Here is a 72089-nt window from a genome sequence, read left to right as displayed (position 1 = left end):
TGCAAACCAGCTAATCTGTGGATCTGTTTGAATATATTCTGGATGCATTCTCCATTTCTTGAAATAATCATTGATCTAAATATAGTCCTATTAAATAAATGATGATAGGCTACATTTGAAGTCGGAAGTTTACATACACCTTAGCCAAATACATTTAAACTCACCTTTTCACAATTCCTGACATTTAATCCAAGTAAAAATTCCCTGTCTAAGGTCAGTTAGGATCACCACTTTACTTTAAGAATGTGAAATGTCAGAATAATAGTAGAGAGAATGATTTATTTCAGCTTTTATTTCTTTCATCACATTCCCAGTGGGTCAGAAGTTTACATACACTCAATTCGTATTTGGTAGCATTGCCTTTAAATTGTTTAACTTGGGTCAAACGTTTCGGGTAGCCTTCCACAAGCTTCCCACAATAAGTTGGGTGAATTTTGGCCCATCCCCCTGACAGAGCTGGTGTAACTGAGTCAGGTTTGTATGCCTCCTTGCTCGCACACGCCACTCCAATACTTTGACTTTGTTGTCCTTAAGCCATTTTGCCACAACTTTGGAAGTATGCTTGGGGTCATTGTCCATTTGGAAGACCCATTTGCGACCAAGCTTTAACTTCCTGACTGATGTCTTGAGATGTTGCTTCAATATATCCACATAATTTTCCTTCCTCATGATGCCATCTATTTTGTGAAGTGAACCAGTCCCTCCTGCAGCAAAGCACCCCAAAAGCATGATGCTGCCACCCACGTGCTTCACGGTTGGGATGGTGTTGTTCGGCTTGCAAGTACCCCCTTTTTCCTCCAAACATAGCGATGATCATTATGGCCAAACAGTTCTATTTTTTGTTTCATCAGACCAGAGGACAATTCTCCAAAAAGTATGATCATTGTCCCGATGTGCAGTTGCAAACCGTAGTCTGGCTTTTTTATGGCGGTTTTGGAGCAGTGGCTTCTTCCTTGCTGAGCGGCCTTTCAGGTTATGTCGATATAGGACTCGTTTTACTGTGGATATAGATACTTTTGTACCTGTTTCCTCCAGCATCTTCACAAGGTACTTTGCTATGGTTCTAGGATTGATTTGCACTTTTCGCACCAAAGTACATTCATCTCTAGGAGACAGAATGTGTCTCCTTCCTGAGCGGTATGATGGCTGCGTGGTCCCATGGTGTTTATACTTGCGTATTATTGTTTGTACAGATGAACGTGGTACCTTCAGGCGTTTGGAAATTGCTCCCAAGGATGGACCAGACTTGTGGAGGTCTACCATTTTTTTCTGAGGTCTTGGCTGATTTCTTTTGATTTTCCCATGAAGCAAAGAGGCACTGAGTTTGAAGGTAGGCCTTGAAATACATCCACAGGTACACCTCCAATTGACTCAAATTATGTCAATTAGCCTATCAGAAGCTTCTAAAACCATCATTTTTTGGAATTTTCCAAGCTGTTTAAAGGCAAGACCCACTGGAATTGTGATACAGTGAATTATAAGTGAAATAATCTGTCTGTAAACAATTGTTGAAAAACAATTTGTGGAGTGGTTGAAAAACACGTTTTAATGACTCCAACCTAAGTGTAAGTAAACTTCTGACTTCAACTGTACAGTGAGGGAAAAAAGTATTTGATCCCCTGCTGATTTTGTACGTTTGCCCACTGACAAAGAAATTATCAGTCTATAATGTTAATGGTAGGTTTATTTGAACAGTGAGAGACAGAATAACAACAAAAACTCCAGAAAATTGCATGTCAAAAATGTTATAAATTGATTTGCATTTTAATGACGGAAATAAGTATTTGACCCCTCTGCAAAACATGACTTAGTACTTGGTGGCAAAACCCTTGTTGGCAATCACAGAGGTCAGATGTTTCTTGTAGTTGGCAACCAGGTTTGCACACATCTCAGGAGGGATTTTGTCTCACTTCTCTTTGCAGATCTTCTCCAAGTCATTAAGGTTTCGAGCCTGACGTTTGGCAACTCGAACCTTCAGCTCCCTCCACAGATTTTCTATGGGATTAAGGTCTGGAGACTGGCTAGGCCACTCCAGGACCTTAATGTGCTTCTTCTTGAGCCACTCCTTTGTTGCCTTGACATGTGTTTTGGGTCATTGTCATGCTGGAATTCCCAACCACGACCCATTTTCAATGCCCTGGCTGAGGGAAGGATGTTCTCACTCAAAATTTGATGGTACGTGGCCCCGTCCATCGTCCCTTTGATGCGGTGAAGTTGTCCTGTCCCCTTAGCAGAAAAACACCCTCAAAGCATAATGTTTCCACCTCCATGTTTGACAGTGGGGATGGTGTTCTTGGGGTCATAGGCAGCATTCCTCCTCCTCCAAACACGGCGAGTTGAGTTGATGCCAAAGAGCTCAATTTTGGTCTCATCTGACCACAACACTTTCACCCAGTTCTCCTCTGAATCATTCAGATATTCATTGGCAAACTTCAGACGGCCCTGTATACAGTGGGGAGAACAAGTATTTGATACATTGCCGATTTTGCAGGTTTTCCTACTTACAAAGCATGTAGAGGTCTGTAATTTTTAATTAATTCTAAAACAAAAATCCAGAAAATCACATTGTATGATTTTTAAGTAATTAATTTGCATTTAAGTATTTGATCACCTACCAACCAGTAAGAATTCCGGCTCCCACAGACCTGTTAGTTTTTCTTTAAGAAGCCCTCCTGTTCTCCACTCATTACCTGTATTAACTGCACCTGTTTGAACTGTTACCTGTATAAAAGACACCTGTCCACACACTCAATCAAACTCCAACCTCTCCACAATGGCCAAGACCAGAGAGCTCGGTCTGGGGCTCCATGCAAGATCTCACCTCGTGGTGCATCAATGATCATGAGGAAGGTGAGGGATCAGCCCAGAACTACATGGCAGGACCTGGTCAATGACCTGAAGAGAGCTGGGACCACAGTCTCAAAGAAAACCATTAGTAACACACTACGCCGTCATGGATTCAAATCCTGCAGCGCACGCAATGTCCCCCTGCTCAAGCCAGCGCATGTCCAGGCCCATCTGAAGTTTGCCAATGACCATCTGGATGATCCAGAGGAGGAATGGTAGAAGGTCAAGTGGTCTGATGAGACAAAAATAGAGCTTTTTGGTCTAAACTCCACTCTCCGTGTTTGGAGGAAGAAGAAGGATGAGTACAACCCCAAGAACACCATCCCAACCGTGAAGCATGGAGGTGGAAACATCATTCTTTGGGGATGCTTTTCTGCAAAGGGGACAGGACGACTGCACCGTATTGAGGGGAGGATGGATGGGGCCATGTATCCCAAGATCTTGGCCAACAACCTCCTTCCCTCAGTAAGAGCATTGAAGATGGGTCGTGGCTGGGTCTTCCAGCATGACAACGACCCGAAACACACAGCCAGGGCAACTGAGGAGTGGCTCCGTAAGAAGCATCTCAAGGTCTTGGAGTGGCCTAGCCAGTCTCCAGACCTGAACCCAATAGAAAATCTTTGGAGGGAGCTGAAGGTCCGTATTGCCCAGCGACAGCCCCGAAACCTGAAGGATCTGGAGAAGGTCTGTATGGAGGAGTGGGCCAAAATCCCTGCTGCAGTGTGTGCAAACCTGGTCAAGACCTACAGGAAATGTATGATCTCTGTAATTACAAACAAAGGTTTCTGTACCAAATATTAAGTTCTGCTTTTCTGATGTATCAAATACTTATGTCATGCAATAAAATGCAAATTAATTACTTTAAAATCATACAATGTGATTTAGATTCCGTCTCTCACAGTTGTAGTGTACCTATTATAAAAATTACAGACCTCTACATGCTTTGTAAGTAGGAAAACCTGTAAAATCGGCAGTGTATCAAATACTTGTTCTCCCCACTGTATGTGCTTTCTTGAGCAGGGGGACCTTGCGGGCACTGCAGGATTTCAGTCCTTCACGGCGTAGTGTGTTACCAATTGTTTTGTTGGTGACTAGGGTCCCAGCTGCCTTGAGATCATTGACAAGATCCTCCCGTGTAGTTCTGGGCTGATTCCTCACCGTTTTCATGATCATTGCAACTCCACGAGGTGAGATCTTGCATGGAGCCCCAGGCCGAGGGAGATTGACAGTTATTTTGTGTTTCTTCCATTTGCGAATAATCGCACCGACTGTTGTCACCTTCTCACCAAGCTGCTTGGCGATGGTCTTGTAGCCCATTCCAGCCTTGTGTAGGTCTACAATCTTGTCCCTGACATCCTTGTAGAGCTCTTTGGTCTTGGCCATGGTGGAGAGTTTGGAATCTGATTGATTGATTGCTTCTGTGGACAGGTGTCTTTTATACAGGTAACAAGCTGAGATTAGGAGCACTCCCTTTAACGTACATAATCAGCAGGGGATCAAATACTTTTTTCCCTCACTGTATATGAATTGTAATACCGACAATATGGTCATGTGATTAGAGAAAAAAGCGAATAGACACAATGAGCAGAGGAGAAAACCAAGTCACCTGTCAGAAGGACGATCTGAATCAGTGTTCTATCATGGCAGTAAAGCCATAGTAGTTGAGGCAGAATTGTCCAGTGCAGGTCCATGGACAACGCTGCTGGCATGATAGAACACTGATTCAGATCATCCTTTTGACAGGTGACTTAGTTTTCTCCTCTGCTCATTGTGTCTATTAGTTTTTTTTCTCTCTTATCACATGACCTTATTGTCAGTAGTACTATCCATATACATGTTTTTATTTATTTCCTTTAATTTCTGCATGATGTGCCTAGGAAGTCTGTTTGGGTAAATATGATGAATATGAGGAACCTCAGTACATAACACACTGGCATTTCTTAACTAATATCATTAGATCCAGGCTCTTCGAGATTGCGCAGATTGAAAATGTGCCAGCCTGAATGGTATGATGCGCTGTACCAAGTTGTCAAATGAGGGTTTCTTAGGTCATGACAAGTCATTGGAATTGTTGTTAATGTAATTCATGAAAGCACACTTTTAAATATGAACAATCAGTTAAAAAACGACATATCAGCCATTATCGGAATGACCCATCAGTGCATTTTTGTGGTGCTGCAAAAAATTTTTTTGCCTTTCCACCGGCACTGTGGAGCATAAATAAATCTGCAACATTGGAAAGCTGGGATTCCCCTCTATTAAACAGTAGACGTAATTGTGACAATGTTAAACATATTCTAAGAATAGCCTAATTGATAAATAACTTGCTCTGCATAGATCTCCCCCAAAACATGAATATTTGAACCTTTTATAAAAACATGTCTAGTTAGATACCTTTTTTATTTAACCTTTATTTAACTAGGCAAGTCAGTTAAGAAAAAATTCTTATTTACAATGACAGCCTACCAAAAGGATGACGGCCTACCACCTTGCTTTGAAGTATTCTACCTTATCCATGTGATCCCTGATTTATTGAATGAGGGAATCATTTTATAAAGACAAAAGTATTTGGTTGTAATGTTGAAAAAGCCAAGCCTGCACACCCAGGAGCTCTCCAGATGGAGGGTTGACCACATGTTGACAACATGTGACTAACACTGTAGTTCTATTTGGGGGGCTCCTCCTTTCAAAGAAGCAGAAGCTAAACATGATTGGCTTATGAAACATGGACAACTGGATGGTTATTGGACATGTTTGACAGCCTTACTTGAGTTAACTGGCGTCAAACTCTATTACCAACTGAGCAATACAGGCAGTAGGCAGTACATTACATGCTTACATTGTTATTTGTAAGTATAAGTACATACAAGATGCAAGGGGTGCATTGTGTCAACTTTTTGGGGACTCTTTATGAACTGTACACTCTTAGAAAAAAAGGTGCTATCTAGAACCTAAAAGGGTTCTTCAGCTGTCCCCATAGGAGAACCCTTTGAAAAACCCTTTTTAGTTCCAGGTAGAACCTTATTGGGTTCCTTGTAAAATCCTTTCCCCAGAGGGTTCTAACTGGAACCCAAAATAGTTATACATGGAACCAAAAAGGGTTCTACCTGGAACCAAAAATTGTTATCCTATGGGGACAGCCAAAGAACCCTTTGGGAACCCTGTTTTCTAAGAGTATACCTTAGCCAATGCCCCCACACACACACACACACACTATTCCATCTATCCCAGTGTTAGAGGAATTTATTAGGCCTAGCCAACGCTCCACTCTTTCATCCTGTCCTCGACTTTAAAGTCATTTCCCTCCACTCAGAGGGAGCCAAATGGAGAGAAGATATAGATCCTCTTCTCTTTTCATCTGCCTCTTTGATCCTTCTTTCAACATGGATTCTAATGGGAGAGTAAGCGTGGATACAAATGGGTCTTTCTTTCCTTTCTGAGCCTGGGTTTTCATATCGAAATAGTCCAGAAATGACTCCTTAATAACCTTTCTGTTCGGATAAAAAATAAGACATGGACATGGATTACTACAATTATTCAAAGTGGAGACTAATGACGAATATATTATTCAAGGTGGACTTCTAAAAATAATAGCCCAGCATGCTGTCGTGGCTGCAAGTATGAGGTGAGGTCGCTGATACATAGCTGTGTGTGTGAATGTGTGCTTGTGTGCTGCTTTTAGCCCGTCTTGGAACAGTCAGTGCTTGCGATTTATCTTGTATTCCCTGTGTGCGGGCTCCGGGTACCTCACTGCAAAGGTTAAAACATGCAGTCTGCAGGCGTGACTACAAAGGTCAACATGCTGCTTAGGAATGAGGGATAGCGCTATGAGAGAGAGAGAATGAAGTAATCTGCTCCTCTCATCTCCTCATCCCTCCTCTAGTCTCCCCCCTCAGACCAAGTGGCCCACGTATTGCCTCTGACACTGATAACGCACTGTATGAGCACAACATGGGCCCAGAGACATGTATCTACTCCTGTGTCCTGCCTCTCCCTCTCTTTCCCTCTTTCTCTCTTTCTCCTCTCCCCTCCTGTCTCTTTCACTGTCACCATCTACCTCTAATTCTCCACAGTAAAATGTCTAACCTTGGTTAGACGTGTATAGGCAAGGAAACAGTTAACAACAATGCTGCTTTGCTTTTATATAGGCTATCCTTACAGTACCCAGAATGTTTCATCCCAAATGGCCCCCTTATTCCCCCATTAGGGCTCTGGTCAAAAGTAGTGCACTATATAGGGAATAGGGTGCCATTTGGGACACAGCTGAGGACAAGAGGAAAAAAGCAACTATTAAATAAAAGCAGACCATAGACCATAGGCTGGGGAATAGAAACGACTCTATAAAGAAACAATAGCATCTAGTGAGTCACAGATGTGTTTGGGTGATTCATTTGTCTTGGCTGCTGTGTCCTTCAGAGTGAGGAAGAGAATGTCACAACGGCACTCTCTTACCCTCTAGTGCAGGAACAGCAGAATGACAGAATGGGCGTTGTGTGTGTGTGATAAGAACAAATCATGTATAGACATATTTTTGAAAAGAAAACATATATGCAATATATTTAAAAACCTCAAAGAAATGTATTCATAACCTGAAAAAGCAAAGAATTACAGAGTTATGTGGGAGTCTCTTGCGCGTTTACTTCATTATGCATAGATAGATATTGTTTGTATTCTTTTTATATCTTCACCTGCCATTTGATATGAAAGGAGACAAGCGTAGAACCCTTTATAACAGGTTTTAACATATTCATACTTGTGCTGTCCCTGAAAGCCAAAACATGGCAAGCTGATCGAACCAGCTGAGCTGAATTACTTTTTCGGCACACGCTGAGCTACCAATCACAATTTGAAATGTTCCCTTAAGCCCAACCTCCAACTGGCTGACCAGACAGCCGACCTTTGCAAGAGATAAAGGAGAAGGTGTCTCACGATCAATGAAGCTTTCACATGGACAATGGCATTTTATTTGATTAAATATTAATACAATGAACTTTAAATATGTTTTCCACCTGGCAGCTGACAGAGGTCAGAACTGCCAGCAAGAGTTTTCTTACAGCTAGCACCAAAATGTTAATTGAAGCTAGCTTTTTCTTTAGTTCTTTCTACATGCTATCTTGCCACCAACGTGCAGTGTGACTGAACGAGGTAAGATATTGTTTTGGAAATTATAGTTTTGAGTTTATAAATCACGTTTTTTATATTTTGCACCTTCCCACCTTTGGTGGAAAAAATGCAATGAAAGTATAGGGTGCGTTACTTTACTCACCGTGAACGGCTATCAGTGTTTATCCACATATGTTTTCACCACTACATCACTGTAGCTACGCTAACGTCAGCTAACACTGTACAGGTAGTTCTTATAGGTCAGTTTGGGATTCAGCATTCACCTGACAAGATATGAACACAGGTTTGTTACAGACATGTAACAAGCCTGTGTTTCATTGTCAAAACACACCCACAACTGAGTTTAATGCCAATATAATAGGTTTATTTCCAGTCAAGTAAAACAATTAAGACATAAACAAATTCAAGATTCACATTTTTTAAAAATAAAGGCAGTATGCTTATATTGAGGCTATAATAATGAGTGATATGTACATCAAATAATGGTTTTGTATCGATTAAAGCAATCATTGCTTGGGTTCTCAACTTACACAAGCGAGGGGACAGGGGTGAGAATACACACCCCTTTAACCACTAAGGGTGAAGAAAAAACGTGAAAAAATGAATCATTCCAACATGAGAAACGTGAGGTTAATAAAAGGATGAGTAAAAACACAATTTTAATATGATTAATGTTCCCAGAAAATACATTGTCTCCATAAAAGGCAAAGAATAGAGCAGCCACCGTGGCATTTGAGGTATGTGAACGTCAATCATATTTGGTAATTTCCTAATTCACCCACTAGAGGGCACTGTATGCTTAACTTTAGTTCCCACCTCTTTAGCATCACTTTAGGGTTCAGTCTTGTTCCGGAAGGGTTTATAGATCTCTAGAACTGACTCCCAATACTGGATGTCAACCAGTCTAATGCTGAATTACAAATCGACCCTAGCCCCTACACCCTATGTACTCCTGTAGATTTGAGAGAATTGGATAGACAATTGGAATAGGTGGAAGCACTATGGTAATCTTTTTCATTTTACCTTTAGATTAGCTAGGTGGAAATGTTTCCAAATATCAATCTATAAAATTATACTAGAAGTGCCTAAGGATTAGGGGCAAGGAGTAGATTTGGAATGAATCTTCCTCTCCTAGGCTATCTTAAAGGAAAGGGGAAAGGGGATACCTAGTCAGTTGCACAACTGAATGCATTCAGCCAAAATGTGTCTCCGCATTTAACCCAACCCCTCAGAGGGTAAAAGTAAAAGTCTTAAACCTTTGACGAAATCAAAAAGGAAAAGGGGGACATCACCAGTAAAATAATCATTTGAGATAAACACCTTGAGGGACTGAGGCCTGAAACTCAGATTTGAAAGCAGTGGTTTTGGTTCAGATAAGGCTGTTAAAACAACACAAAACAGAACTGGTACATTCAGTATACATTGTTCAAACTGGTTTGGTCTTGAATGGGATCATAGGACCCTATGAACCTGCAATAACGTGTCGATGTTGACTTAAGTCTCTACTCACTAGTGCAGGGGTCAGCAACAGGCAGTCCGCAGGCTAAAACTGGCCCGCGAGTGATTTATTTGGGCCCCCTAAAGTATTTATAAAAAATAAATATTAAGGTTTTGGTAAAAAGAAAATCATGAATTCAGATCAAATAAGTTTAGTTGATGAATTCTCTTCGCAAGTATTCCCATGAATAAAAAAAGATGTGATTGTGTCTCAACGTAATCAAGGTATGAAATTATTGTTATTTTCAAATACAATCACTTACTGGATTTAGTTGGGGTCAATTTGCAGTGTACACATTATTATAATGATGTTCCGGCCCCCAGACCATTCACTCCGACAAAAATCGGCCCGCGGCTGAATCTAGTTGTCTACCCCTGCTCTAGTGCGTGTCAGTCAAGTGTCAACCTGGTTTGGCAGCTGCCAGTAATGTTGGGAATCACCTATGCCATACATGAGAGTGTGAAACATTCTCACAGATTCAATGCAGCCTATTAAACAAGTACATAATCAGATGGTGGCTCAGCCACCAACATAAACTTCATCTGAACACAACCAATTTAGAGAGACCATATTATTTTACATTCACTGAGACTGAGGCTCTGTTCGAATGTCCACACCAGCATACCACTTAGTATGAAGCAATTTATTGGCCATGTATACATTTGGAAAGTGGAGACATCACAAACATCAAAAGTAAAACATTAGCGGTGACACCTCATCAGTTCTGGAGGCAGCATTACGTTTGTTCACAAAAAGCAGTGCGGTAGCTAACGAACTTTAAATAAATGAATTGTTTCGCCTTACAATTAGCCAAGTTGGCAAGCTAGCTAAAGTTATTTATAGTTAGTTAGCAACCGCTCCTATACTCTTTTACTAGCTACCGTAACGCTTTTGTGTCACAAATATCCCTCCAAAAATGACACAGTGTCTCCATTTGTGTTTACATTTGACTATTGTGATGCGCATCCACTTTCTATGCATATTCAGCATGTATTCAAAGTAGTGTGCTAGTAATGTGTATTGGAACAGAGCCAATGAGAGGTGTTCTCAGTTGAGTCTTCACATAATTCCCTATCTGACAGTTAAATACTGACCAGGATAGAAAGATAAGAAAATAAGTACTTACAATGAATCGAATGAACATATAAAGCTAAATTAAAATTTAAAAGCTAATCATTAATAATAATAATAATTATTCTTATATTATCTGTAATGGTGGTACTTTTTGTTCATATTCCAGTGTAAACTAGTCGCTCATGTACTGCAAACTGCAAAGAATACTATGAGGTGAGCTTGTACTGGAATACTGCAGCCTTCTCCCCCCCAAAAAAAAATCAGTAGAGCTTTTCAGTCAAAAAAGAATAACAATATTCATATAGCATTTTTGAAGGATCTCAACATATGCAAGGTCACTATTAGTACTCAAATCTACTAATGTCTTGTTAAGTATTATTAATGCCACTCATTACTACTTAGTGTAGTTCACAAAAACAAGAACCAATCGTCTCGAGACAACACAACTTGTCATTTTCGGAAGTTGTCAAAATGCTTGATATTTAGGTCACTTACTGAGGAGCCCAAAGAGAGAAAAAGAGTTATTTGGTAATACTGTGGGACTACACAGACAAAACATAGATAGGCACTATCTTCTTGTGCATATACACAGTACAATCCAATTTGTGTCCACCTCATGGCTGTCATTATCAAGTGGTTACAATGAGATTTTTTTGTTGTTGTAAGTATTATGAAATACAACAAAGTCAATTCCTTTTCAAATGAGGTTAGGAGAAAACATATGTACAAACACATGACCAACGACATGCCTATATACAGTACTGTAGCTAGCCCAAAACGGAGGCCTACATATGCTGGAAAAGCACACAAACACACACACACACACACACACACACACACTTAGCTGGCAGACAAACAAAGTTCACCCTTGTGGAGATTAACACTCCCATTTCAAAACCGAAGTAAAACCTTAAACAGGCTTTGATTGGAAAAGAGGCGTTGCGGTCACAACTGATCTGCCATTTCAGCGATGTGATTGATTGAAACTGCATTGCGACTACTGTGCCAACAGCGGAGGCTTGTAACAAACAACTGCACAGAGGGGGTAGGAGGGGCCGGGGCTGGGGGCGGGAAGAAACAGAGGAAATGAGGTAGGCTTTTGCTGGAAGAAAAAAAAGGGGGGAAAAGAGTATTGTAGTAAGAAAATAAACAAAAACAAAAAATAAACTTATCAAAATCTGGGAAGTAAGACCAGGGAAACTGTGGCAACAAAAAGGGCCCTTCAAAAACACACAAAGCCTCAGCACAACACAGTCCTACAGTTTTTCATACAAGATCAATCAAAACAAAACATAAGAAGAAGAAAATGCACAACTATGTATAACTCAAGAGGTAGTTAGTTACTAATATCAGTACATGAAGAGGTACAGAACCTTTAAACATTGCTGTTCAGAGTTCATCAAGCAGTCGGTGGATGATTCCCAAAATAATAAAATATAATTTTTTTGGTTAATTCCCTGAGAACAGTTTATCATCCTGAGAGGAATTGTGGGTAAAACAAAATCAAATACATAGTACAAAAATGTCATATGATCCAGCTCGCTTGGGCTTGGGCTGTGCTCGTTGTGTGGTTTGGCCATTCTCTTTTTTTCCCTCTCTGTCGTTGTCCACTTATTGGATTCAATTCGATGCACATCACACATTCAAAAAGCTGTGCATAAACAACCTCAGTGTTGAACATTCAGCAATAGTCCCTTGAAATTCCAAAGGAGCAGGAACAGTAAAGCAACAAGTCCTACTATTAAAATGCCTTCAAATAAAGCCAAACTCTTTTATAGAAATGTATACCAAAAACTGTTGGTTGTCTACGTAATTTGTTTTAGAGCTTTAGAAAACACAAGCTAGTTTGACATCGTCATACAAAGTCATTTGATTTGTCAGCACATTAAGAAGATACGATTCCAAAGTAACCCACATTAACTTTTGTGAGGAGAGCCACTTCAGATAAGTTATTTTCACATTCAATATGGTCAGAGAAGTGTTGTCATGTTTCATTAGTATAAGCGCTACTGGAAACTCGCAGAGGATTCAAGTCATACGAAAAGCAGCACTTTTTTTTCTCCCTACCTTTTTTTTCCCGCTCTTAATAAATCTCTGGACTATTTGAAACACGAGCAGCAGTGTTTTGGGATCCCGTTTTGAGGGGTAACAGGTGGTATCACAGGCATAGATGGGAGAGGGACAGGGGTGAGTATATGGGGTTAGAAAGGTATGACATCAGACAGGTGTAGAGGGTATGTGATTTGACTAATACTAGGCCTATGACTAGGGGTCAGAGTGTTACCTATATAAGTCAGGCAGACTCCAGGCCCTAGGCATTTGATCGGAAAGGAGAAGAGGGACATATAGAAAGATAGAGAGAGGTAGAGTGATAAGAGAGTGATCAGATATATTTGATAATGCAGACAGAGGGATGATGAAAGTGTGATGGACTGATAGAAATAAAGAGTGACATGAATGTAGAAAATTACTTTATATTTTAAAGGGGGAGGGGCATTGATTGAACAGGTAAAATGTGTGATGTCACACAGGTCAAAGGGAGAGAGGTGTGATGGTGCTTGACAATAAAGAATCCTACGCACAATAATTTCTTATATACTTAAAGTTAATAATTGTTTTATAATATGCTATTCTTTCATACATATATTAATTACTTATATCGTGACTTCATAAACTGTGACACTATCTTCAACTAATTAGTCAACAACCCAAATCTAGATAGTAGAAGTCCAATTAAATAATGGCATTTTTTCAATGTTTTGGAACTTAAAATAATATGGTTTCTTATCTAAGCAGTGTTGTGAGACCGAGTCAAAACCAAGACCGGGAGGGGGGCGAGTCCGAGTCAAGACCGAGACCAGAACAATGAGAGTCCAATTAAAGACCATGATTGAAATTGTGTAAGATAGCCCCCATAAAAAAGAGCTCACAACACTCATTTTCTAAAATTTCTAAAAACCTATTTTCACTTTGTCATTATGGGGTATTATGTGTAGATTGATGAGGGAAAAAAATTATTTGATTGATTTTAGAATAAGGCTGTAACATAACAAAATGTGGAAAAAATCAAGGGGTCTGAATACTTTCCGAATGCACTGTAGTAAAGGACAGTATTGTTATGAGTAAGTATGAAATGTGTCATAAAAGGAGTGTGGATATTTGGCCTGGTGAAGCGGTTTTATGCGTTGACTGAAAGGGGGCTGATAATGATTATTTGTTTTTACTCCGCTGGTCTCGGCAAGAAATTACGAGTCCTCATTGTGCGAGACTGAGTCGAGACAGTCAAGACAGAGTAAAAATGTATCCGAGACCGAGACAAGACCGAGACACTCAATATATGGTCTTGAGAACGGACTAAAGTAGCCTAACAACTCACACTAAATTATTCTGCTACTCTCTCGTTCACTACATACTTTAGTCTGCCATCATTTAAGTCGTTTGTGGTAACGAGGGACACGAGGGGCATTGTACAAAACAAAGTCAACAGTGATTGGATCGTCTCTAACCAATCAGAGTATCAAAGCCAATGACACATTTTCTAACCGCCGCTTTACCCACGTTTGTTCTGGCTCTGGCCCAACCCATCGGTTTCTGGACCAATCAGACGGCCTCAAATGTGTTCGCATTCGGTGAAGGGTCGGGGAGGTACTCAGATCCAGACTCATTGCGGAGAAGAAACTAACGTCTGTAAGCGTGGCTTAGCGTTTGGCCGGAGCAAGGAGTCTGGGTAGCCAGGCAATGTCTCGAGTGCTACAACACCTTATCTAAGGCATATCTATCTAGGATTACATGAAACAGAATTGTTAATATCAAGTCGACTAGAGGTTGGCCCCAATCTCAAAGCCTGGATCAAACTTCTCGTCTGCCATTGTTATGTTTTAGGAAAGGAACAACGTCTCTCACAGACAAGCAAGAATGCACACATGCCTGGATTCGATACCATTCCCCCACTAGCACTCTGCAGTCAATTGTTAGTACCACTGAACTAGAAAAGCTCATCTTCTGTGGTTCAGGAGTGACAGTTAGGCTACTTTTCCCAGCAGAAACCTGGTTGCAATGATGTCTTTAGTTTTTGCCTTATCACTAACACACCTGATTGTAAATAATCAAAGACTTGGCGATGAGTTTAATTTAAGTGTGTTAGTGCTAGGGGAAAAACAAAAATATGCAGGATTAGTAAACACTGGCCTACATCAAGGCCTTTTTTTAAAGTCTTAATGCCAAAAAAGAGGCATCATGACGTTTAGAATAATGATATAATATGAATATGAAACAGGTGGACCAAAATCTAAAAGGAAACCGAGTCCTATTCAGAAACTACCACTCAAAGTGTTACGGATGACACCAGTCATCCAACCCAGATTCACAGTCAACCTTGTTTCTCTTTTAGACCATTTCGTCTCTTGAGCTGCACTGATTGAGAAGTCACACACAGACACACAGTCATTCACGAGTCCGTATGCCCAGCAATGTTTGCCATAGCTGCCACTGGACGACAGCCAGTCAATCAGTCACACACATTCACACACAACCGTACCCTGGCAATTGTTGCCATAGCTTCGCTGGTCCCCCAAAAAATAGACCTCCCATTTTTTTCACGAGTGTGAGGTAGATTAGGGGTGGGATTTAGGGGGTTCCTTAGGTGAGGGGAGTCAGGGGTCAGGGTACACCTCTCCCTGCCTATTTCCTCCACCTCTGGGGGCCGCCGCGGTGCGACTGGGGTGGCTCTTCCGGGGAGGACGAGGGGCCCTCGAGGGGGGATGAGCCCGAGCGCGCCTCCTCGTCGGGGGGGTACAGGTGGGCCGAGTGAGAGGGGTACAGGTGGTCCTGAGAGCCAGTGGGGGGTGCCAGCGCCTTTTGGGGACATTGGGCCACCATGTGCATGATGCTCTGGCAGTAGTGGCATTTCTTTGGCTGGGGGGGCAGGCCACACTCCTTGGCGTGGTGGTCCAGACCTCCACAGTTATAACAGCTGGAGAGAGGACAGTAGGAGTGGAATGGAGAGAAAGAAGGATGGAGAGGAGGGAGAGAAGAAGGAACAGGTAAAGGACAGAAAACGGCACCCATTTGCTACTTGTATCGAAACAATATTCAATGACTCAAATAAGGATGAATCAACAATTGGATAATACTTTAATAAAGTCAACAGGTATAAAGCATTACAATGGCGTTATAATGCATTGTAATTATTGTCATCAGCATTTATCCTCACATAGAAATCTGGTCCAAACATCATCCACTTTGAGTCAGTTGAAAATGTGTCATAGAAAGACGACATATTAAAAGCCTAATTAGACATTATAAAGGCTCATACAAGCTTATATCATTTATTAATGCATTATACCAGTCAGTTTTATGTAAACTCTTATTCAAAAGAATAAAAGCAATGTACTGATATCAACCAAGCCTATCCGCTGACGTGAAGATTATTGGGGACTTGTCCGGGATTCCCTTTTTCTGTAGAAATGCACCTTCCTCCACTAGATGGGAGTATAACAAAGGCCATAAGTCCTTTTGAAATGTGAGCAACGATTCCATCACTACCCAGTAGAGTTTTATCTATACAGGATTTAAACAAATCATTGGAGAAACCAATACATGCCAGAAATAAAAAAAAATGTTTTACATTTGAGTCATTTCGCAGACGCTCTTATCCAGAGCGACTTACAGTTTTAGTGAGTGCCTACATTTTTTTTACTGGTCCCCCGTGGGAATCGAACCAAATGAACGAAAAAGTGTTTTGTTCATTTGTCCACTGTTCATACAATCCCATGAAATGTTACATGTTAGCAGTCAAGTTTTCAAGATATAGAGCGCTTTTAGTACATCAAAAATCATCAACAAATGATGCAAAACGCTTAAAAGTTATGTTTAATTTAAAGTACAACCAAACCACACCACCCTCAATACATTCCTCATATAGAGAGCTTTCTCAATCTTGTATGGAACACAGTGCATTGTATTGAAAGATGTAATGGCTTGGAAAGCTTGAAAAAACAATGGCTTGCATTCTATTGCATTGATTCTCAGACAGACACAATCGATGGTGAGCACTATAAGCTAGGCTTGGTGCATCTCTAAGATCACTGCTATAAGACAAACCTCGCTCAATAACAAATAAAGAGCACAGGAGCAGAATTGTTTTGAAGAAAGCTGCACTTAATGAGGATGTTGAGATGAACCGCACATCCTCGTTGAAAACATACTCTATCTCTCTCTCGCTCACACTCACTCATATTCACACACACACTCGTTGTCACGTAACCACAATAAAAACATCGTGCCGAGCAACGGTCAAGTATATTTCAATTCCAATCGAACTGCTGGAGAAAAAATGAATTGAAAATGGAAATGCTATAACTAAAAACGCCATTGCGTAATTCAAACTCCACATCCAATTCAATTACCAAACAGACTTAAACAGGAGTTGGCCTCGGTTCAGACATTTTGTTAACTTGAGCAAGAAGATTCCGTCCCCTCGATATTTTGATGAACTTCATGTGCTCTTACCGAGCTAAGAAATGGCGCAAACACACTTCACTGGGACGTTGTGGGTCACTAAGGAGCTTGTGGTGGTTACCACGGTAATACTTGGTCATAGGGGAGGCTGGTTGTAGAATTCCGTTAGCATAGTAGACTGCCTCATTTGTCCTTGCGTCCTCAGAAAAGCGCATACACATCATCCGCAATATTCCAATATTCCTCCCAGGGATTGCTGCTACGATAAAACATTTGTTGGGTGTCATATTCTCCTTTTATTCTGTTATAAATTCCTGGTTACACAACAAATGTGCCAGTGTAAATTTTGCTCTGAAAGATAACACTGATGAATACTTTAAATTAACACGTATACGTGTTGAGAATAGACTCAGTTTATATTTCAATGAATATGCTTCAGTTGTAGTACTCGAGTCCAGGACTGGGACTTGACTTGGACTCGAGTCAAGATTTCCATGACTCGTGACTCAACCTCGACCCGTGGGGACTTTGACTCGACTGGTAGCGACTTTTTGTCCAGAAATCTCTCTTTGTTTCATAATTTAACATACTAGCTACAACAGCAAATGTTAGAGAGCTGTATTATCTAGTTATCCTTACAATGTGCAACAATGTAACAGAATTTAGATTAAAAAATTGTTGGACCGCAGCTTTTAGCACTACCAAGGGACTCGTGACTCGACTCACTAATATGCTTTATGTCATAGTCCATTTTAAATTTTCTTCAAATTTACAAGGGAAAATGGTACTGCTAAAATTATTATTTTACCATTAATCATTGAAATGAAGCAATAGAAATGCATTTATTAATGTCTACATTAATTTTTGTCACGTGTATTCTATTACAAACACCTTAAAGCAGGAATCTGCTACCCACTGCCATCCCACTGCTTGTGTTGTGTGCTCTGTCATTAGTATTACTGTCGGCCCCAGCACCTTAGTTATTGTTTTGGTTTCACCATGGTCCTGGGGCAGACAGTAATAAAACAATACATAAAAACAGTATTATTTATTTTGCTGTCCCCACTACAACAACAAAATAAAAAATAATTACATGGAATTTTGTCCTTGAAACATTGAATTTAAATACTGTAGAATTCCATTAATTTCTATGGAGGGCTACTTATTCTGCGGTGGCTTCAAAGTATCTCATTGGCCAATACATAGCATCAGCAATCTAGTGTTTATATACTCTCATTGGCTGAAACAGGACCATTAAATCCTATGTGACTAACTCAATTGCTGAGAGGTAATTTAGACCTACTCTTAACTCTGGTTTACTGTCTTGATTAAGATGGATTGAGAGGTAAAATATTCCTTTAGTTTGAGTCAATATTAATTTGGTTAAGGAAAAACAGCAAAAAGTACTTCTCAGCATTTCCCAAACCCCTAATATTATACTTTTTAGCTCTCTTGCCCCAGAATATACACTATATATACAAAAGTATGTGTACACGCCTTCAAATTAGTAGATTTGGCTATATCAGCCACATCCGTTGCTGATAGCTGTATAAAATCGAGCACACAGCCATGCAATCTCCATAGCCAAACGTTGGCAGTAAAATGGCCTTACTGAAGAGCTCAGTGACTTTCAACGTGGCACCGTCATAGGATGCCACCTTTCCAACAAGTCAGTTCGTCAACTTTCTGCCCTGCTAGAGCTGCCCCGGTCAACCGTAAGTGCTGTTATTGTGAAGTGGAAACGTCTAGGCGCAACAACGGCTCAGCCACAAAGTAGTAGGCCATACAAGCTCACAGAACGGGACCACCGAGTGCTGAAGCGTGTAGCGTGTAAAAATCATCTATCCTCTGTTGCAACACTCACTACCGAGTTCCAAACTGCCTCTGGAAGGAAAGTCAGCACAAGAACAGCACAAGCTCGTCAAGAGCTTCATAAAATGGGTTTTCATGCCCGAGCAGCCGCACACAAGCCTAAGATCACCATGCGCAATGCCAAGCGTCGGCTGGAGTGGTGTAAAGCTTGCCGCCATTGTACTCTGGAGCAGTAGAAATGCATTCGCTGGAGTGATGAATCATGCTTCCCCATTTCTGGGTTTGGCGGATGTCAGGAGAATGCTACCTGCCCCAATGCATAGTGCGAACTGTTAAATTTGGTGGAGGAGGAATAATGGTCTGGGGCTATTTTTCATGGTTCGGGCTAGGCCCATTAGTTCCAGTGAAGGGAAATCTTAACGTTACAGCATACAATGACATTCTAGACGATTTTGTGCTTCCAACTTTGTGGCAACAGTTTGGGGAAGAACCTTTCCTGTTTCAGCATGACAATGCCCCCATGCACAAAGTGAGGTCCATACAGAAATGGTTTGTCGAGATCGGTGTGGAAGAACTTAACTGATCTGCACAGAGCCCTGACCTCAACCCCATCGAACACCTTTGGGATGAATTGGAACGCAGACTGCGAGCCAGGCCGAATCGCCCAACATCTGTGCCCGACAACACTAATGCTCTTGTGGCTGAAAGGAAGCAAGTCCCTGCACCAATGTTCCAACATCTAGTGGAAAGCCTTCCCAGGAGATGGAGGCTGTCATAGCAGCAAAGGGGGAACCAACTCCATATTAATGCCCATGATTTTGGAATGAGATGTTCGACGAGCAGGTGTCCACATACTTTTGGTCATGTAGTGTATATAATATATAGAATATTGGAACGCAGCACTTCTACACTGTGTTCAAGTATGGTAGTAGTTATAGCTCTGGCCAGCAGGGGGAAGAGTAGCGTAAAGCCTGTCGCATGCTTCCCAGTCTAAACAGTTTGCGCATATATTATGACAACATTTTGTGATGTTTTTGTTTGTTTTGGTGTTTGGCAGGGTTTTTTTTGGGCTGTTGTGCACACACACAAAAATATTGAGGAAAGTCGAAGTTCAGTAGCTGAAGTCTACGCCCCTTCGTCGGTGATTGGTCAACAGTACTACTCCTAGTGGAAGTGGGAACTATGGACAGCATTCTTCAATGAAGTGTTTGTTGTCATTCAATGAGAGATGACTAATTTTCATGCAATTTATTTCACTTGAGAAATACTGCCCCAAACATCTTAGTTAGTTGTAAAATTGCACAACTAAGATCTCCTAAGCAAAAATGTAAAAATGTAATACAGATTTCTTGATTTATCTTATCTTGGACTATTTTAAGGAAGTGTTTCTGGCTATGTTGTTGCTATGGTGGCTCAAGAGGGCCAAACAACAGTAATATTGTCACTTTATTCTAATTTTTCAAGCGAAGGTCTTTAGGGCTGGGGTTTTCAAACTATTTGGGGCCAGGGATCCCTTTTGTGATAGCAAATTCATCAGGGACCCCCTCATAATCACAACACAACTTGAGTGAGATATAAAATAATAGCATACAAGGAGTTTACCATGACTTCGGCAGTGCATGGCCGAACCAAGTCTCGGGCATTGGGAAGGAACAATTTAAAGGCCCACCTCTTGGCATTGGAGATAATTTTGCCGTTTTCAAGCTAATTTCCTGTAATTATACACATTTTGCCATGAGGCAGAGAGAAAACCTTGCCTTTTTAAAGCTTAAGGTAACTGTCCAGTGTTTCCAGATTTCTATGAAATATGACCAATAATGAATTACAATATGAGTTAAATAGTTTTCCTTCCAAAACATTTATATTAAGCATGTTACAAAGCAGCTTTTCTGTGTTGGAGTGGTATGGGCGTACCCCAACAACAGAATGGTGTGGGCAAATACCGGTCACAAAAAATATTAATGCAAGTAGACCGCTGATTGGCCAATGAAGAAATAGCAAGCATTTTTGAAAACGGTCATCTGATAAGCTGTTTGAGGTGATTTTTTTAATGTGTTTTTTTTCCCCCCAATTTATGCTTTGGCCACAAATACAAGTATAGGATGAGTCAACATTATTATTTGGGTATGAGCTAACGGAATGTGAACTTTTAAAAGTGAGATTTCTACTGGACAGTTACTTTAAATTACAGTGCATTTTGGGGGAATACAATAAGTATCGAGTTGAAAAATGTATAATTGGTGGAGTACTGTGGATACCAATATCCCTGTGAGCTTCCAAGGCCCATGTTGCCCAGGGTTAAGAACATAAATTGTAAATGAATAATATTACATTGTATTGTTTTGTATTACACCGTCTAAACTTATTCCACGGATCCCTTGGCCAGATTAAACTTTTTTATATTTTTTTATCTGGCCCCCTGCAGGACCTCTACCAAACTAGAACCCACTTTGATAACCCCTGCTTCAGGGAGTATGCGAGCACAGACGTTTGCTTCGCCTAGCCGAGTTCTGCTAGGAGCAAACCGAACAATTATATGTGGACGCCTTAACGGCTTCAGCAGCGCAGCACTGTGGCCCCTTATATGGAACGGGAACACAGAACCAAGAGGTTTAATCAGGCTCAAGTACCTGCCACCTCCCTACCAACACAGCTTCCTATCCGAAGCACAATCCGAATGCCATGGAGCTAACCAACCACAAAGTAGTCCAATTATCCCAACTACACTGAATTATTCACTTGTGTAAAACAACCAGGGAACCCTTTTGGCAGATAAGGGGGAGTAAGAGGGGGATTGGATAGCCAGATGACATTGCAATGACACAGTGATTTGGTCTATGCAGGTATAGCTCTCACATCTACTGTAGTGTTGCACGGTATACCAAAACCTCTGTCCTTTTTTGATACTAGAACATGAAAAACGGTTTGGTACTAGTACTTTCGGTACTTTTGTCAAATGTGTCTCACGTCATATACGGACTGAGATGATCGAGTCTGTCTAGTAATTGGTCTGAATCTTCTCAAGGTGGCAGTAGTTAGCTAGCCAGGCTACTTGCGCTTGCACATGCAGCTGACACAGTGCCAGACACTTTTGAGAAGCAAGAGAGGAGAGAGAAAATGCCGTCAGCATGGCTTCTTCTAACGAAAACATCATACCTCCACTCCAGCAGCTTGTTGACAAAACTGGCTCCAGAAGCGAACTATAAGAATACTTTGCTTATAGAGCAGATGATGAGGACCAGCCCACTGAAACAACTATGCAAAAGGTGTTACAAAGCAGTGCAGTGCAAGGGAGGTTTACTTCCGAAACAACATAAAAAACGATTTTACACATTACATTTGCTTTGTAGCGTTATTCTATTAGCAACTAAATTCGAATTATTTTTGAGTGACAATGACATGAACGTATATTTCAGCATTATAATTTTATTAGTAGCCAGCCAGCAGCCCTGGGCGGAGCATTGCACCCTGGGAGTTGAAATGTACTCTGGGAATCATAGTATGCTGTGTAAAATCCATTGTATTTCTATGGTGTGTAGACAACACTGAGTGCATAAAACATTAAGAGCACCTGCTCTTTCCATGACATAGACTGATCAGGTGAATGCTATGATCCCCTATTAATGTAATTTGTTAAATCCACTTCAAATCAGTGTAGATGAATGGGAGGAGACAGGTTAAAGAAGGATATTTTTAAGCCTGAGACAATTGAGACATGGATTGTGTATGTGTGCCATTCAGAGGGTGAATGGGCAAGACAAAATATTTATGTGTCTTTGAACGGGGTATGGTAGTAGGTGCCAGTCGCACCGGTTTGTGTCAAAAACTGCAATGCTGCTGGGTTTTTCACGCTCAACAGTTTCCTGTGTGTATCAAGAATGGTCCACCACCCAAAGGACATCCAGCCAGGGGGGGAGACCATTCTCAATATTAGGAAGGTGTTCTTATTGTCTATTACACTCAGTGTATATTGCAGTATAGAAGCTTCAGAAATTAGCTTCAAAGTGTTTTTTATGTCGTTTTGGAACTAAACTATTCATTTAATACATTAAATTATGTAGCTGTAATGAATAATGAATCATAGGTCTAATGAATGTAATTTCACCCAATATTATGGCCATAGATGAGCAAATTAACCCTGATATGTATCGAATTACATTTGAAAACAGTTTAATTGTAAAATTATTTTGTATGCTCTGAGTCTCAGATATGGTTTTGCATAAGGAACATTTTAGATATTCTTCTGTTATTTAATATGGTGTTTTATTTTTTGAAAGAAATTAAATCTAGAACAGAAGATATTCTATTTGTTATTATAGTTGTTCTACCAGTTATAAGATGGAAGACGAGTTTTTAAAAGGCATAATCTGCAAGATTTCCTGCTGTTCAATGGTCATTCCATGATAGACTGCCCTATACCCATTGATTGTTGAAGAATAACTTAGAAATGCCTTACATTTCTCCAGCCCTGCAAGTGGTGTCGGGGCTGCCGTTGGGGATGAATACACAAACTCCAGATTGCAGCTTTAATGTACAGTTGAAGTCGGAAGTTTACTTCCACCTTAGCCAAATACATTTAAACTCAGTTTTACAAAATTCCCCGTCTTAGGTCAGTTAGGATCACCACTTTATTTTTTATTTTGAGAATGTGAAATGTCAGAATAATAGTAGAGAGAATGATTTATTTCCGCTTTTATTTCTTTCATCACATTCCCAGTGGGTCAGAAGTTTACATACGTTCAATTGGTATTTGGTAGCATTGCCTTTAAATTGTTTAACTTGGGTCAAACGTTTCGGGTAGCCTTCCACAAGCTTCCCACAATAAGTTGGGTGAATGTTGGCCCATTCCTCCTGACAGAGCTGGTGTAACTGAGTCAGGTTTGTAGGCCTCCTGGCTCCACACGCTTTTTCAGTTCTGCCCACAAATGTTCTATAGGATTGAGGTCAGGGCTTTGTGATGGCCACTCCAATACCTTGACTTTGTTGTCCTTAAGCCATTTTGCCACAACTTTGCAAGTATGCTTGGGGTCATTGTCCATTTGGAAGACCCATTTGCGACCAAGCTTTAACTTCCTGATTTTCCTTCCTCATAATGCCATCTATTTTGTGAAGTGCACCAGTCCCTCCTGCAGCAAAGCACCCCCACAGCATGATGCTGCCACCCCGTGCTTCACGGTTGGGATGGTGTTGTTCGGCTTGCAAGCAACCCCCTTTTTTCCTCCAAACATAACGATTGTCATTATGGCCAAACAGTTCTATTTTTGTTTCATCAGACCAGAGGACATTTCTCCAAAAAGTACGATCTTTGTCCCCATGTGCAGTTGCGAACCGTAGTCTGGCTTTTCTATGGCGGTTTTGGAGCACTGGCTTTGTCCTTGCTGAGCGGCCTTTCAGGTTATGTCGATATAGGACTCGTTTTACTGTGGATATAGATACTTTTGTACCTGTTTCCAAGGTCCTTTTCTGTTGTTCTGGGATTGATTCGCACTTTTCGCACCAAAGTACGTTCATCTCTAGGAGACAGAACGTGTCTCCTTCCTGAGCGGTATGCATGGTGTTTATACTTGCGTACTATTGTTTGTACAGATGAACGAGGTAACTTCAGGCATTTGGAAATTGCTCCCAAGGATGAACCAGACTTGTGGAGGTCTACAATTTTTTTTCTGAGGTCTTGGCTGATTTCTTTTGATTTTTCCATGATGTCAAGCAAAGAAGCACTGAGTTTGAAGGTAGGCCTTGAAATACATCCACAGGTACACCTCCAATTGACTCAAATTATGTCAATTAGCCTATCAGAACCTTCTAAAGCCATGACATCATTTTCTGGAATTTTCCAAACTGTTTAAAGGCACAGTCAACTTAGTGTATGTAAACTTCTGACCCACTGGAATTGTGATACAGTAAATTATAAGTGAAATAATCTGTCTGTAAACAATTGTTGGAAAAATTACTTGTGTCATACAGTGAGGGAAAAAAAGTATTTGATCGCCTGCTGATTTTGTATGTTTGCCCACTGACAAAGAAATGATCAGTCTATAATTTTAATGGTAGGTTTATTTGAACAGTGAGAGACAGAATAACAACAACAAAAATCAAGAAAAACGCATGTCAAAATGTTATCAATTGATTTGCATTTTAATGAGGGAAATAAGTATTTGACCCCTCTGCATAACATGACTTAGTACTTGGTGGCAAAACCCTTGTTGGCAATCACAGAGGTCAGACGTTTCTTGTAGTTGGCCACCAGGTTTGCAAACATCTCAGGAGGGATTTTGTTCCACTCCTCTTTGCAGATATTCTCTTCTCCAAGTCATTAAGGTTTCGAGGCTGACGTTTTGGCAACTCGAACCTTCAGCTCCCTCCACAGATTTTCTATGGGATTAAGGTCTGGAGACTGGCTAGGCCACTCCAGGACCTTAATGTGCTTCTTCTTGAGCCACTCCTTTGTTGCCTTGGCCGTGTGTTTTGGGTCATTGTCATGCTGGAATACCCATCCACGACCCATTTTCAATGCCCTGGCTGAGGGAAGGAGGTTCTCACCCAAGAATTGACGGTACATGGCCCCGTCCATCGTCCCTTTGATGCGGTGAAGTTGTCCTGTCCCCTTAGCAGAAAAACACCCCCAAAGCATAATGTTTACACCTCCATGTTTGACGGTGGGGATGGTGTTCTTGGGGTCATAGGCAGCATTCCTCCTCCACCAAACACGGCGAGTTGAGTTGATGCCAAAGAGCTCGATTTTGGTCTCATCTGACCACAACACTTTCACCCAGTTCTCCTCTGAATCATTCAGATGTTCATTGGCAAACTTCAAACAGCCCTGTATATGTGCTTTCTTGAGGAGAGGACCTTGCGGGCGCTGCAGGATTTCAGTCCTTCACGGCGTAGTGTGTTACCAATTGTTTTCTTGGTGACTATGGTCCCAGCTGCCTTGAGATCATTGACAAGATCCTCCCTTGTAATTCTGGGCTGATTCCTCACCGTTCTCATGATCATTGCAACTCCACAAGGTGAGATCTTGCATGGAGCCCCAGGCCGAGGGAGATTGACAGTTATTTTGTGTTTCTTCCATTTGCGAATAATCGCACCAACTGTTGTCACCTTCTCACCAAGCTGCTTGGCGATGGTCTTGTAGCCCATTCCAGCCTTGTGTAGGTCTACAATCTTGTCCCTGACATCCATGGAGAGCTCTTTGGTCTTGGCCATGGTGGAGAGTTTGGAATCTGATTGATTGATTGCTTCTGTGGACAGGTGTATTTTATACAGGTAACAAACTGAGATTAGGAGCACTCCCTTTAAGAGTGTGCTCCTAATCTCAGCTCGTTAACTGTATAAAATACACCTGGGAGCCAGAAATCTTTCTGATTGAGAGGGGGTCAAATACTTATTTCCCTCATTAAAATGCAAATCAATTTATAACATTTTTGACATGCGTTTTTCTGGATGTTTTTGTTGTTATTCTGTCTCTCACTGTTCAAATAAACCTACCATTAAAATTATAGACTGATCATTTCTTTGTCAGTGGGCAAACGTACAAAATCAGCAGGGGATCAAATACTTTTTTCCCTCACTGTACACAAAGTAGATGTCCTAACTGACTTGCCAAAACTATAGTTTGTTAACAAGAAATGTGTGGAGTGGTTGAAAAACAAGTTTTAATGACTCCAACCTAAGTGTATGTAAACCTCCGACTTCAACTGTAGCTATGTGAAGTCGCCTCCTACGATGGAGCCAGATATAGCTCTATATGGCTCTCTGTGTTCACTGCAGCACCAGGTGTACAGACACATGGAGAGGAGGAACTGCATGTTCTCTCAGTAGAAGAGGAGGGAGGGAGGGAGGACACAGATACAGCAACCATCAAGCTATTTCAGGGAGTTCCATAGAAGTATGAAAAAATAAAATAATAATAATAATAATAATAATAATATGTATGCACTCACTAACTGTAAGTCGCTCTGGATAAGAGCGTCTGCTAAATGACTAAAATGTAAAATGTAAATAAGCCTTGGGGACTATACAAATGCTAACGTCGGGAAAGAGCTCACATTTAACGATCACTACTGTGTCACGATCGTCTTGGAAAGGAGTAGACCAAAGCGCAGCGTGTTGCACGAACATGATGCTTTATTTAATTAAAGCGAAACACGAAACAACAAAACAACTAACGATTCGTGAAGTCCACAGTGACAATGACTGACTAGGAACAAAAACCCACAAACACAAGGTGAAAACAGACAGTTTAAATATGGCTCCCAATCAGAGACAACGAGCCAACAGCTGACACTCGTTACCTCTGATTGGGAGTCACTCAAACAAAGAAACACAACAACCTAGAACAACCCAACCAAGAAACAGAACACAAAGAAACGAACACACCCTGGCTCAACATACAGAGTCCCGGAGCCAGAGCGTGACAGTACCCCCCCCTAAAGGCGTGGACTGCGACCGCGCCTCAATAAGGGCTAAACAAGGGAGGGCTGGGCGGGCATACCTCCTCGGCGGCGGTTCTGGCCCCGGCCTTGCCCACCACCCTCCAAACAATCCCCCATAGCGCCCCTGGTCCGGTCTGACCCCGCTGGCTGGATCTGGACTGGACAATGACGGAGCGGATTGCTTACGCTCCGTTGTGGAGCAGCTGACCGGTCTTACCAGGCTGACGACTCGCACCCCGGGCTTGGTGCGAGTAGCAGGAACGGGCTGAACCAGGCTGACGACTCGCACCCCTGGCTTGGTGCGAGTGGCAGGAACGGGCTGGACCAGGCTGACGACTCGCACCCCTGGCTTGGTGCGAGTGGCAGGGACGGGCTGGACCAGGCTGACGACGCACCCCGTAGGCTTGGTGCGTGGAGCAGGGACAGGCCGGGCTGGGCTGACGACGCACACCGTAGACCTGGTGCGTGGAGCAGGGACAGGCCGGACAGGGCTGGCGACGCACCCCGTAGGCTTGGTGCGTGGAGCAGGGACAGGCCGGGCTGGGCTGACGACGCATACCGTAGGCTTGGTGCGTGGAGCAGGAACAGGCCGGGCAGGGCTGGCGACGCACACCGTAGGCTTGGTGCGTGGAGCAGGAACAGGCCGGGCAGGGCTGGCGACGCACACCGTAGACTTGGTGCGTGGAGCAGGAACAGGCCGGGCAGGGCTGGCGACGCACACCGTAGACTTGGTACGTGGAGCAGGAACAGGCCGGGCTGGGCTGGCGACGCACACCGTAGGTTTGGCGCGTGGAGCAGGAACAGGCCGGGCAGGGCTGGCGACGCACACCGTAGACTTGGTGCGTGGAGCAGGAACAGGCCGGGCAGGGCTGTCGACGCACACCGTAGGTTTGGTGCGTGGAGCAGGAACAGGCCGGGCAGGACTGGCGACGCACACCGTAGGCTTGGTGCGAGAGGCAGGAACAGGCCGGACCGGGCTGGAGACGCGCACCGTCCATTTGGTGCGAGGGGCCGTAACAGGCCGGACCATACTGGGGACACACACCACTGGCTCTACTCCGGGAACTGGAACGGGCCGGACCGGACTGGTAACACACCCCAGTACCTCTCGCCGTGCCTCTAAACCTCCTTTCCCTACTTTGACCAGTGGCCCCCGTAACCTGGTGGCCTTTTGAATACGCCCCTTCTCTGCCTCCGTCAGCCCCGTCGTCCATGCCCTGTGCCCCCCTCTAAAAAATTCTTGGGGGTGCCTCTCGTCCGTCCGACAATGGCACTGCTGACGCCGCTGCTCCTCTCTCGCCAGGGCCTTGATCCTACCCCAAGGTCCCTTGCCCCCGAGCATGTCCTCCCAGGACCACACTTTGCCCACCTGGGCCATCGCCAGCCTCTCCATCTCCTTTCCCGGCGCTTCCTCCCATGTCCAGTCTGCCTCCGTCTGGACACGCTGCTTGGTCGTTGTATGGTGGGTTTTTCTGTCACGATCGTCTTGGAAAGGAGTAGACCAAAGCGCAGCGTGTTGCACGAACATGATGCTTTATTTAATTAAAGCGAAACACGAAACAACAAAACAACTAACGATTCGTGAAGTCCACAGTGACAATGACTGACTAGGAACAAAAACCCACAAACACAAGGTGAAAACAGACAGTTTAAATATGGCTCCCAATCAGAGACAACGAGCCAACAGCTGACACTCGTTACCTCTGATTGGGAGTCACTCAAACAAAGAAACACAACAACCTAGAACAACCCAACCAAGAAACAGAACACAAAGAAACGAACACACCCTGGCTCAACATACAGAGTCCCGGAGCCAGAGCGTGACATACTGCTTCTTGTGTGTCATGCGCTCGTAATAGGGCATTCCAACACTACATACTGTATTTAGTCTTCAGATATAGTCAAAACAAATCAAATTGTATTTGTCACATGCTTCGTAAACAACAGGCGTAGACTAACAGTGAAAATGCTTACTTCTGGGTCATTTTCCAACAATGCAGAGTTAAAGATAAACAATTTAAATAATAATAGAAATAGTGACATGAGGTCAGGCCCTCCAGATAGCATATGAAGACTAAATCTTTAGATTTACAGGAAATTAGCTTTATAACTGCAACATTTTCTCTCAGCCTCATGGCAAAATGTGTAGAATAGCAGGAAATTAGCTCAGGGATTCTTGAAATTCGTGACAATCCTTGTCCAGCAGGGAAACTTATTCTTTTACAGTTGAAAAAAATGAATTTTGTTGCATTATTTGAGCATAAAAGTTACATTTCGGGGAATTTTATAAGGAAAAAGATTTGTTTTGGGAATTTTCTAAATACTTTCAATATTAATGTCCATGTCAGCTCTATGCCTGGAATAATGGATATTAACTAAAACACTTTACGTATGTAGTTTCTTGCAATAGCCCTCTATTACTTTAAATAATATTTATTTCAAAACTTTGATTCCTAAAAGATGTGTCTGGAGATTTGGTAAACTCCGTCAGATTTGTCTAAAATCCTAAATGAATCAGGAATTAGCAGGGTCAGCTATACCATAAGGACCTTATACATGTCATGCTGTGTAAAGTTGTCTACTTTTGATAGATTTAAACAAACAATATTGCAATCACCATGGTCACAACTATAAACTGTCAACTCCATCTGCCTGACAGATTAAAATAGAATTTAATTAGGTTTTAGAGTCAGGAAAAACGAAATTGCTACAGTGTATACCATTTCTCTCAACTCCGTAAAACATAAACTCCACCAGATTTTTGTCTAACGTCAACTCCGCCAGAGTGCTGAAAGATTTGATAGAATGGTTATGTTTTAATTGGGGATTTTCAAATGAATCATTTTCCATATTTTACAAATAAACTTATTTTTAGAGGCAGAGAGTATGTCAGTTTTGAATATCTGTTGTCAACTCCATCAGTGGCTTGTCAACTCTGTCACTGATGGCTAACCCCCTTAATCACTGTTCTTCAAAATATGCTTAAACAATTGACGTACTTGCTGTGCTAGACCTAAGGGATAATATTTGCTTTAAAAATGTTGATCTATGTTCTAAATCTAGAAAAGCATGCCAAAATGCTAACGAAATTAGCCATGGAGCATGTAATAGTGCTATTAAAAAAAGCAAATTACATTTGGAGATCTGAATAATCTAATGTTACAATTAAACAACCAAGGCTTTTAAACACTTGTTGGATAATAATGCTTCGCGGAGTTGAAAAAAATCCAGTAAGTTGCATTTTATGAAAAATAAATACAAATAGGAGGTGATTGGTCTATCAAAATATACACTACTGTTCAACAAGGGTATTCTTGTTCTGTGAAATGAAGGCTATTCCATGCGAGAAATTGCCAAGAAACTGAAGATCTCGTACAACGCTGTGTACTACTCCCTTCACAGAACAGCGCAAACTGGCTCTAACCAGAATAGAAAGAGGAGTGGGAGGCCCCTGTGCACAACTGAGCAAGAGGACAAATACATTAGTGTCTAGTTTGAGAAACAGACCTGGGCATCCCACTCCTCTTTCTATTCTGGCCTTTTAAAATGATAAACTTGGATTAGCAAACACAATGTGCCATTGGAACACAGGACTGATGGTTGCTGATAATGGGCCTCCGTACGCTTATGTAGATATTCCATTACAAATCAGCCGTTTACCGCTACAATAGCCATTTACAACATTAACAATGTCTACACTGTATTTCTGATCAATTTGATGTTATTTTAATGGACAAAAAAAATGATTTTCTTTCGAAAACAAGGACATTTCTAAGTGACTCCAAACTTTTGAACGGTAGTGTATATTTAAAATGTTGTTAATATTAAGACAAATATTTGTGGGAAAAAAGTTGATTGTCTTTCAAGAATCCCTGAGCTCTAAAACAGCAGTATTTTATGTCAGCCACATGGCAAAATGTGCAAAATAGCATGAGATTAGCTATAAAACTTTTTGGGGTTCGGGAGGGGCCTTTGCTTGGACCTCGCGGCAGGGCCCCCCAAAACTGCGCTACCCCACTGATAGAGGGAGTACCAGTACTGAGTCGATATGCAGGGGTACGAAGTAATTGAGGTAGGGGTAAAGTGAGTAGGCAACAGGATAGATAAGACAGTAGCAGCAGATAATGTGGTGATTGTGAAAGTATGAAAGTGTGTGTGTGTGTGTGTGTGTGTGTGTGTGTGTGTGTGTGTGTGTGTGTGTGTGTGTGTGTGTGTGTGTGGTGTCAGTATGTGTGAGTATGTGTGTAAAGTCTAGTGTGTGTGCATAGTCAGTGCAAGACAGTTAGGGTCATTGCAGGTGGTCCGGCTAGCCATTTGATTAGCTATTTAGCAGTCTTGTTTAGCAGTCTTATGGCTTGGGGGTAGAAGCTGTTCAGGGTCCTGTTGGTTCCAGACTTGGTGCACTGGTACCGCTTGCCATGCGGTAGCAGAGAGAACAGTGTATGGATTGGGTGGCTGGAGTCTTTGACAATTTTATGGGCCTTCCTCTGACAAAACACCCCCTATCAAAATGGTTGCAGTAAAATTCATTGAGATTCACACAAACTTACCCAGGCACACGTTTAAGATGGTCTATAATGTGGAAGCTGACAAATTGACTTTAAATAGCTGTGAAATAGCGGGCAAAGTGCCCTATTCAATGCATGATCGTCGAGCAGAATAACCATAGCAACCGTCGTACTTAGATCTAGGTTTGAATACACAATATAGGCCCCCTGAGAAATATCCAACTGATGATGAAGACAGAAACATTGCCTTCAGAAAGTAGTCTTACCACTTGACTTATTTTGTTGTGTTACAGCCTGAATTCAAAATTGATTCAATCATTTTTTTTCTCACCCATCTATACACAAGAATCCATAATGACAAAGTGAAAACATGTTTTTAGAAATGTTTGTTAATTGAAATATCTCACTTACATTAGTATTCACACCCCTGAGTCAATCCATCTTAGAATCACCTTTGGCAGCGATTACAGCAGTGAGTCTTTCTCGGTAAGTCTCTAAGTGCTTTGCAGACATGGATTGTACAATATTTGCACATTATTCTTTAAAATATTGTTCAAACTCTGATATATTGGCTGTTGATCATTGCTAGACAGCCATAGATTTTCAAGCCGATTGAAGTCAAAACTCTAACTAGGCCATTCAGGAACATTCAATGTCATCTTGGTAAGCAAATCCAGTGTACACAGTGTACAAACATTAAGAACACCTGCTCTTTCCATGACATAGACTGACCAGGTGAAAGCTATGATCCCTTATTGAGGTCACTTGTGCAACTGAATATTAGGAAGGGGTTCTTAATGTTTTGTACACATTTGGCCTTGTGTTTTAGGTTTATTGTCCTGCTGAAAGGTGAATTTGTCTCCCAGTGTCTGTTGGAAAGCAGACTGAACCAGTTTTTCCTCTTGGATTTTGCCTGTGCTTAGCACCATTCCGTTTATTTTTATTATAAAAAACTCCCTAGTTCTTGCCGATGGCAAGCATACCCATAATATGATGCCGCCACCACCATGCTTGAAAATATGAAGAGTGGTACTCAGTGATTTGTTGTGTTGGATTTGCCCCAAACATAACACTTTGTACTCAGGACATAAAGTTAATTTATTTGCCAATTCTTTGGCAGTTTTACTTTAGTGCCTTGTTGCAAACAGGATGCATGTTTTGGAATATTTTTTTTCTGTACAGGCTTCCTTCTTTTCACTCTGTTGATTAGGTTAGTACAGCCATTAAACTCTGTAACTGTTTTAAAGTCACCATGGGCCTCACGGTGAAATCCTTGAGCGGTTTCCTTCCTCTCCGACAACTATGGGAGGTTGTAAGCTGACCTATGGAATTGTTTTAAGATGGTCATACTATGGATCATTTAGCTATTTGATTAAACATTTTAGGACCCCTTTAGGTACAGTGGGGGGAAAAAGTATTTAGTCAGCCACCAATTGTGCAAGTTCTCCCACTTAAAAAGATGAGAGAGGCCTGTAATTTTCATCATAGGTACACGTCAACTATGACAGACAAAATCAGGAAAAAAATTCCAGAAAATCACATTGTAGGATTTTTTAATGAATTTATTTGCAAATTATGGTGGAAAATAAGTATTTGGTCAATAACAAAAGTTTCTCAATACTTTGTTATATACCCTTTGTTGGCAATGACAAAGGTCAAACGTTTTCTGTAAGTCTTCACAAGGTTTTCACACACTGTTGCTGGTATTTTGGCCCATTCCTCCATGCAGATCTCCTCTAGAGCAGTGATGTTTTGGGGCTGTCGCTGGGCAACACAGACTTTCAACTCCCTCCAAAGATTTTCTATGGGGTTGAGATCTGGAGACTGGCTAGGCCACTCCAGGACCATGAAATGCTTCTTACGAAGCCACTCCTTCGTTGCCCGGGCGGTGTGTTTGGGATCATTGTCATGCTGAAAGACCCAGCCACGTTTCATCTTCAATGCCCTTGCTAATGGAAGGAGGTTTTCACTCAAAATCTCACGATACATGGCCCCATTCATTCTTTCCTTTACACGGATCAGTCGTCCTGGTCCCTTTGCAGAAAAATAGCCCCAAAGCATGATGTTTCCACCCCCATGCTTCACAGTAGGTATGGTGTTCTTTGGATGCAACTCAGCATTCTTTGTCCTCCAAACACGACGAGTTGAGTTTTTACCAAAAAGTTATATTTTGGTTTCATCGGACCATATGACATTCTCCCAATCCTCTTCTGGATCATCCAAATGCACTCTAGCAAACTTCAGACGGGCCTGGACATGTACTGGCTTAAGCAGGGGGACACGTCTTGCACTGCAGGATTTGAGTCCCTGGCGGCGTAGTGTGTTACTGATGGTAGGCTTTGTTACTTTGGTCCCAGCTCTCTGCAGGTCATTCATTAGGTCCCCCCGTGTGGTTCTGGGATTTTTGCTCACCGTTCTTGTGATCATTTTGACCCCACGGGGTGAGATCTTGCGTGGAGCCCCAGATCGAGGGAGATTATCAGTGGTCTTGTATGTCTTCCATTTCCTAATAATTGCTCCCACAGTTGATTTCTTCAAACCAAGCTGCTTACCTATTGCAGATTCAGTCTTCCCAGCCTGGTGCAGGTCTACAATTTTGTTTCTGGTGTCCTTTGACAGCTCTTTGGTCTTGGCCATAGTGGAGTTTGGAGTGTGACTGTTTGAGGTTGTGGACAGGTGTCTTTTATACTGATAACAAGTTCAAACAGGTGCCATTAATACAGGTAACGAGTGGAGGACAGAGGAGCCTCTTAAAGAAGAAGTTACAGGTCTGTGAGAGCCAGAAATCTTGCTTGTTTGTAGGTGACCAAATACTTATTTTCCACCATAATTTGCAAATAAATTCATTAAAAATCCTACAATGTGATTTTCTGGATTTTCTTTCTTCTCAATTTGTCTGTCATAGTTGACGTGTACCTATGATGAAAATTACAGGCCTCTCTCATCTTTTTAAGTGGGAGAACTTGCACAATTGGTGGCTGACTAAATACTTTTTTTCCCCACTGTATATATATATTTTTACATAAAACAACTTACTTTACTACTATAGCCAATAGAAACATATTGAATAACACATTCATAAATGGCAAAAGGACAGTCAAAAAATAAAGTGTAAGAAACAAGGTGTTGAAGTGTCTGTCCTATATCTAGGAAATATAAGAAAGCTCAGGAAATATATATATATTTATTTTTTTTACACATATTTACCCCTTTTTTTTGGGTACACACAAAACTGGCATCATATTTCCTTTAGTTTTTTTTAACCGGTACCGGTTACCTTCAGACGATTCCCGTGATATTTATGGAGGTCGTAGAGAGAAACGGAGAACACCTTCGTGTTCGTGAGAATCTCCCCTTTCCACCGTGGGGTCACATTAGTTTGTAGCCTACACGGTTCAGACGCTACAAACAGAAGTTGACACATCGACAGTACAAACTTCAGATGAGTCTCCTGACACTTGTGGGGGTCGTAGAGGAGACCACCATCGTGTTCTCCTCTACGAGTAAATCAACCAATTACGTTTTAAATTTTCACAAATGAAAATTGATCATATATCTCAAAGCATATTTAGAATCATCTTAGCCTTTTTAGTTCTTTATTTCGTCCAATGTTATTTTAACTTTAGTTTCCAGCAACAACCATTTTGTCCGTGTCATTTTAAACACCTGTGCCTACTACAGCAAAGCCCCATCCACATTTGACTTCCTGTCAATCAGATCCTTCCCAGCATGCTTTGCTCTTGTACTCACCGGTCACCCTTTAGTTTGCGGTTCTTCTGGGGCGTGGCCTTCCCTTTGGGTCTCCTCTCACTGCCCGCGCACGGTCCCCCGCCCGGCCCCGTCACCCGCAGGGACTCCAAGCCCTTGGAGGACTTCTTAAAGGTGAACTCCACCTTCTCACCCTCCTTCAGGCTGCGGAAGCCCTCCATCACCAGCTTACTCTGTGGAGGAAAATATAAACAGACCACCCCCTTTACGAAATGCTGCCCATTAACCATGTAATTTGAATTACAGAAGACCACCTTTTAAAAGACACTGAACTATTACCATGTAATTATAATTAGATCCAGACAACCCCTTTTAAAAATCGCTGCTCTGTTACAATGAATGCTTTTTGGACTGGCATATAGATATGCCTTACTCAGAGCAAACCTTTAGAATGTCAATTTACTATTTCATTCCTGTCATAGTCAATGTTCGTCAAATATTTTACGAAAAATTTTATTCAATCGGAAAATCGGAAGCTTGTATTTTTTAAGATTAGACAAATCGTAACCAAACTTAGCAGAGGGAAACAAACGCACACCCACACACCATGACATGCATAAATACAGTTGAAGGAGTGTGAGAGCAAGCCAACAGTATGCAGGCCTATAAAAAGCTATTCAAACAAGCTTGTTGCCAAACGAGATAGATGGAGGGAATGAAGAGCGAGAGACAGACACAGAGAGAGAGAGAGAGAGCACGGGAGAGGGAGAGAGAGCGAGAGAGAACAGAAGACACGAGGGAAGAGCAAGAATGGAGAGTCACACAATAGAGAGGATATCAAAATGGAGGAAGGAAAGTCAGCAGTACACAGAGAAAAGTGAAAACATGGAAGAGAGCAATGTGGACATTGAGTGACAGAAAGAAAGAGAGAAGAAAGAAGGCTGAATTATTGTATAAACAGAATACAGTCAGGTAGAAAGGATACTGTTTCGGTTAGATTTACTAAGTCATTTACAACAGTGCAAACATTGCATTTGTTTCTCTGTGGTGAAAAATTCTAAATAAATCACAGTCAGTGTCACCAGCAAAGCACCCCCACACCATCACACCTCCTCCTCCAAGCTTTACAGTGGGAACCACACATGCAGAGATCCTCCGTTCACCTACTCTGCGTCTCAAAAAGACACGGCGGTTGAAACCAAAAATCTCACATTTGGACTCATCAGACCAAAGGACAGATTTCCACTGGTCTAATGTCCAATGCTCATGTTTCTTGGCCCAAGCAAGTCTCTTCTTATTATTGGTGTCCTTTAGTAGTGGTTTCTTTGCAGCAATTCGACCATGAAGGCCTGATTCACGCAGTCTTCTCTGAACAGTTGATGTTGAGATGTGTCTGTTACTTGAACTCTGTGAAGTATTGACTTGGACTGCAATCTGAGAGGTAACTCTGGGTGTTCCTTTCCTGTGGCGTTCCTCATAAGAGCCAGTTTCATCATAGTGCTTGATGGTTTTTGCGACTGCACTTGAAGAAACTTTCAAAGTTCTTGAAATGTTCCGTATTGACTGACCTTCATGTCTTCAAGTAATGATGGACTGTCATTTCTCTTTGCTTATTTGAGCTGTTCTTGCCATAATATGGACTTTGTCTTTTCCCAAATAGGGCTATCTTCTGTATACCAACCCTACCTTGTCACAACACAGCTGATTGGCTCAAACACATTAAAAAGGAAAGAAATTCCACAAGTTAACTTTTAAGAAGGCACACCTGTTAATTGAAATGCATTCTTGGTGACTACCTCATGAAGCTGGTTGAGAGAATGCCAGGAGAGTGCAAAGCTGTTATCAAGGCAAAGGGTGGCTACTTAGATGAATCTCAAATATAAAATATATTTTGATTTGTTTAACACTTTTCTGGTTACTACAATATGTGTTATTTCATAGTTTTGATGTCTTCACTATTATTCTACAATGTAGAAAATAGTAAAAATAAAGAAAAACCCTGGAATGTGTAGGTGTGTCCAAACTTTTGACTGGTACTGTACAGTCGTGGTCAAAGGCTTTGAGAATGACACAAATATTAATTTTCACAAAGTCTGCTGCCTCAGTTTTTAGGATGGCAATTTGCAAATAATCCAGAAAGTTATGAAGAGTGATCAGATGAATTGCAATTAATTGCAAAGTCCCTCTTTGCCATGAAAATGAACTTAATCCCCAAAAAACATTTCCACTGCATTTCAGCCCTGCCACAAAAGGACCAGATGACATCAAGTCAGTGATTCTCTCGTTAACACAGGTGATAGTGTTGATGAGGACAAGGCTGGAGATCACTCTGTCATGCTGATTGAGTTAGAATAACAGACTGGAAGCTTTAAAAGGAGGGTGGTGCTTGAAATCATTGTTCTTCCTCTGTTAACCATGGTTAACTGCAAGGAAACATGTGCCGTCATCATTGCTTTGCACAAAAAGGGCTTCACAGGCAAGGATATTGCTGCTAGTAAGATTGCACCTAAATCAACCATTTATCGGATCGTCAAGAACTTCAAGGAGAGAGGGTCAATTGTTGTGAAGAAGGGATCAGGGCGCCCAAGAAAGTCCAGCAAGCGCTAGGACTGTCTCCTAAAGTTGATTCAGCTGCGGAATCGGGGCACCACCAGTGCAGAGCTTGCTCAGGAATGGCAGCAGGCAGGTGTGAGTGCATCTGCATGCACATTGAGGCAAATACTTTTGGGGGATGGCCCTGTGTCAAGAAGGGCAGCGAGGAAGCCACTTCTCTCCAGGAAAAACATCAGGGACAGACTGATATTCTGCAAAAGGTACAGAGTCATTTTCTCTGATGAATCCCCTTTCCGATTGTTTGGGGCATCCGGAAAACACCTTGTCCGGAGAAGACAAGGTGAGCGCTACCATCAGTCATGCCAACAGTAAAGCATCCTGAGACCATTCATGTGTGGGGTTGCTTCTCAGCCAAGGGAGTGGGCTCACTCACAATTTTGCCTAAGAACACAGCTATGAATAATGAATGGTACCAAAACATCCTCCGAGAGCAACTTCTCCCAACCATCCAAGAAGAGTTTGGTGACGAACAATGCCTTTTCCAGCATATATGATGGAGCACCTTGCCATAAGGCAAAAGTGATAACTAAGTGGCTCAGGGAACAAAACATTGACATTTTCGGTCCATGGCCAGGAAACTCCCAAGACCTTAATCCCATTTGAGAACTTGTGGTCAACCCTCAAGAGGCGGGTGGACAAACAAAAACCCACAAATTCTGACAAACTCCAAGCATTGATTATTCAAGAATGGGCTGCCATCAGTCAGGATGTGGCCCAGAAGTTAATTGACAGCATGCCAGGGCGGATTGCAGAGGTCTTGATAAAGAAGGGTCAACACTGCAAATATTGACTCTTTGCATAAACTTAATGTAATTGTCAATAAAAGCCTTTGGCACTTATGGAATGCTTGTAATTATACTTCAGTATACCATAGTAACATCTGACAAAAATATCTAAAAACACTGAAGCAGCAAACTTTGTGAAGACCAATACTTGTGTCATTCTCAAAACTTTTGACCACGACTGTATGTCGTGACGATATTTTTAGCAGTTATTCAAAATCACTACAGTAATCTTATACATTTAATTCATTGCTTGAAGTAAAGACAACAATGTCCCTTAACCAAAGACATTGTACAAGTAGGAGGGGCAAAAAGTGGAGTCCAAACACTTAACTATCCTAACGAAGAAGATTCTATTCTTCAGATCTCTAAACCAGCAAAGATTTAATTCATTCTAATTCACAAAGTTTGCTTTTAAATATGCCATGCACTTACTTACAGTGAGGGAAAAAAGTATTTGATCCCCTTCTGATTTTGTATGTTTGCCCACTGACAAAGAAATGATCAGTCTATAATTTTAATGGTAGGTTTATTTGAACAGTGAGAGACAGAATAACAACAAAAAAATCCAGAAAAACGCATGTCAAAAATGTTATAAATTGATTTGCATTTTAATGAAGGAAATAAGTATTTGACCCCTTTGCAAAACATGACTTAGTACTTGGTGGCAAAACCCTTGTTGGCAATCACAGAGGTCAGACGTTTCTTGTAGTTGGCAACCAGGTTTGCAAACATCTCAGGAGGGATTTTGTTCCACTCCTCTTTGCAGATCTTCTCCAAGTCATTAAGGTTTTGAGGCTGACGTTTGGCAACTCGAACCTTCAGCTCCCTCCACAGATTTTCTATGGGATTAAGGTCTGGAGACTAGCTAGGCCACTCCAGGACCTTAATGTGCTTCTTCTTGAGCCACTCCTTTGTTGCCTTGGCCGTGTGTTTTGGGTCATTGTCATGCTGGAATACCCATCCACGACCCATTTTCAATACCCTGGCTGAGGGAAGGAGGTTCTCACCCAAGATTTGACGGTACATGGCCCCGTCCATCGTCCCTTTGATGCGGTGAAGTTGTCCTGTCCCCTTAGCAGAAAAACACCCCCAAAGCATAATGTTTACACCTCCATGTTTGACGGTGGGGATGGTGTTCTTGGGGTCATAGGCAGCATTCCTCCTCCTTCAAACACGGCGAGTTGAGTTGATGCCAAAGAGCTCGATTTTGGTCTCATCTGACCACAACACTTTCACCCAGTTCTCCTCTGAATCATTCAGATGTTCATTGGCAAACTTCAGACGGCCCTGTATATGTGCTTTCTTGACAGGGGGACCTTGCGGGCGCTGCAGGATTTCAGTCCACGGCGTGGTGTGTTACCAATTGTTTTCTTGGTGACTATGGTCCCAGCTGCCTTGAGATCATTGACAAGATCCTCCCGTGTATTTCTAGGCTGATTCCTCACCATTCTCATGATCATTGCAACTCCACAAGGTGAGATCTTGCATGGAGCCCCAGGCCGAGGGAGATTGACAGTTATTTTGTGTTTCTTCCATTTGGTAGGTTTATTTGGTAGGTTTATTTGAACAGTGAGAGACAGAATAACAACACAAAAATTCAGAAAACGCATGTCAAAGATTTTATAAATTGATTTGAAATAAATCAATATTTTACTTAAAGTACTGTAAACTACAAACTATATCTGAAGCCAATCATACCAATTCAAAATAATCCAGAGATTTCACGCTACATGTGACTTTATAATTTTGCTATTTTGGTAGGGACAAAACTTTTTTATTATCATACAATAAAGACACCCACTCCCAACCTCATCATGAAAAGCACAACTATAACTCTTATTAGTAGGGAAATTACAAAACAACGAAAGCCAGGGGAATCTAAGCATTCCTCTCATTGAGCTTCTGCTAAATGACTAAAAATGTAATTTAAACCACTCTTAGGCTTTCAATCATATATTCCACACAATGTATTCATTTGTTCGTTATTCCCTTCCCTCATTAATTCCCTTCCTCCAGCTAGCTAGCTAGCAGTAGGTGATTCGCTGAGCTCACTCCAGCTAGCTGAAGGAGGGAGGCCATTTTGGATGTTTTAGTTTGGGATCTTCCATGAGGAAAAGGAAAGGATTAGGGATTGGGATGGAATGAAACAGACAGCAATTCTACGCCTCTATTCAACAGGGCACACACTCACAACAAGGGATGAGAGGGATGGGGAGAGAAAAGGATAGATCATGGAAGAAAAGGCTGGTGTCTTACTCAACATAAAGGCCCAGCGCAGTCAAAAACATGATTTTACTGTTTCTATACACTAAGTGTACAAAACATGAAGAACACCTTCCTAATATTGAGTTGCACTGTTGTGGTGGGATGGAGTTTTGGCTTGCCTGGTGACATCACTTGGCGGTAAATTAGACCAATAAGAAAGAGAGTTCCAAACCTCTCTGCCAATAAGAGTTTTCCCCTCCTTCCTCAGACCACTCCCAGACAGTCCTAGCAAAATTCTTGCTTGAGAAATTGCTCTTTGCTAAGAAGCTGTTTTTGTTTCTTTTTGACCATCTTAATTGAAAACAACACAAGAAGGTACTTAATTATTACCCAGAAATTATTTGATATTGAGATAAAAACAGCTTCATTGGACTTTTAATGATTGTGCATACAAGTTGCAAATGATACAACCATTTGTAGCAAGTCAGTAAAAAAAATAAAAATAAAAATCATAAGAGCATCCAAACAAACTAATACACAAATTCTGAAAATTAAGGGTATTTAAAATATTGTGGAACTAGAAATCAGCAGAACTGCTCCTCTCCATGTGACACCAATTTATTTAAAGGCATATTCATGACTAGTCATTGATCCTCTGACTCAGCCAATCAATGGTTCTTCTTCCTCTCCTGTCATCAGTCCATGAAAACAGCTCGTGTTTCCAGGTCAAAGTTCAGTGTTTGCACTCGGCACCCCACCCCACGAGCATTATGAATTTAATCAGAGAAATGTAATTTATTTATTCCCTAAAAAAATTGATTACGGACAAAGGAATGCATGTTATGCCAGATGTGGAAGTGTGTGTGTGTGTGTGTGTGTGTGTGTGTGTGTGCATGCATCCATGTGTGTTTGCATGCATACGTATGTACGCGCATGCATGTCTGTGTGAGCATGCATGTCTGTGTGTTTGTGTCTGTGCGTGTGAGTGTGTGTGTGTAAAATACCCTCCTCTCAAGCGTCCTGGCGGGTGTCCTGCCTGGTTTCAGTTTACACACAGAGGTCAGGAGGGCAAGGTAAGAAAGAGAAAGAGAAAGCGAGAGAGGGAGCAAGAAAACATAAAACACCAAATAATGCATGCAGTGCAGAATTAGGACGATGCACACAAATTATAAAAATCCAGAAAAGAGACGTTAAATTCTACAACCACCTAAAAGGAAGCGATTCCCAAACCTTCCATAACAAAGCCATCACCTACAGAGAGATGAACCTGGAGAAGAGTCCCCTAAGCAAGCTGGTCGTGGGGCTCTGTTCACAAACACAAACAGACCACACAGAGCCCCAGGACAGCAACACAATTAGACCCAACCAAATCATGAGCAGACCAAAAGATAATTACTTGACACATTAGAAAGAATTAACCAAAAAACTGAGCAAAATGGAATGTTATTTGGCCCTAAACAGAGAGTCCACAGTGGCGGAATACCTGACCACTGTGACTGACCCACAATTAAGGAACGCTTTGACTATGAGCATAGCCTTCCTATTGCGAGAGGCCACCGCAAGTGTATAAATTGAGCAGTATAATAAGAGTCGGGTAGCAGCAGTTGTGATATGTGTAGCATGAATGTACAGTTAATTCGGAAAGTATTCAGACCCCTTGACTTTTTCCACATTTTGTTACGTTACAGCCTTCTTCTAAAATTGATTAAATTGTTTTTTTCCCTCATCAATCTACACACAATACCCCATAATGACAAAGAAAAACGTTTTTGTTGTTGTTGCAAATTCATATATTTAAAAAAATAATGAAATATGACATTTACATAAGTATTCAGACCCTTTACTCAGTACTTTGTTTAAGCACCTTTGGCAGCGATTACAGACTCAAGTCTTCTTGGGTATGATGCTACAAGCTTGGCACACCTGTATTTGGGGAGTTTCTCCCATTCTTCTCTGCAGATCCTCTCAAGCGCTGTCAGGTTGGATGGGGAGCGTCACTGCACAGCTATTTTCAGGTCTCTCCAGAGATGTTTGATCGGGTTCAAGTCCGGGCTCTGGCTGGGCCACTCAAGGACATTCAGAGACTTGTCCCGAAGCCACTCCTGCCTTGTCTTGGCTGTGTGGTTAGGGTCGTTGTCCTGTTGGAAGGTGAAGCTTCGCCCCAGTCGGAGGTCCTGAGCACTCTGGAGCAGGTTTTCATCAAGGATCTCTCTGTACTTTACTCCGTTAATCTTTCCCCCGATCCTGACTAGTCTCCCAGTCCCTGCCACTGAAAAACATCCCCACAGCATGATGCTGCCACCACCATGCTTCACCGTAGGGATGGTGCCAGGTTTCCTCCAGACGTGATGCTTGGCATTCAGGCCAAAGAGTTCAATCTTGGTTTCATCAGACTAGAGAATGTGTGTGTGTCTGTGTGTCTGTGTGTGTGTGTCTGTGTGGGTGTGTGCATGAGTGAGTGCATGTGTGCTAAGGTGCGTAGAATCAGAGCAGGTAGTCAGTCCAGTTCAAGATCTCATGCTTCGATACCGTCTACGTAATGGTAAGGGAGAGAACAGCTTGTGGCTGGGGTGTGTGAGGTCCTTAATGATGCTGTGGCCTTCCTCAGGCACCGTTTCGAGTAGATGTCCTGGATGGGTAGGAGCACAGTCCCAGTGATGTACTCTGCCATCTTCACCACCCGCTGGAGGCCCTTGCGGTCGTGGATGGAGCAATTCCCATACCTGGCAGTGATGAAACCGGTCAGGATGCTCTCGATGCAGCGGTAGTTTTGGAGAGGACCCTGGGTGGCTTGCCGAATTTCTTCAGCAGCCTTAGGAAGTAGAGATGCTGTTGCACCGTCTTGACAAGAGTGGTGATGTTGTTGGTCTATGACAAGTCCTCGTGATGGGGATGCCTAGGAACTTAAAACTCGTGACTCTCGCTACAGCAGTCCCGTTGATGTGGATAGGGGCATGTTCCCTCAGAGACACATATTTCCCTCAGATTACACAGACCCACAAAGAATTAGAAAACAAATCCAATTTTGATAAACTCCCATATCTATTAGGTGAAACACCAGTGTGCCATCACAGCAGCAAGATGCGTGACCTGTTGCCACAAGAAAAGAGCAACCAGTGAAGCACAAACAGCATTGTAAATAAAGCCCATATTTATCAGTTTATTCATTTTCTATTTAATTAACTTTGGCAATGTAAATGTTTCCCATGCCAATAAAGCCCTTTGAATTGAATGAGACAGCGAGAGAGGAATGAATAGAGAGAGAGCGAGAGAGAGAAAGAGAGAGAGAGGGGAGTGAACAGAGAGAGAGAGGAGTGAACAGAGACAGACAGTCTGTCTGTCGGTGAGAGAGAGAGAGAGAAGGGGGGGGGGCGAGAGAGAAGGACGGAACAGACAGAGTTTAACGTTTTATTGTCACGTGCACAAGCACAGGGAAATACATGCCTTTCTTGCAAGCTCTTTCCCACCAATGCATTAATTAATATCAGTAATACTATAAAATAAAGTAAAGTAGAACAGAAACACGAGAAATAAAAATAACAACACAAAAAAGTACGTAAGCTATATACAGGGTCAGTTCCATGGTTAGTGCCAATACCATATTTATAATGTGCAGGGATACTGGAGTGGTAGGGGTAGATACTGTATGTATACGGGTGAGGTGACTAGGCATGAAGATATATGATAAACAGAGTAGCAGCAGCTTATATGATGATTGTATGTGAGTGTGTATGTGTGTTGTAGTGTGTGTGTGAGCGTGTGTGAGTGAGTGTGTAGAGTCCTGTGATTGTGCATAGAGTCAGTGCAAAAATAAAAAAGGGTCAATGATAGTCTGTGTAGCCATTTTGTTAGCTCTTTTGCAGTCTAATGGCTTGGGAATAGAAGCTGTTCAGGAGCCTGTTGGTGAAAGACTTGATGCTCCGGTACCGCTTGCCGTGCAGAAGCAGAGAGAACAGTCTATGGCTTGGGTGGCTGGAGTCACACCGCCTGATATAGAGGTCCTGGATGGCAGGGAGCTCGGCCCGGGTGATGTACTGGGCTGTCTGCACCACCCTCTGTAGCGCCATGCGATCGAGGGCAGAGCAGTTGCCATACCAAGCAGTGATGCAGCTAGTCAAGATGCTCTCAATGATGCAGGTGTATAACTTTTTGAGAATTTGAGGGCCTTCTTCACGACTGTGTGCATTGTGTGGACCATTTTAAGTCCTTAGTGATTTGGACACCGAGGAAGTTGAAGCTCTTGACCCGCTCCACCACAGCCCTGTCGATGTGGATGGGGGCGTGCTCGCCCCTTCCGTTTCCTGTAGTCCACGATTACCTCTTTGGTCTTACTGACGTTGAGGGAGAGGTTGTTGTCCTGGCACCACACTGCCAGGTCACTGACCTCCACCCTATAGGCTGTGTCATTGTCGCTGGTGATCAGGGAGTACATGGGGGGACTAAGCACACACCCCCGAGGGGCCTCCTTGTTAAGGAGCCTGCGTGGCGGAGGTTACGTTGCCAACCCTCAAGTCCTGGGGTCGGCCCATCAGGAACTCCAGGATCCAGCTGTAGATGGAGCTATTTAGTCCCAGGGTCCCAAACTTGGTGAAGAACTTGGAGGGGACTATGGTGTTGAACACTGAGCTGTAATCAATGAACAGCATTCTCACATCGGTATTCCTCTCATCTAGGTGGGTGAGTGCAGTGTGGAGTGCAATTGAGATTGCATCGTCTATGGATCTGTTGGGGCGGTAATAGTTGAGTGAGAGAGAGAGAGAGAGATAGAGAGAGAGAACAAAATGGACTAGAGGCCTGGAGCAAGGTGGGGGTGTGCACGAGAGGGAGAAGGGGAGGAGATAAAGAGAGAGATGGGGGGTGGGGGGGACAGGGAGGGTGTGAGCCCGTGGAAATGCCGCCAGCGCATTCTATTCAGCTCCAATGGAGGAGCAACTCCTGATCAGGCCATGCCTAGGAGAGACGAGGAACGACCAGGAACAAAAAACCCATTTGATTAGGAGCTCGGCAGGTCAGCTCCAGAAATCCCTGGGTCAGGGCCAGGGGCAGAAACCCCCTCACAGAGAGAGGACCCACTGACAGGGAGGGAGGCAGAGAGCACAGCAACCAATCAATCCCCCACACTCCTCCCAACTGCCTGTCTGTCCTGAGACCTTCCCATGTAATATATCCAGCTTCACATTCAAATGAAATAGTTATCTTCTTCCCTCCACTAACTTTCTCCCCAGGTTTCTGTAAAAGAGAACGTGTTCTCTGCCAACGTACCTGGTAAACGAATGATGAAAAAATTTATAAACAAAAACATCACTCAGCAACAGATCATACACACACTGATAAACACTCTCAGACCAAATCCTGATAATTTATGTGTTTATTTCCTTATTATGCTTATAAGCCTACATTCAGTGTGTGTGTGTGTGTGTGTGTGTGTGTCTTTGTCTGTGTGTGTGTGTGTGTGTGTGTGTGTCTGTGTGTCTGTGTGTCTGTGTCTGTGTCTGTGTCTGTGTCTGTGTGTGTGTGTGTGTGTGTGTGTGTGTGTGTGTGTGTGTGTGTGTGTGTGTGTGTGTGTGTGTGTGTGTGCGTGTGTAGGGGAGGTGGAGGAGGGCTAGGAGGAGAAGGGGATGGGTGACGACCATGTGGTGCAGTGCCATTAAGTAGCTTTTTACACACAGGAAATGCTAAGTGGACAAAGCTGGCCCCGATCGTCACAGATGGATGTGACCCAACAGGATGCATATAAACCAAAGAAGAAGAGGGAAATAAAACACCAGAGTGAACCAACAACAAAGCCAAAATCTCACCGCACTGACACCCCTCGCCCTCCTCTGCACGTTTTCATTACAGCCCCTAACCCCTGACCTCTACCCAACCCCCAATCAAACACTAAAGAGTGTTCCCGTTTCCCCCCTGCCCAAACTAACAACAGTGCTGATTATGGACCGGACCAATATTTTATCAGAGGGAGTTGGTGGGCACTAGATCATTCTGCTATGGGTTTATCAGAAAGGAAGGAAATTAACCTAGGTTAGGTGGCTGGGGAGAAGGAACACAATAGTAGTAGTAGGGCGACAATCTGAATTCACTTCACTGAAAATGGGAGACTAATGTAAAATAATGGCAAAAAGCACAGGCCAGCATTGAAAATAGAGTTGTATTTGTTTCGGTTCTTCTCAATTGTCATTTAATCGCCCACTGTTCAAAAACAGCGAAACAGCAAAAACAGCTCCATCCTGTAAAGTTAACGGATGGAGCTGGAGAAATAGAAGCCCAGATTTTTTTTTTTTAAATAAGCACTGATAAGAAAAAATAAACACAGGTCGACATATATCTTTTTTGTTTCTCACTTGTAACAAAAGCAAACAGGAGCATGATAAAGCCTACTGCTAGGTCGTGTTTATTATAGCATGCAATGGAAAACGTTTTGCAATTGAAAATGAAAGTCCAGGTAGTCGCTCCGTGTTTCAGTCAGTTTTCTTCGGTGTGGTGCCTAATGAACATGACCCTGATCTAAACGTACTTACAAATCAAATCTAATACAAGTGGCATTTCACTTAAGAATCATGCTAAATGTCAAGATAAGGATAGATCTATAATAGTAAAGGAATACAATTACCCAAATTAAATATGTTTTTAAACATTGTTTGCCGCTAAAAGGTTGCTCTTTCATAACGATTAGCCGGCCTGGCTACCTTGCGTATATATACAAACTGCTGCTCAGATATTTCTAAACCGTATTCTTCAGAAACGTACAAATTATTGCCAACATGGTACCTGTAGCTCTCCTTTAAATTAAGACAATATTTTGTTTCATTGACTACACTTTGTCTTCATAAAACAAAGCTCAATACCATCGGTATATCAACTAAGATGGATCAATGTTCACAATTAAACTTTAAAGTAACCAGAATTGAAACCTACTGCTGGATTCATAAAACACACTTTAGACCAGGGGTGTCAAACTCATTTTGCCCGGGGGGCCGCATTCGGTCTTCAATGAGGTCCGGGGGGCCGCAGTGATTTAAAAAAATATTTCCTCACCATCAAAATTAGCAAAAAATAGTCCTCTATCCATCGTTTTTTAGAATTTTCTATGCTCCCTGACTGTCTAGATTTCATTTCAGTGATCATTAGCGAGCTGGACACAAGTCAAGAAACTGTATGGATGTAGGTCCATTATAATTTCTACACAGTTTAAAGTATATTGAGTTTGTTTCCCCCCCCCCACCCAAAATAAATCAATAAATATATATATATATATATATATATATATATATATATATATATATATATATATATATATACTGTAGGTTGCTCTTATTATTACTATTATTGTTATTATTTTTATTCATTTCACTCAAACCACCCATATGTTTGACACCCCTGCTTTAGACAGTGCCTGGATTTGAATGGCAAGACTAATAATTTCAGGGATGGTTTTAGAAACAAGTTGCCTATTGTCATATGACATTTCAGACCAACTATTGAACATTTACTGGTTTGATCATTCTACAAACAATTATAAAAGTTGTGTTTTTCCTCTATGTTTTATATTAATCAGTAATTATCTATAGCCCTTTGGGTACATCATTTGTTTCCATATTTGTTCTGTTTCTACAAAACAAAACAAGTCTGCCTTATTTCCTCCAGATGAGTTGAGATCATAATCATAAAGATTTGTGGTCAATACTTGCTAGTTGCTAGGTAAATACTAGCTAAATGCTAGGTGAATGCTAGTTAAATGTTAGCGAAATGCTAATTTGGTTGCATTAAAACAGCATTTCGTACTCAGGTTCAACAACAAGTAAATGTATGATCAAAACTCATTATAAATACATGCTACCAATAACTTATATCATAATGTTATCCTGTAAACAAACGATTGGCATTAAAAATATGGGGAAATGTCTCAAACAAGATCCATAGGCTACTGTGTTGCTACTTGCTAACTAAGGTGGGAAATGTAATGGTCTTAACAGTTTATTGCGCCACTTTCCTTCCATTAAAAACTCTATCAACAAACAAAAAAACAGCAAAAAACATGAATAATTTTAACATCGAGGGAAATGGAACTTGACAATGACAAATCAACCAAACCAAGATGGTCTATTTTGTGAAGAGTTTTTGATCCAGGGTCTTAGGTAATTGAGAACAAATTGTATTTTATACTGTCTAAATAAAGGCTGAAAAAAAAGACCTTATCCAGAAGCAAACGCCTCCTGTAGCTCAGTTGGTAGAGCATGGCGCTTGCAACGCCAGGGTTGTGGGTTCAATTCCCACGGGGGGCCAGTATGAAAAATGTATGCACTCACTAACTGTAAGTCGCTCTGGATAAGAGCGTCTGCTAAATGACAAAAAAAATAAACATAAACTGAAGAGATAAAATAAATGTTCCTGAAATAAAACACTTCACTTCAGACAATTTCACAGAAACACACAAAACAGTTACATAAAAAAATGCATTCAAATCCACCAAGCTTCTTCAGAAGCAATGCCAAAACCAAACCATTTGTTGTGCATCTCTATGAGTTCTAGACAATACCAAGAACACAGATCACCCACCAAAACTGGAATCGGTCTATTATACAAAGTTCCTGTTTGTCATGTCAATAGAAACAATCATTTCTAGCACCACTTCTACTTTAACTCACACAATCTACCTTTCAAATTACCAATCACATTCCCCATATATGGACGACGACCCAAGCGAAAGTCACATGACCGCTTTCTTCTTCTTCTTCGTTTTTTGAAGCGTTGGAGTAAAAAGGGAGAGGTGGGGCTGTGGGCCCACTTTGACCTTGGCTACGCCAAACACACACACATGCATGCATACACACAGAACCAAAAATCTCCAAGTGCTCAGATATTATTACGGAGTGGACCTGGTGGCAAGAACAGAAAAAAGCAACTGAAAAAGACATGCACTCGTGCAAACACACACACACACTCTGAGGTTTCTGATGGAGGGATAAGGCCAGTGCAGCAGCACACAATGTTTAACGTTTTCAGACTTGATCACTAGCAGAGGGAGAACAGCAAATCCAGCCCCTTCCATTTTTCATCTTTAAAGAAATTCCTCCAACAAACAAAAAAATGCCTGAGGATGGGGCAAACCCCACATCCACCCCGAAGCGAAAAGACACACCACACACCAGGTTCAGCTAAACAAGCATGAAAATGTGAGGTGCTCAAGCAACACACACACAGAATAGGCCTACATTAAATCTCCAAAAGAGGAAATGCATGAATGTAATTCATCATAAATCATCACTAGTGAAATAAACAAACAAACATGATAAAAAGGTGTCATAGTGCGGGTGCGCCGCTGGCACAAGGTAGTAGTAGTGGTCATAAACACTTGGTGACCAGTGTTCCTACACAGAAGCAAAACAAACACACACATAAATGCTTGCAGATGGCTGTGTAGGAGTGTGCAGTTCCCTGATAAAGTATTAGCTGATGGAGCAGCATGCACACACACACAGACACACACACACACACACTGGAAGTGATCGGACGGGAACCCCCCTGATGTCTGGCCCCCTCAGGAAGATTTCTCTGGGGTGAAGATGGGACCCGCTCATTATTTCTTTCTCCCTCTCATTTTTTCTCTCTCCCTCTACATCCTCGGTCTCCTTCGCTCTACGTCTCCCTCTCTTTCTTCTTCTCTACCTCCCTCTCGCTCTTTCTCTATACCTCTCTCGCTCTCTCCCTTTTTGTCTCTTTCCTTATCTCAAGCTCTTTCTCTCTCATTCTTTTATCCCTCTAACTTCTCTTCTGTACCTTTATGTTTCTTATTCTCTACCTCTCTACCACCTCTCTCGCTTTTCTTCCTTTTCTACCTCTTATATCCTCCTCTCTTCCTCTCTCTCGCTCTCCTCCTCTGTCTTATCTCTCTCCCCCTCTCTCTCTACCACTCTCTCGCTCCTTCTCTCTCTCGCTCTCATTTACATTTACATTTACTTTTTAGCCATTTAGCAGACGCTCTTATCCAGAGCGACTTACAGTTAGTGAGTGCATACATTTTCATACTGGTCATACATGATGTGTAGATGATATATCTCTGTTACATACAGTCTGTCTGTCTGTCTGTCTACTGGTCTTTCAGTCTGTCTACCTGTCAGTCTGTCTACCGGTCAGTATGTCTACCTGTCTGTCAGTCTGTCTACCGGTCAGTCTGTCTACCTGTCAGTCTGTCTACCGGTCTGTCAGTCTGTCTACCGGTCTGTCAGTCTGTCTACCGGCGCTCCTTCTCTCTCTCTCTTCCTCCCTACCTCCCTCTTCTACTCTACTTCCCCATCACTCCTTTATTTCCTACCACTCTCCTGTTTTCTTTTTCCCCACCCCTCCGTCCCTCTCCCCGCTCTTCCTTCTCTTGCCCCCTACATTATTTTCTTCTCCAACCTGTCCTCTTTCCCTCTTCTGCATAACCCCTCCTCTCTCTCTCCCTCCCTCTCACTAACTTTCTTACATGCTGACCACACCGCCCTTGTCACGTGCTCGAGCTTTGCAAAATAAATGTACACATACATGTTATTCGATCATTGCACCCACACTGCTCGCGTGCGTCAACAAGCGTCTGCGTAGCCAGGCGCTAAAATAGAACTTGGTTCTATTTGTGACTCTTGACGCGCAGCAAGTCCCGCCTCGCCCATCTCCTCATTGGTTTTTAGTAGCATATACCCACGTGGGTGATTGAAAGATAAACTGAGGTCCACACTCCAGTCCAGTTGGTTGTGGTAATGCACCTTAAAGTTGGTTGCCAACCGCCATATAAAGTCCAAAGTAGAAGAAGGAAAGATTACTAGAAACGAACTCGGTTTACCCTTTTATCTGTGGATTTTTATTTTACCTTTATTTAACTAGGCAAGTCATTTAAGAACAAATTCTTATTTACAATGACGGCCAAACCCGGGCAACACTGGGCCAATTGTGCACCGCCCTATGGGACTCCCAATCACGGCTGGTTGTGATACAGCCTGGAATTGAACCAGGGGGTCTGTAGTAACGCCTCAAGCACTGAGATGCAGTGCCTTAGACCACTGCGCCACTCGGGAGCCCAAAATAAATACATTAATTGTCGGAGTAGAGGACATTGTGCATTTCAGGTAAAATAATAACCCAATGTTTATATCCCAGGACAAGTTAGCTAGCAACAGCACGCTAGATAGCTAAATTGCCATAAATGTTTAATGCTTTCGACATGTCCCCAAATTAATATGGTTGGCTCAGAGTTCATTTTGATATTTCAACCTGCGTGTCCTGATCTCGTCTAGTGTGGGTGGACAAAATCAACATGCACACACGGATGCACGCACGAGCGGTGTGGTCAGCATGTTACTCCTGTCCTCCCATTCACCTCTCTTCCACCATTCTCTCTTTCCCTGTTCTCTCTCTTCTTTCCTAACCTCCCTCTTTAATCTACCTCTCATTTTCTCTCTCTTTCTCCTCCCCCTCTCCTTATCTCAATAATCCCTGCATGCATAGTAAATTATCACACATTGTCACAAACTGGAGCCCAATCTGAATCTTGCACTAAAATGCTAATTTTTCCATGGGACAAAATGTGTCTTTATCCTTGGAGAAAATACTTACAAGTGGTACAATCATCCCAAGCAGCAAGCAACAGAAATCCCCCATAACAGGAAAGTAAGTGTGTGTGTGTGTCATCTCTCCAACCTTTGAGGCTACGTCATATAACTGATCTCAAATCAGGCATGTCTGCAACTGAAAAACAAACATACATGGCCCCCCAATCAACCCTACAACACGGTTACGTTCTAAACTCTAGATAGGTTTTTATGCATTTCAAATGAAAGAATTGTCCCATCAATAATATTTTCAGTAATATAGTTGTTTCGTACACTGACCACAGTGAGGTTCCGGATCTTGCACATCTGCGAGGCACCTTCAGGCACCTTCAGCTTGCATGAATGGCTTGCATGAAATTAGGCTTTATTAGTTGAGTGATGTTGTACATTGTGTTTTACTGGAATAGAAGTAAGCTACCGGAGACACAACTCATCTGGCTATACCTGCTAAACAAGGCTTATAATAGATTTTATTTTGATTGTTCAGGTTCACCATCAGCAATAGTTTTGGTAGTTTTGTTTTAAACAAATCAGTGTATATGGTTATTTTTAGATATACAGGGTAAAGTTGATCATTTCATAATGAGCAATCACTTTTGTGAGGCGCACTGCATGGCCGAAGCAAGAGAAGAAGAGAAGATCTCTTCGTAAAAACTTCCAAATGGTCAAAACCATTCGATTTTGAGATGGGGGTGAAATCCAAAGTAGTGCTATATATTCATTGGCTATGTCATAGCTAATTTGTAAAATATAAATATTGATACATTACTAGTCAAACACTTAATCTGCAAAAATGACAAGTTAATTAGTGGGTGATGGTGATTTCAGAACCAAAGTGGGGAGACAAAAAACTGGCTACATTGCCTAGTCTCCCTTATAGCTCAGCTCAGGTGCCTACATAGTACATACACATAATTTACACACACACACACACACACATCTCCACACAGACAGAAGTCAGCTCAGACCGATCCAGCTCAGAGAGGCCCAGCTCATGACCTCCATCAGAAGCAGATTTTAATTTAGAATGGAAAATGAATGTGTTTATGCAACAAATGTTAGTGCATCGAATAGTCTCGAACCTAATCATTTCAAACTAAAACGTATCGTTCCTGTGTCTAGTATCAGAGCCCATGTATCTAGATTTGTGTTGAATCATCTTGAAAGAGAAGATGCACATCTCTACTGAATTGACTATTTCATTGGTAGTTCGTGAGCAAATTGGGCATGATTTACATTTGAAAAACTACACTGAGTGATTAGCATCATTATCAACATTATTACCGTAGTTATTCCTACATTATGAATGTGCACATGTGTATTCCTCTAAAATTGTATCATGAACGTTTATAAGACTCCTAGAATTATATCTTATGAATGTGTGTATTCCTCTAAATTGAGATCATACACGTTTATAAGAAATTAATGGATTATTATCATTATCAGCGTTATAATGATTGCTATTACTTTGAGATCATGCAGATTTCTAACAAAAGACAATAGAATTCTGCAGGATTTAACATAATTATAAACATAATGATTGTTATTACTATCTTATGAAAATAAGTAGCCTATTCTTCTAAAATCATGAAAGTTTATAAGAAATGGCTCAATAGAATTATGAAGGGGTTAATCAACATTATAACAATTATTATTATTATTTTATGAATGTGTGTATTCCTCTACATTGAGATCATGAAAATGTTTAAGAAATGTCTTAATAGGAATCTGTACCATAGAGATACAAGAGCCTATAATGCATAGTCCTATTAATAGCCCAATGGTATTCTATTTAATTCTGTGCTCAGGCCCAGGCTAAGAAACTCAGACGCCAGACAATGTTTATTTGACTTCAGCAAGGCTCTCTCTCTAAGCAGACATCTTTGGCAGGGAGGAAGCTTGCAAGGCTAAAGTATGTACATCTCACACATCCACTAATGACTATGATTGATTAGGATTTTCGACCTATTCTGCTCATTTGGATTTCCTCTGCAAAGGAAAATATAGTACACTGCATGAACAACAGGGTGTATAATCTTCTCCTGTGCTGCAAGTTATGTTTATCAGTTGTTTCTTAACATAATTGTTTCTGCTAAAACACCACCAGAACAGGACACACGAACACACAGTACATTAAAATAAAATACTATATGCCGGCATGGCGCTATAATCATTTGAATATGATTAGGGGGCCAATATAAATAATTGATAATTGAACCAAGAACTTAACTAGTATACAAATACTGAAATACATCTTAAGACTTAGGAGTTAATTTTTCATAGCATATATTGCGTCCACGTGAAAAAGTTAGTGATGATGGGGAGGGAGGCTAATCCAGACTCATCGTGGAGAAGAAACGTCAGTTGGCCGGAGCAATGTGGATGGGTAGCCAGGCAAGGAGATCACAATGGTGTTTCAGCAGGTAGCCTAGCGGTTAAGAGTGTTGGGCCAGTAACCGAAAGATCGTTGGTCCGAGCCGACTAGGTGAACAATCTGTCGATGTGCCCTTGAGCAAGGCACTTAACCCTAATTGCTCCTGTAAGTCGCTCTGGATAAGAGCGTCTGCTAAATGACTCAAATGTAAATGGGAGTAGAAAACCCAACAAAAAGAAAACATGTTCACCCACATTCACCACGAGACCTCAACAGTAGCAGCTACAGCTGCAGCTTTAAGCAGCGCATTTCATCACTGTAAACTGCCTTGTTACTCACTCGTGTTTGACAGATGTTTTCAAGACTTCGGTTGGGGCGGTGCTAGGCGCTTACATCTTTGAACCAGAATGTTCTCTCCCAGTTCAATAAAATAACTTTCCGTGAGACCACAATAAAAGCACCTCCACCGCCAAACCGGGTGGGAAAATAAGATGGTGAAAATGACTACTCCTCATCACCTCTCGTTCCTCCTCTTGAGTCTTTAAAAACGACTTTATTGGACCGTAAAAAGGCTATTTAACGGCAACAGAATACGTTTAAAATATAGGTATGAATATGAACTCGAATGAAAATCTACACACCCAAACTATCCATGTTATAACTTTCAACGAAGCAATTGTACGAGCACTCAAATGACAGTGTTGTGCACTTACTGTCAACAAAAACAAACACATCGTTTCTAGACTGAGTATGATGTTTCTTTCTGTTCCATTCTATTTATTTATATTTCTAGTAGGCTAGTTACTCAAAGTCTTTTAGCACGTTTTCCGATTTGGTGGGCCATCAACCATAATCTCCCTGTCCATGATGAGGCACTAGAAAAACTACAAACTGTGTCATACTAGTGTTCTCCCTCCGCGCAGTTCAAGGGGAAGTGAGGGGGGGATCGTGTCACTTTAAGGAAACCCACAGCATGTTTTGTGTGCCATATACATCCTAGGGAAACGTCATGATGATACAAAGTAACACACTTGAACAAACTGTTACAATATCACCATCATTAAGTGACACAAATGTTGCAACCAACACTGGCCTAAGAAAGTGACACTATTTCGCAATAACACGTGATGTTATTGCCAAGCATGGACACAGGTTAATACAACGATGTTGTAGAATTAAAAGCCAGTCATTACTCTTTTAGAAACGATGGGCCCATGCTGTTTGACCTAGCCTACTGAAATATTGCTTCTCATTAACAAGGTGGAGTAGGCTATAACATAGTCTATGGGGTGGAAGATTGTGCCAATGAGGGAGATGCCCAATGCCCACAACCCAAGCCCATAGCAGCACAACATCAACGTGGAAGCTTGTTCTCGTTCGGGGGAACTTACTTGGTGGACAAATACGTCCAGAGGGAGATCTACGGGGCTCCCCTCGCTGCTGGTCATTGATATAAATCCGAACCCCATTCGAACATTGAACCACTTGCAGTGGCCTGCTCCCGACAGAGGCTGGGGCAGAATTCGCTCTTCCTGCTCCGCCGACTTGGCGGTTAAAGCAGTCGTGTCCTCACCTTTAACCGCCCCTCCTAAAAGGCAAATGAAAGTAGTTAGCTAAATACAGTATGTATTGACATTGAGGTGTAGAAGTGGCCTAGGTAGGCTATTTACCCTATAGCCGTGCGCGCGTATAGTAGGCCTAGTAGTTGCCTATACACAACTTTTATGGAGCCCCGTTGGTTGAAAAACTCCATAGCCTAAGCGATGGGGAATCCCCATCACTGGACGATGTGTGATGTTCATTTTTGCTCGAATTCTCCCTGCAAAACGATTTCCGAGATCACCTAAGCGTGAATTGGCGCATGGTAGAATCATTCGAACATAACGCAAAGCGGTGTAACATAGGCTACTTGTGGGGCTTCTACATAGCGCACAGCGATTTGCAATTGATCGGTTTGCCTTTGCAAATGGATGCTCACAGTTTTTTTTTTTTTTAACTTCTGGAGCATATTTGCGTGCATCTACCACGCTTAACCAGCATTGTATGAAACTCAAAGGGCAGGTGTAGGCTACACACATGGTTCCCCATGCAAACCCCTGTTGGGCAGAATACGCTCTTTACCGTTGACAAACAGCTCCAACAAGATCCCAAGGTATATTTTCACATGGAAATAATCGTGGGCGGTACATAACATATAGGATCTATACCAATAGTCCTTCGCAGATCCCCTCAATACCATCAGAAGAAAAAGTAAGCGCAAAAAAATAGAAAATAATTGCAGAATAACCTTCGGCCATGTTTCCCCGCGGACCCTCTCTTCCAAAGTCCCAATCGAAAAGCTTCCTCTGCGAAAACGGGTTATGATAGTCACCATTAATCTGACATCCTCTATTCCAGCGGTCACAAATTTAGCTCGCATGGTAGTGCGTGCTTTCCCTCTTGATATTTTATCATGTCTCTCTACTTCAATCCCTTCCACACTCACTCAACTTCGAGCGCTTGCACTCTCTCTCTCGTTCCTTTTCTCATCCGCTCGCTTGCTGGCTGTGCCTCTGCCCGTACTAGACACGTGACTTTGTCAATGACATGCTTTCTTGCTGCTAATTTCACTACGGGATAAAGGGAGGGGAGTGCAGCGAGGAAAGAGTGCAGCGAGGGAAACGGACTCGGAACCGATTAGAAGGTCCCAGTGGTCAGTCGTGTCCTCACAATAACACACTTTTATAAAAGGAAGGACTAGGCTACATGCCCGTTATATTGCTAAAAATGTAACAACTTCAGTCGAGAGGCGTGTGAAAGGCAGTAGGTAATCTACTTTGCAATGGTCAGCCTTGTTTTCAACTCCTCTATACAAATTCTAATAGCCAAATCAACCATTTCTAAAATGTAATATTTGAATAACATCAGCTAAATGCACTAAATTGGAAATATAAATTAACGCAAACAAACATCTGGTGCAGTAAATATTACACCTGTTGTTCTGCTTATTTTATAGGACTACATTATTTAATTTTTCCTACGTTTCTGAGCTCGATTCAGTGGGCTACATGTGGTAAAATAGGCCTAATCGTTTTGAGATTGGGAATTGAGGCGTTTATTTGGATTGATAGATTACGTTTGTTTGTTGGACATAAATTCATTACTGCATGTACTCAAATGTTCAATTCATTCGTTAAATATATCGCCAAATAATAACCTAAAGATTTTATTCATTAAGCTTTTGAGTAAATAGAATGTTCCATATGCATTTAACTTATGTAGGCCTACATTGAGTGCATGTTCACATGACCAGCCCCCTATTCCTCATTCTCTTGCATAAGCTATTATGCTCCAATGGGGGAAACCAGGACACAGTCCGGCAATATGGAATGAGAGTGAGTAGTACAACACAAACATGCAAACAAGTGAAGGAGGACTAGGTTTAGGCTATGACTTCAATTGCAAATCTATAATACAAAATGGAAGATACATTGAAAGTCACGTATAGGCCTATGATTTATTTGGTTAACTTTAAGTGGTATACATATGGTTATAAAGGCCTGATACACTGCAAAGATTTCCATTGATAAAATGGAGGAGTGGGTAGAATGTGTGATCCTTCAGAACTTAAAATTCAGAAAAAAATCAAACAATGGACAACATATGCACAGACATACCTCCAGGAGGTAGGGGTGCTGGATTATGGGCAAAGACAAAACCATCCACATCAAATTCAATATTTTTCTTAATCAAATAACATGGAAAACAATCACTTTTTGTGCAGTATTAATTTGCCATCCTTACATGTAAATATCCATTACTGTATTGTAGGCTCATCTAGGTTTGTACCTGTAGACTTTCCATCACCATGAAGAAAAACAATGCACATTGATGATGTGATGTGATGATTCCCATGTGGGTTCGATTCCCACGGGGGACCAGTACGAAAAAGTATCAAAACGTATGCACTCATTACTGTAAATTGCTCTGGATATGAGCGTCTACTAAAACGGAAAAGGAATGACTAGACCAGTTCAGATTTCACATAGAAATAAGTTGCATTTGCAAAGTATTTAAAGAAACTGGAAAACATATATCAAACAAGTATTTGTATATTCCACAAGTATTATCAGATTAACTGTTTTGTACAGATAATTATCAGACTCAATTTACAAATGCTGGTAAACACTCAAATACATGTCGTTTTTGTTTTTTTTATCACAAAAGGGGTGCACTGGGCCTTTACGAGTCCTGTATTAGCTGACCAATATAGACCTCTTCAGCAAGTGCAAATAAATTCTGCAAAAAATCGCAGGGACCCAACTACTTCCCGCGGCTATTCGCATAGACACCGGACAGTAGGGTATGCCTACGAGAATATGGTTGGAAACATGAGTCTGATGTTTCTCAAGCGGACTCTATCAATTGATCAGCTCTTTGTCAATATTCAGTCGCAAAACTGTCAAAGTGGGAAAACGCGTTGGGAAGGAATTAATCAACAACAACCCATCCCCCCACCCAGCAGCAAAGCAACCCCAAAGAGCCCACCCTCCGGAATTCATGAGTTTAACCCATACCCCCAACAAAGGCCAGCCCAGCCCAACCCCCGCGCAAATTCTCTTTTTGAAGATGCGGTGAGGAGGCCTCCACAGTGGCCACAGAAATTATGGTTTGGGTCACAGGGCCGGCCACCGGTGTCAGATGTTATCGACTCACTCATATCCTGAGAAGGGGTTTTCTGACCAAACAGAGCTATGTTAGGAGCTTTTCCAATGAGACTTACCCCAACACCAGTGGGCGGCCAGTGTTTTATATTAATGTAAGCTCTAGTGTTATTGTGTTTCCATCAGGAGTGTGACACTAAAGACTTGTGGCGATCAGAATCAACAACATCTGCATCATTCAAGACTGTTGATTTGCGAAGTGGTGAAGTTCACAGTTGGCCATTGTTATGTAAATGAAAGCTGAAAAGTACCCATGGCCTTGCAATGGTTCCAAGTTAGAGGAAGGAGGTCATGGCACCGTGAGACACGGGTGCGGGCCCGTGTAGATGTAAACAGAAAAGTCTGAGCCTTTTGGGTGAAACACTGGGGTAAATCCTCAATGGAAATGCGTCAGTAATCACCCACAAGCGTAGGCTAATAGGACTACTCGGAATGAATTTTAGGCTATCATTTGAAGGCAACAATAACAACATTCTGATTCTGTATGTTTCACATTCCCTGCTAAGGCCAAAATTATAAAAGTTATGATGCTGTATAAAAAAGTCGAAATGTAATCTGTAGAATATGTGTAAATGATTTTGTCTATATTCTGTATGTATATTCTTATTGTTGTCAGCACCATTTCACCAGGTCAAATTCCTAGTAGGCTACATTTAAATGTTATTAGCGAATAAAGTTGATTCTGATTCTAACCTCTTAATAAAGACTTATGAACATAAACACATGCAGTGATTAATAAGAGAGTAAACTAATTAAGTCAACTGGAAAATAAGAACGTAACCTCAATAATTGATTAGCCTAAGACCAAACCAACTGATCAAACATGATCAGATCCTCATAATACACCTTAATGCCACTTTCACGGACATAAACATTCCCAAATCGAGATTCCAGAGCTTTTTCAATATCAACATACCAACCACAGATTTGGTGGACTCCTTCACCCTAGCCAACCCCGCCCAACCCCCACACCTCACCAACCAAGCTCCCGAAAGGAAGTTTGCCTCCTCTCTACCCTGCATTTCTGTCAATAGAGTTCAAAGTACTCATTCAGTTCGTCTCTTATTTTCTCCTTTCTTTTAGTGTGGGGAGTTTATGTCGACGTTTTAACTCATGCATTCCAGCAAGCAACCCCTCACTTTTTTATATCCACTGCTAGGAAAGACTAAACATTGTTGGCATAGCCATGGGTCAGGCCAGGCCATGCTGTTGGAAAGGAAATGTGTGTTGGGGAGTCTAACAGCATTTTACAAGCAAAAAGGTAAATGTTTTTTGTTTATTTATTCATTTAATGTGTTTTGGACAAACCAGCTAATAATGAGTTTATTTCAATCACGGTGTACTTTACTTTTGTCTACTAGGGAAACATTGAAATCAATTGTATGCACATTTTTACTTGATTTCGTGTAAGAAAATTACTTCGTTATTTACTTCGTTAAGAGACATTTATAATAAACGAAAATTTAAAGTATAAGGATTGTAAAATGCCCATAGTTGGACATGTGGATGTCTTTGTTTGAGCATACCAACAAAGCAACCCTGGCTATCTAGATGAAATAAAATGGTTTTAAAAGCACGTTTCGATCTAATAATAGTTATTTATTTGAAATGCAATCAAATGTGGCCTAACTATTTCCTGTAATGGGGTTTAAGACTATAATTTAAACAAATTATCTTTGAATAAATTATTAAATTGTAGGCATCAACAATTCAAATCCACGTAGGCCTACATAATAAACAAATCGGGATACTTATGCAAAGGATTTAAAAGATAAACATGGCTAACGCCCAAAATATTTTCAAAAGATATCGGAAAAACCCTCATTGACAAATCCTTTCCAGAAAGTGGTGTGAACTAGAACAATAATTTTTCCGTTGATCTGATTTGTTGATTTAATGTTTTTCATTAAACGACATATGCTGCTATGTGGTTTTAGAAATATAAAACATTTGAATACAAAATGAGAACACAAAGTCTACAAATATCTGAATGACACATCAGTGACGTCAGAGGGTAGCATGTGTGAGATGCGCCTTCTCTGCCCCGGCAATAAAGACGCAAATTGCTCACAAAGCCAAGCAATACACCAACAACCGGCATAGGACAACTAAGAATAGCGCCTTGTTTCTTCACGAATTCTCGTCATTTTAGTGGGAAAATGTAAGTCATTAAGATGTTTTTTCTATGGTCGCGTTTGTTTAGAAATAGGCTAAATTGTGTTGTCTTGTTTCATTTTAATATTTGTTCATTCATTCGGGAACCTAACAAATAAGCCGAATGAATGCTAAGGTTTTTAAACTGGGTTGAGCCGGAACATAGTTTGATTTTAAAATATAGGCCTAATACATAGACTATTTGATATAGGCCTACCCAATAATGCATCCTGTTTTCTAGTTCACTTAAACAAGAAGTAAAATGTGAAGTAGCCTATAGGCGAACTTATTGCGATAGAGGACAATGGAATGCCATTTCCAAATGGTGACAATATCGACAGCATTGAGAGTCTGATAATTGGCTATACCCAACTGTTGCAATCCTTCCTTATGCTGCGGATACATCTAGCCAAGCATTGTTCTACAAATGTATAGCCCGAAAGATCCTTCACTAACCTATGAGCGACGGTAGAGCCATTGTCATCCTCGTCCTTCTCTGTTCTCAGACCTGCTGCTGTGGGTGGAGATAACCAACAAATTAATCCGTCGTTATGATCGAATGTCGTGTCTACTTGATTGTATTGTAGTGTGAACTAATACAACTGTCAAAGTCACACGCGCACTGCAGATACAGCCGAAAATAAATGGACTGAGTTCAAGCACGCAAGTCGACTACCATTACCGGCATATTTACAAAGTCATTCTGTTTATCAGGCAGTTGGTGGTAGATTATTCACCGGGCGGATATAAGCAGATTTTCCACCGCTGAATATTTTATAATGACACTGTAACATAAGCGGACCTGTGTGCGGGACAAGCCATAGGTTTGTCAGGATTTGTCACCGAGGAAAGACGGATTATTGACAGACAGTGTAAGAGTGATCTATATTCTTACAAATATTTTCTAGTGAGCCTAATACATTTATAATTAGCCTTGTGTTTTCTATTCTTATACACTACCTCATATTTATGAGGACGAAAGAAAAACAGTAGCCTAATTCATTTGGATTTCTCAAAACATAGGCTATATGCTACTGTGGTTGTTTTTAGATAACAAATAGACTTCTACTCTTTTGTCATGAAAAAAGAGAGGGTCGCGTAGAGCTTGGAATGGAGGGACATGCAAAACGGTTTACGCAAATTGACACCCATTTAATTTAATTCATTTACATTTTCTTTATTGTTTGTTATAATCAGTAATCATAAGTAGGTTATAGCCTATATTGCTCAATTATAATATGGCCCTAACTTAGAAAACACTCACTCAACAACCCTACCCAGGAGACTTGAGGGTTACGCCCACCCATCCGCCCAAAGCATTTGTCAAAGCACAAGATGTGAGGACCTTTATATCACCATTCATGTATGAATTTGCTTGAAAGATGTAAGAAGCATCTATGTAGTACTTATGGAGGCTTTATGAATGCTCCAGTCATTTAAAACAAGTTTGTTTAAAGGTAGACGTTGCATGCACAAAGTAAACATAGTGGTGCTCAATTTCCACAACAACTAACATGCTGACTAGACCGGACGCGCGCGTGCGCCCGCGTGCGCCATCGCGCGCATGTTGATTTTGTCCATCCACACCAGATGCGATCAGGACACACTGGTCCAAATATCAAAACGAACTCTGAACCAACTATATTAATTTGGGGACAGGTCAAAAACCATTCAACATTCATGGCAATTTAGCTAGCTAGCTTGCTATTGCTAGCGAATTTGTTCTGGGATATAAACATTGGGTTGTTAATTTTACCTGAAATGCTCAAGGTCCTCTACTCAGACAATTAATCCACAGATAAAAGGGTAAACCGAGTTAGTTTCTAGTAATCTCTCCTCCTTCAGTCTTCTTCTTCTATGGACTTTATATTGTGGTTGGCAACCAACTTTAAGGTGCATTACCACCAACTGGACTGTAGGGTGGACCTCAGTTAATCTTTCAATCAACCACGTGGGTATATGCTCCTAAAAACCAATGAGGAGATGGGAGAGGCGGGACATGCAGCGCATCACGCGTCACAAATAGAACCTAGTTCTATTTTAGCGACTGGCTACGCAGACGCTCGTTGACGAGCGCAAGCAGTTTGGATGCAATGATTGAATAACATGTATGTGTACATGTATTTTGCAACACTCACGCACGTAACGCGAGCGGTGTGGTCAGCATATACGAGCGTTGAAGCGTGAGACTACATTTCTGCTCTGTGTTGGTCCCGTACGCATGTGCAGATACTCTGTGTGACGGTGTGAGAGGAAAGTCTTGCGTTGAGCTCATCTCAATATCTGCGGTGCTGTATCTCTGTAGGGAATTCTCGAACTAAATTTAAACAGATCCTTGTCAGAATGGAAGAACCAGCTCCCGACACCTCAGAATTGTCACCGTACAGGCCAACGAGTAATTGATACCCATACAATAAATGACCCCAGTGTTGCACACAATCGTAGTGTGCTAGCAGGTCGGAGATAAGGATTCAAGATTCACTGGGGTAATTGTTTAAAGAGGCTTCCAACTTGAAGTCAGACTGCTCCAAAGTCTAATTAACATATAAGCGAGGGTACTTTGTCCTGCATGCTCCAATATAAATAGACCTTTAGTTCAGCATACAGACAAATACAATCAACATACAAAAACACAGGCATTGAAACACACATTCTTGAGGTTTCCTTACAGATTTTTCACTTACTACTCTTTTGGGGTCTAGGTCAGGTTAAGGCTAGTTTTTGTCCATATAAGCATGCAATGCTAGAACACAATAGGCTGGGCAAAATGACTGTCCTGTAGGGATGTGACAAATTAAAAATGTCCTTAATGTTTAAACTGCCATATTTTTTATTGGTTTTCCACTAAAACTATAAGAACATTTCATAAACTTCCACGTGAAATCTGATTGTGTGGTATGACCACTAGGGGGCAATGAAGTTCTACCACAGTCATACAGTAGGCTTAGGCATCTGGAATCTGCCCAAACGGGAAGGTGAAATTTTGTCCCGAAGACAAAAGTAAATTCATGTTGACTCTAGTGTTCCTTCCACTTGTTATATGCATTAGCGTCTCACAACAAAAAAGTAACCTAGCCAAGTGATCTTAGTTCTTCTTCCTGCATTCTCTTTTCCCTCCGTCTCTCACTTAATTTCATACCAACCGCTCCCTCTACACACACGCTTGCTGCGAAGAAAAGCTCCCATTAGGCCTACAGAAATGACTGTCTATAGAAACGTTTCTAACTGATAGGACACACAAACAAAACTGTAGACAAGCTACATTCCTTGCCAAATCACGACAATTTTATCACAAATTCAAAATGGACTGGTTGTTTAAAGTAGGGAAATATGTGTTCCAACCACAAGCTGCAGTTTTGGAATAACAGATGCATCTCGTCTATTTCGTTGTTTTTTTAGTTGTTGCTTACTGCTATAGTGTGAATTTTAGCTTTCTAATGCTGTAAACTGTATGTCTCAACTCCCATTATAAAGGGAATAACACCCTGTTGATACAGGAGTAAACGCTGAACAGTGATATTGATGAGAAAGACGCACCTGTTGCAGTTCTTAATTTAGCAAATATCCATGGCAAATCCTTTGAAAGATGCATATCCCCTCTTACGAACATTACAACATTGTTGCGTTAGGTAGGCCTATTTGTTAATTTTGTTTACTAGGTCTGCAGGCTCTGCCCTCATTTGGTCAGCAGCCCCCATCCTCAGTTGGTCAGCAGTCAGCTCCTTTAGTGTTACACACCAAACCTCCTGCACTAGTTCCAGGCCCTGGGTCTCCTGTTCAGCTAGGCTCAGAGTGAGCTGCTCGTCTAGGTCTGCAGTCCCTGCCCCTAGCCAGTTCGCAGTCCCCAGCCTTTGCTAGCACCCAGTCGCCTGTCCTAACGCTAGGCTACAAGTTCCCTGCTCAGCTAGGTTTGCAGCCTCCCGCCATACCTGGCTTGCAGTCCTCAGTCTTAGTAGTAGGTGCCAAGTCCCCTGCCCTGTCAGAGCCCGAGTTTCCTGCCCTGCTAGGCTCTCAGCCCCCTGACCTGCTGTCTCCAGTTCTGGGGGGCCGCCCGCCACCTCCAATGGAAGACCCTCCGGCACTCGCACGTCTCTGGGGCCCAGCCTGTCCCGCTTTCAGATCCCTGATGAGCCTCGTCCAGCTGTCACCACCTGTCCACCATGGAAGCCATTGCCTTCAGCAGTGGTGAGAGAGTCACCAACCCCAGCAGCAGCCAGTGAGCTGCCAACAACAGTTGTGGCGGGCATGTCACATTTCTCCGCCGCAGTAGGCAAGCCACCTCCTTCATCTGTGGCCAGCCTCCAGCGGCTCTGTACCAGCTGAGTTAGAGGATCCTCCTCCACCCTTGTGGCGTTCCATGGGGCGGCCAAAGACTGCTTCTGTGTCCCTTTGCACCACCCTCACGGGCGGCCCCTAAGGCCATTTTGTGCCCTTGAGCCGGCATCCTCCTGAACTCCATGGTCCTCTAAAGAGACCTTAGTAATCAACTGCCCCTCTAGTTCGGCCAGATTCACACTAGGACTGGACCCCACCTCGTCTGGTCCCTTCACTGCTCTGCCTCTCTTACCTGCCTGTCCTGCCAGGTAGGACTAGGCCCTTCAGGACTAAACCCCCCACTGAGGCCTTTAAAGATGTGTGGATTTCCACCAGAAATCCAGGGTCTGCTGTAAAAAAGGCCATCCCTTTCAACCTGATTGGCCTGCAGCCCTGTCAATCACCCTTCAAGCTTCCAGTCATTCCAACCAATCAGGGCACTTGGACGCACTCCAGGGCTCAGCCTCCTATCGCTTCACGTTAGTGCATGGCATCTGCTGTCTTGAGAAGAAGCAAGTGTTGTGTTGCTGACAGACTATAGACATGCTGTTTCCTAACTGAGGTGTTGTGCGTCCATTGATAAGTGAGTGTTGGAAATGCTATATAATGGGTGTAATCTAAGTGAGTGTTGGTTACTTTACCATGTAATGTATCTTCATAAATATGACGTTTGCTAGCTCTTAGCTAAATGCTAGCTCTGGAGTATTGTTATTCATTGCTACAAGTGTGTTTGAGTGCAACTAGTCTGCTCATTATGTGTATTAGCAATGTTTATATTAAATGTAAGTTTATAGCTGCAATATGTATAGCCCCATATGAAACTGTTGTAGTAGCTGATGCCATTATACAGATTCTACGAGTTTCCAGAATGTTCTAGTCCTTTCTGAGCACTGGCACATGTGCAGTAGCCTTCAGATAAGATCTGTCAGGCCATAAAAAGAGCCATAAAGCGCCATTACCTTAGGCCTTCTCTTTCTCTATGGCTGTAGATTCTTAATGATGTGTACTGTTGCATTCATTCATGTTTGTATTACGCCACAGTTTTCTCCTTGGCTTATTGTATTGCATGTGTATTTATTTCTTTGTCTCGTATACGTGGATCCTAATGATTGTATCGTTCCTCCCCTTTTAGAACCACAGCAATATGAAGAACTTCTACTGGAATCAGCTGTGTCAGTGTCTGTTTGTCGGGTGGTGACCAAGTGCCCAGTATGGGCCTCAACATCATGTTCTGACTGGACAGCACTATAGTGGGCAGAACCAAAACCAATCAGCATTAAGTATATAGCGGTGAGGGCATATCCAGTCAACCGCTCAGACAAGCTCCAGCTAGCTGTTTTTCCATGGTCCTAATTCTCGCCGGATTTAGTGACCAACAGTTTTTTCAGTATCTTATTGTGTTTTTGCATTACATACTTACATAAACCAGGGCTGGCGTTATGGGCGGCCCTTCGGGGGCCTGGCCCACCCTACCTCCTTGCCTGTCCAAATAAAATATTGAAATATTGATCATTTATTTGACCGAGACCACGCCGACAGAAAGACGCTTCAATCTCAGTTAACCTTTTCACGCATGAGTTCCAAATATCTCTAACAGTTGCTCCAGCATGAGTTTTTTTTATGTTTATATGCTTGATGTCAGAATGCGCTCACAGTTCCAAAATTGTATTGTTACGCAACTTATAATAATATGCCATTTAGCAGACGCTTTTATCCAAAGCGACTTACAGTCATGCGTGCATACATTTTTGTGTATGGGTGGTCCCGGGGATCGAACCCACTACCTTGGCGTTACAAGCGCCGTGCTCTACCAGCTGAGCTACAGAGAACCTGACAGTTAACCTGCGCTGCCTTCAAACCAGTTAACCTGCGCTGCCTGCTAATTATCTATAGGCTATATTTCAACTTGTCAATTTAAAACTATTTTTTAACAAGTTTAATTTTCTAACAGCAGTTTAAATTGAGGTGTGTTCCGCCTCCTAATTAATTCACATAGAAGTCATAGTTTCTACTGTAGAATACCGTATGTATGTATGGAGCATAATGTATTTACTGTTTTATTTAAGTTTTCAAGTACTGGTGACAAATCATGTATTTCGATTCTTGCATGGATTGTAGTGGACAAATATGATGGGTGTAAAATAGTTTTTTGAAGGTTGTACTGATTATGATGAGCTAATGCTAAGCTATTTGCCAGCTATGTGTGGTGCCATGTTTGTTGACATTATACAATGCATTCTGGGTGTCATGTAAACATCTCAGACCAAAGATGTTATAACAAAATGAGGTGAGGGATGGTTCACTCATCTTTTGAGTAAACTTCCAGAAGTTAATGAAGGGAAGTGAATGATGGTAGATGACACACCCCGTTCCACATGCATACTGCATACAGACCAAACTCATCTCGTCTCCTCTTCTTTTTTATTTTATTTCACCTTTATTTAACCAGGTAAGCCAGTTGAGAACAAGTTCTCATTTACAACTGTGACCTGGCCAAGATAAAGCAAAGCAGTGCGATTAAAAACAACAACACAGAGTTACATATGGGGTAAAACAAAACATAAAGTCAAAAAATACAACAGAAAATATATATACAGTGTGTGCAAATGTAGCAAGTTATGGAGGTAAGGCAATAAATAGGCTATAGTGCAAAATAATTACAATTAGTATTAACACTGGAATGATAGACGTGCAAGAGATGATGTGCAAATAGAGATACTGGGGTGCAAATTAGCAAAATAAATAACAATATAGGGATGAGGTAGTTGGGTGGGCTGTGTACAGGTGCAGTGATCGGTAAGGTGCTCTGACAACTGATGCTTAAAGTTAGTGAGGGAGATAAGAGTCTCCAGCTTCAGAGATTTTTGCAATTCGTTCCAGTCATTGGCAGCAGAGAACTGGAAGGAATGGCGGCCAAAGGAGGTGTTGGCTTTGGGGATGACCAGTGAGATATACCTGCTGGACCGCATACTACGGTTGGGTGTTGCTATGGTGACCAATGAGCTAAGATAAGGCGGGGATTTGCCTAGCAGTGATTTATAGATGGCCTGGAGCCAGTGGGTTTGACGACGAACATGTAATGAGGACCAGCCAACAAGAGCGTACAGGTCACAGTGGTGGGTAGTGTATGGGGCTTTGGAGACAAAACGGATGGCACTGTGATAGACTACATCCAATTTGCTGAGTAGAGTGTTGGAGGCTATTTTGTAAATGACATCGCCAAAGTCAAGGATCGGTAGGATAGTTAGTTTTACGAGGGCATGTTTGGCAGCATGAGTGAAGGAGGCTTTGTTGCGAAATAGGAAGCCGATTCTGGATTTAACTTTGGATTGGAGATTCTTAATGTGAGTCTGGAAGGAGAGATTACAGTCTAACCAGACACCTAGGTATTTGTAGTTGTCCACATACTCTAGGTCAGACCCGTCGAGAGTAGTGATTCTAGTCGGGTGGGCGGGTGCCAGCAGCGTTCGATTGAAGAGCATGCATTTAGTTTTACTAGTGTTTAAGAGCAGTTGGAGGCTACTGAAGGAGTGTTGTATGGCAGTGAAGCTCGTTTGGAGGTTTGTTAACACAGTGTCCAATGAAGGGCCAGATGGGCAAGTTGCAGCGGAGGGTGCAGAGCTGGTGGCCGGGGTAACGCAGGTGGAACGCATGGCCAGCCGTAGCAAAATGCTTGTTGAAATTCTCGATTAATGTAGATTTATCGGTGGTGATAGTGTTTCCTAGCCTCAGTGCAGTGGGCAGCTGGGAGGAAGTGCTCTTATTCTTATCTTTGGTTCACCCGAAAAAAATATTTTTAGAAAGTGTTTTACTCAATTATTTTGATCAATGGTGAGCTAATCCGTGATGTGATGAATTGTACATTGCCATTTCTATTAGCTAATTCATATTATGGTTTCTGTCAGCCGAGAGTTAGATAAATATGACCACTTGTGTTTGGTCAATCTTTCCTCAGTTAGCGCTAGAACTAATGTAGTCTACATTTTCCGGTTTGGATGATTGTGTTATGCTGTCGCCACTTCTGTGAATGTCTGAACATTGCATCCAAAAATAAACTGGTCACATTCAGGACGTAATGTTGTAAGGACTGTGTTTGTGCAAAATGTTTATGTGAAAAAAAGTGTTGCCAGCACAAACGCTGACTGTTGAGTCAATCGAAACTGGGCGTTCGAAATAAGCATTCTAATCACACCGGTTTGAGCATACGCTGCAGGGACCACTGTAGAATGATCACACCCGTGTGTTGGTACGTGTCAAAAGGTTAAAGCATCAAACAGCACCCCTCTGTCTAAGTATGTGGAGACCATGTATCTGATGCTGTCTGGACCAAAAGAGTATGGCATGTCATACTATTTCTGTCCAGACAGCATCAGATACATGGGCTACATATAGAGGGGCGCTGTTTCGCTCGCTCGGATGCTTTCTCTGGCGACATACTGCAGTTTCAGCAGAGAGGAAGAGGCGAAGCAAGAGGGCTCACTCTCACCAAAATCTGTCTAGTATAAGCCCAATGCGTTTCTATGGGAATAATATGCAGACCTAAGCCGTTGCCTGCCTTCCCGCCTTTGGGACAATGACTCCCATTGTTAGGGCGGAGCCATGAGCATCTTGTCATTATATACAGATCTCTGGTTTCAGCCTCTTGTGAATTGGAAAGGATGGTGGGTACACAGTGCACTGTTAGGATGCTGGATTGCCATAAAGTAAATTAAGTTTAGCCAAAATTATATAATTACTCCTGTCTAAATAAAATAATTCAAAATACTTCACCATTCTTTTTAAAAAATAGCTGTGGATTGTTTCAAATAAGAAGTGTGTTTGGGAAGCCCGCAATTTAGGTAGTGCGCATGGCAATAGCTCTAGCTGATTGAGTTGCGGCTGTCAGTGAAAAGCGTCTAAAATATGTGTGAAAATAATGTCTTGAGTATAATTTAAAATGTTGCATCAAGAAGGGGAGGGGGGTGTGGCGAAGATATGGTGCGTCTCCAGTTATTTCTTAACTAACCACGTACACCACTCATTTTTTCTTCCCTTCACACAAGTCAACAAAGTCAGTTGTTTTAACATCCATTGGGAATGATAGTATTTGAAAAATATTTCCAACACTCCCTGCCTCAATAATCACCAAGCCTGGGTGTGAAAGAGCAAAATATCATGATCTGATGATCCCATATACTGTATCCAGTGGAAACATCATACAAAACAGCTTTCTGTCCCGAGCTCACTGGCGCAATAAACTTTGAGGGCCCGGAATAGGCTAGTTGATACAATGTTGCAAGTGACTGCTTCTGGCCGGACCCTGTGATAATGTGATACAAAGTTGAACTTCACTAGCAATAGCTCAAGTCAAGACAGATAGAAAGGGAGGCAGACAGGCGGAGAAGAGAGATGAATGTGTTTGAAAGAACCAGAATTTTCATCAGGATATTTTCTACAGTTTTTATTTTGTCGGCTTTAGGCCTATGTATTTTACTTAGTTGATGATGGAAGTTATAGGCCTACTGCTGCATTGGCCTATAGGCTATCTCTGAGTTCTATGCTCTCATTTCTTTAGCCGCCAATGGATCACAGTTTATCAATGTGTCCATATGGCAGAGGCTGGTGCTCTAGCCATAGTTGAATTTTAACTTTTAGGTTTGTATCATTTTACTTCAGATTTTTATGATTAACCACGTGATAATGAGTTTAAGAAACAAAAACGTTATTATTGAAATGAAACTGTTCTATGAAAATGTGCATATATAAATATTCATAATTTGCACGCAGATCGGTATAACTGGTAGGATAAATTGTAAGCTTCCCCAAACATGAAACTCATGAACTGCCTATGATCTTTATTATTACACCCATTTAAAAAATGCATGCAAGCGTGTGCACACATAGGAGGTCCT

The 72089-nt window shown here is 41.8% G+C and overlaps 1 protein-coding gene across 3 annotated transcripts; it reads right to left on the bottom strand.

Annotated features, from left to right (window-relative positions):
- Positions 1-14218: 14218 nt before the first annotated feature.
- Positions 14219-57576, bottom strand: LOC121549336 (protein lin-28 homolog A-like). Of its 3 annotated transcripts, none has more exons than XM_041861194.1 (4): positions 57149-57576; positions 56419-56615; positions 35508-35698; positions 14219-15527 (listed from the first exon to the last, which is right to left on the bottom strand). In XM_041861194.1, the coding sequence occupies exons 1-4, from the start codon at positions 57444-57446 to the stop codon at positions 15224-15226; spliced, it is 990 nt and encodes a 329-aa protein (XP_041717128.1). In that variant the 5' UTR covers positions 57447-57576; the 3' UTR covers positions 14219-15223. The 3 variants fall into 3 exon arrangements, with proteins under 3 accessions (XP_041717128.1, XP_041717129.1, XP_041717130.1); XM_041861195.1 differs by having other exon boundaries at positions 14219-15515; XM_041861196.1 differs by having other exon boundaries at positions 57315-57576.
- Positions 57577-72089: the final 14513 nt, after the last annotated feature.

The sequence above is a fragment of the Coregonus clupeaformis genome, chromosome 33 (assembly GCF_020615455.1).
Source record: "Coregonus clupeaformis isolate EN_2021a chromosome 33, ASM2061545v1, whole genome shotgun sequence".
Classification (NCBI taxonomy): Eukaryota; Metazoa; Chordata; class Actinopteri; order Salmoniformes; family Salmonidae; genus Coregonus; species Coregonus clupeaformis.
Note: the sequence above shows the minus strand (reverse complement) of the source record. Positions and strands in the feature narration are given on the sequence as shown.

Coding starts and splice junctions, on each gene's coding strand:
- LOC121549336 (XM_041861194.1), bottom strand. CDS start 57,446: ATGCGAGCTAAATTTGTGACCGCTGGAATAGAGGATGTCAGATTAATG. Junction 35,699..56,418: donor TGGACGTATTTGTCCACCAA/GTAAGTTCCCCC, acceptor TTTCCTCCACAG/AGTAAGCTGGTGATGGAGGG. Junction 15,528..35,507: donor CGCAAACTAAAGGGTGACCG/GTGAGTACAAGA, acceptor CCACTCCTACTG/TCCTCTCTCCAGCTGTTATA.